This window comes from Lampetra planeri, chromosome 37, assembly GCF_965212315.1.
Source record: "Lampetra planeri chromosome 37, kcLamPlan1.2.h2, whole genome shotgun sequence".
Lineage (NCBI taxonomy): Eukaryota > Metazoa > Chordata > Hyperoartia > Petromyzontiformes > Petromyzontidae > Lampetra > Lampetra planeri.
Window position 1 is genome coordinate 10,201,479 of NC_136143.1, and position 70,777 is coordinate 10,272,255.

The following is a 70,777-nucleotide window of genomic DNA, read 5'->3' on the forward strand; positions in this document are numbered from 1 at the left end:
TTTAATGTGCATGTTAGCTGACGACGAACACGGACAGCTAACGCCAGTGATACTGGTAGGAGCCACCTGGTTCCACCAGCCCACAGGGGATTATTGTGTCCGTCCGTCGTGCATCCAAAAATGGGAGGGGTGGGGCTGGGTGGAGAGGGGAGGGTGGGGAGGGGCTGGTTGGGGAGGGAGGGGCTGGATGGGGAGGGGAGGGGAGGGTGGGGAGGGTGGGGCTGGGTGGGGAGGGGAGGGTGGGGCTGGGTGGGGAGGGGCTGGTCACCCCGTGGTGCCCTTATAAAACTCAACGTTTAACCTACTCACGCTGGCTTGTGTCCGCCCTCACAGTCGGGCATAGTTGCAGAATACACTACGCCGCCGTTGACCCTGGTCATTGACCGAGCAACCCAACGTCCCTACCAGCTCCCTCCGCAGGAATGTGTAATTAAGTGGCATTTCGCCCTCTTCTGGAAATTAAGCGGCATCGTACCCTGTTCTGGGAATAAAGTGGCGTCTGACCCTGTCCTGGGAATTGAGTGAAACTCTGACCCTGCCCTGGGAATTGTGTGACCTCTGACCCTGCCCTGGGAATTGAGTGGCATCTGACCCTGCCCTGGGAATTGTGTGACCTCTGACCCTGCCCTGGGAATTGTGTGACCTCTGACCCTGCACTGGGAATTGAGTGACATCTGACCCTGCCCTGGGAATTGAGTGACCTCTGACCCTGCCCTGGAAATTGTGTGACCTCTGACCCTGCACTGGGAATTGAGTGACATCTGACCCTGCCCTGGGAATTGAGTGGCATCTGACCCTGCCCTGAATTGAGTGACATCTGACCCTGCCCTGAATTGAGTGACATCTGACCCTGCCCTGGGAATTGAGTGACCTCTGACCCTGCCCTGGGAATTGTGTGACCTCTGACCCTGCCCTGAATTGAGTGACATCTGACCCTGCCCTGGGAATTGAGTGACCTCTGACCCTGCCCTGGGAATTGTGTGACCTCTGACCCTGCACTGGGAATTGAGTGACCTCTGACCCTGCCCTGGGAATTGTGTGACCTCTGACCCTGCACTGGGAATTGAGTGACATCTGACCCTGCCCTGGGAATTGAGTGGCATCTGACCCTTCCCTGGGAATTGAGTGACATCTGACCCTGCCCTGAATTGAGTGACATCTGACCCTGCCCTGGGAATTGAGTGACCTCTGACCCTACCCTGGGAATTGTGTGACATCTGACGTTGTTCTGGGAAACCCCTTCGGTCGAATTAGCCTTGATGAGAATCTTAATGCAATGTGGAAATACCGGCTTATGGGGAAGCACAAATGTGGCTGGGCGTCGAGACGGCTACACCACCCCCTCATAGGTGCCATTTGCTCCCCATAATAAAGGATTCTTTATTTTTTATGTGTTATGAAAAATGGCCATTTCCCAAAACTCTCCTGTAATTTTTTTTTACTTTTAACGCCGCAGTGGCATTAAAGAATGTGTTCGAGTGTTTTTGTTAATTGTCCTTTCGCAACACTGCCAACGCAGCAGCAGTATCACCGAAGCGTCATGCGCAAAAGACGGGTAGTAAACTGGGCGTCATGGGCAGTCGGCGGCACAGGGCAGCGATATAGAATTGCACATCAATCGTCACTCACCCATACCAAATAGCGTGGTTAATGGGGTGAGAAAGCTTTCATCTAGCAGTGGATTGGCAAAAGGGTGCACACATTTTTTTTCTCACGTAAGGGGCCGTCCATAAATGACGTCACGCGATTTTGGACAATTTTTGACCCCCCCCCCTCGTCACACGGCGTCACAAAAAGTCAGACCCCCCCTCAAATATGACGTCACAAAGCTCTGCCCCCCCCCCCCCCCCAATAATATAAAACATGCTTAAAATCGCTTTAAACTATTGTCATTGTAGTGCGTATTTAATGTGGCGCTGCACTCTGATGTTGTAGTAGAAAACATTTATTAAAAAGTATATTTAATTAAATAGAACGTGTCGTCTATATTTATTTAAAGTTGCGCATTTTGCTGTGACGTCACATTTCTCAAACCCCCCCCCCCTCTCGTCACACATCGTCACAAATGTCTGACCCCCCCCCACCCCATGTGCATGACGTCATTTATGGACGGCCCCTAAGTCGAGAGTAGGCCTCCTTCACGTATTTTTACGCAGCAACACGGCCTGTTGTTGTTGTAGTCGTGTACACAATCTCAGCTGCATTGCCTCAACGCAAGCAAGACGCTGGTCCCGGATTTCGATTTCGAGTTTCACATCAGCGGTGCTCAGCAGTAGCCCCCCCCCATCCCTCTAGCCCCTCCCCTCTTACACCCCCACCCCGCCCCTCCCCCCTTAAACCCAGCCCCTCCCCTCACAATTTGGTCTTCACGAGCGGGGGGGCTCTCCCGTCAAAGGCGCGCCCGCTCAGCCCCTCCCCTCACCGCCCCTCCCCCCACCGCCCCTCCCCTCACCGCCCCTCCCCTCACCGCCCCTCCCCTCACCACCCTCGTGACGCTCCCTGGCGCAGTGCAAACGGCCAACAGCGGGCGCGAGGCGGCGCTCTCCCGCCAACGGCGCGCGCTCGCGACCTCCCACCCCCCACACCCCCCTCCCCTCACCCCATAACCCCCTCCCCTCACAACACCCCCCCTGCCCCGCCCCCTCGCCTCGCCCTTGCCGCCATGGCGGATAGCAGTCGGACTCACGGGCCAGGCCTCAAGTTTTGCGTGGCGCAGCTCCATAGCGGCTGCACGGCCGCCGTGGTCAATGCCCTCGTCACGATCCGCACCAAATTCATCAAAGAGAGGGGCGGCATCGAGAAGTTCCGCCTGCACGGCGGCCTCAGGCCGCTCGTGGCTCTGATACAGAAGCCCAATGTGAAGATAGTTGACATTTCGCTGAGCATTATCGCCAATTGCTGCACAGAGAGCGAAGCGAGGAAGGAGGTACAACGATCGAAGGGGGCATCATTTGCGAGCGTTTGTGGTGTTTTTATTTCGTGTTCCGTTTGGGGGGGGGGGTGGTGGTGATGGTGGTGGTGGGAGTTTGCCCCCCTCAGGCATGCTGTGTGTGTTGTGTGCGTGTGTTGTGGGTGCGCAGATCCGCAGGCTGGGCGGGCTGCCCCCCATCGGTGAGTGGCACGAACTCGCACGTCGCGCGCGCCCATTGGTTGCTCGACCCCCGAACACGTGACGCGGCTGGGGTAAACACCGCGTCACGTGGGTGGGCGTGCAGGAGGGGGGCAGAGCGCGCGGTGGAAGGGGGAGGGGGCTATGGGCCCGCGTTGTCACGTGTGCCAGGGTCAGGGGTTATAATGTAAGAGTTATGACAACAGTTATGATATAAGAGTTAAGATGATTACATTGTGTAACAAAACAATGTTTTTCCTGGGTAGTGTTATTTCCTAATTGTTTATGCCTCAAAAGTACAGCAGAAAGTGGCTATTATTCCCCACAAACTTTGCTTTTGTGACCAGGACAGTGATAGTTTTTAATTTATCTATTTTCAATGAGCATTTGTGTCATTCCTTCACGTAAAGTCCTGGTCACAAAAGCAAAGTTTGTGGGGAATAATAGCCATTTTCTAAACTTTTTAGGCATAAACAATAAAAAAATTTACCCAGGAACAAAAATGGTGTTACTTAGTGTTATTAGTGTGATGGTGATTGATGTGATGGGGCTGCAGTGTGTGTGATGGTGTTGGATAGAGTATGATGGGGATGGAGTGAGTTGTATGGGGCTGGTGAGTGTAAGTTGCTGTTGCTTGAGTGATGATGATGGGGTTGAATTGAGTATGATGGTGATGCGGCTGGAGTGAGTGTGATGATGTATTCAGTGATGGTGGATGAAGTTGAATTGAGTATGATGGTGATGCGGCTGGAGTGAGTGTGATGATGTATTCAGTGATGGTGGATGAAGTTGAATTGAGTATGATGGTGATGCGGCTGGAGTGAGTGTGATGATGTATTCAGTGATGGTGGATGAAGTTGAATTGAGTATGATGGTGATGCGGCTGGAGTGAGTGTGATGATGTATTCAGTGATGGTGGATGAAGTTGAATTGAGTATGATGGTGATGCGGCTGGAGTGAGTGTGATGATGTATTCAGTGATGGTGGATGAAGTTGAATTGAGTATGATGGTGATGCGGCTGGAGTGAGTGTGATGATGTATTCAGTGATGGTGGATGAAGTTGAATTGAGTATGATGGTGATGCGGCTGGAGTGAGTGTGATGATGTATTCAGTGATGGTGGATGAAGTTGAATTGAGTATGATGGTGATGCGGCTGGAGTGAGTGTGATGATGTATTCAGTGATGGTGGATGAAGTTGAATTGAGTATGATGGTGATGCGGCTGGAGTGAGTGTGATGATGTATTCAGTGATGGTGGATGAAGTTGAATTGAGTATGATGGTGATGCGGCTGGAGTGAGTGTGATGATGTATTCAGTGATGGTGGATGAAGTTGAATTGAGTATGATGGTGATGCGGCTGGAGTGAGTGTGATGATGTATTCAGTGATGGTGGATGAAGTTGAATTGAGTATGATGGTGATGCGGCTGGAGTGAGTGTGATGATGTATTCAGTGATGGTGGATGAAGTTGAATTGAGTATGATGGTGATGCAGCTGGAGTGAGTGTGATGATGTATTCAGTGATGGTGGATGAAGTTGAATTGAGTATGATGGTGATGCGGCTGGAGTGAGTGTGATGATGTATTCAGTGATGGTGGATGAAGTTGAATTGAGTATGATGGTGATGCGGCTGGAGTGAGTGTAATGATGTATTCAGTGATGGTGGATGAAGTTGAATTGAGTATGATGGTGATGCGGCTGGAGTGAGTGTGATGATGTATTCAGTGATGGTGGATGAAGTTGAATTGAGTATGATGGTGATGCGGCTGGAGTGAGTGTGATGATGTATTCAGTGATGGTGGATGAAGTTGAATTGAGTATGATGGTGATGCGGCTGGAGTGAGTGTGATGATGTATTCAGTGATGGTGGATGAAGTTGAATTGAGTATGATGGTGATGCTGCTGGAGTGAGTGTGATGATGTATTCAGTGATGGTGGATGAAGTTGAATTGAGTATGATGGTGATGCGGCTGGAGTGAGTGTGATGATGTATTCAGTGATGGTGGATGAAGTTGAATTGAGTATGATGGTGATGCGGCTGGAGTGAGTGTGATGATGTATTCAGTGATGGTGGATGAAGTTGAATTGAGTATGATGGTGATGCGGCTGGAGTGAGTGTGATGATGTATTCAGTGATGGTGGATGAAGTTGAATTGAGTATGATGGTGATGCGGCTGGAGTGAGTGTGATGATGTATTCAGTGATGGTGGATGAAGTTGAATTGAGTATGATGGTGATGCGGCTGGAGTGAGTGTGATGATGTATTCAGTGATGGTGGATGAAGTTGGATTGAGTATGATGGTGATGCGGCTGGAGTGAGTGTGATGATGTATTCAGTGATGGTGGATGAAGTTGGATTGAGTATGATAGGGGTGATGGTGGTGATAGTCTCTGGCCGAGTGATGCTATCATCAGATGGTGATGGGGCTGGATTGAGTTATGGTGTTGTTCAAGCCTAAGTATGATGGTGTGATGGTGGTTGATTCAGTGATGATGGGACTGGAGGGCATATGATTGGGGATGGGACTTGATTAAGAAGGATGATGATGGTACTTAAGTGTTCACAGTGTTCATCCATTTAAACCTCCGATTATCAATGTTGGCTACGTATGGTGCGAAAGAAGTTGAACATACTACATAAACACCGCCATAGGCTCAACCCTGCTTGGCTCCTGTGATCTGGTGAGATTTGGTGCATTCTGGGTGATTTGGTAATGGGCGAGTCATCAAAAACTGAAGCATAGATCCCATCCGTGTGTGTGCGCAGTTTAACACAATTTGATGTTTGTCATAACCGCCTGTGTCTCACCGAGCAGTGTTGGTGCTGAAGTCGGTGACGGTGGAGAGCATTCAGAATCGGGCAGCGCGTGCGCTGGCCAACCTTGCTCAGGACAAGCAGAACAGCGAGATTCTGCACAAGGCTGGTAAGCGCTGCAGAGAGGCTCTCGGAGTTTGCCAGCCGGGTCGGACCCCAGGGCGCCTGAGCGGGCACTGCTACGACCTTCCTGAGTTGGAATCCAAACAGCCGCCTGCGATAAGAATTCGACGTAAAAGCAGGTGGATTGATTGTCCACCACTCGCCCATTCAAGTCACTCTCTCGCCTTATCTGTTCTCTGCTACTACCACCACGGTCGCTGTTCCCGTAAACTTGGCTCATTGATTCCTCCAGTGATGTTTGGGGAGCAAGTCATATTGGGTACAACTGATAATGAGGATGTCTTCTGTTAGTTGGGAGTGCTGGCGCATGCCTGCAATTCAGCACTGCAGAGACGGGGGGACTAATAGGTTCGTGAAACTCCTGAATCTAGTGAGATGCAACATGGTCAAGGCATGGCAGAACAGTAAGTTGGTTAGAAAACCTGTCTGTGTGGCACGAACCAGTGTTACCCGCTCATATGTAGATATGTGGTCGTTCTAGTTTCTTTCATACGCAAAAGATTTGTATTGCTGTTTCATATTTCTTCATCCTGAGCACGTAACTGTGTACAGTACAACGGTGCAAATCCCATCGACTCGAGGCATGGGAAGATATGTGAAAAGGTCAGATTATGTGAACAAATATAAAACTACGGCTAACACCGTGCACAAAAAAGTTACCGGACAAAGTAAGTAGGTTATTAAAGAATACAAATATAATACTTCCATTTATATTTTACCCATGAAGTAACAAAACGTCTCGGAGGCAGCTGTATTCGCCGAGGGGACTCCGAATGGCAGCTTGTCCATTGCACTGGACATTAATATGCAGTTTATAATTTAAGACAAGATGTCGTTTCCTACCAAGAAGTTTAAAGTTATAAACGGACAGCAACTTACATTGAATGGCTTCTTGTTAACTTTAAAAATCTTAAAAAGTTCTTCGTCTTTTTTCTCTGCAAAGGATTTCTGTTGTGAAGCCATGTTAACCACTGATCGGGCCAAGTCTTCATTGCTCCGGGGCTGCCTCGGGCCGTCTCGGGCTGTCGTTTTACTCTTTGTAGCCACTGCGGATGCTGCGAACGTCGCGGACTCATTTTTCCCTGAACTGTACGGGGGTGGGGGGCAAGATAATCGATGAGGGCCGACACGCGACGGCCGCACACGCGACACTGTGGTGTTGCGATTTTTGTAATGCGCGCAGGCACGGTGCCGCATCTCATAGCGCTGCTCGAGTCCGGCCGTGACGACGAGTGCCTGCAGAGCGCCGTCCGTGCCGTGAGGAACCTGGCCGACTCCCCGTCTCACCGCGCTGCCATGGTGAGCCAGGGCGTGGTGGAGCCGCTGGCGCAGCTGCTGAAGAGGGGCGACCGCTCGGGCGTCGTGGGGGCCAGCGCCCGGGCGCTGGCCGAGCTCAGCCGCCAGTGCTCGACGGAGTGCGCCGAGGTGCTGTCGCGAGTCGATGCGCCGTCCGCGCTCGTCGCGCTGGTCTGTGGCGGCGACGCGGCGGTGCGCGCCGACGCCATGCAGACGCTGAGCAGCCTGTGCTCCCAGGCCATCGTGCGGCCCACCCTGGGCAGCGCCGGCGCGATACGCTGCTTCGTCGACGAAATCAGAAGCGCGCGCAACAGCGGCGGCGGTAACAGCGGCGGCACCAGCAGCAGCACCACAAACAGCACCACAAACAGCAGCACCACCAGCAACAGCAGCACCACCACCAGCAGCACCACCACCAACCATACCACCACCACCAACAGCAGCACCACCACCAACAGCACCACCACCAACAGCACCACCAACAGCAGCAGCAACATCAGCAACAGCAGCAGCTGCACCAGCAGCAGCACCAACAGTAATACCTGCACCAGCAGCAGCACGTGCACCAGTAGCACCACAAGCAGCAGCAACAGTAAGAGCTCTACCAGCAACAGCTGCACCAGCACCAACAGTTCCATGAGCAGACGCATCAACAGCTGCAACACCATCAGCAACAGCAGCAGCAGCGCTCCAGCTGGTAGCGCAGTGCTGGACGTCGTCCGAGCTCTGTGCCTCTGCTGCCGCGAGGCTGTGAACCGGGCGAAGGTTGTGGAGAGCGGTGGCATCGAGCTGCTCTTCTCGCTGCTCAAGGACTCCCACTTCAAGGCGTCCCACGACCGAATCATCTTGGCCTTCCTCGGTTTTTTCTACGAGGAGTCCGCGCTGGACGTGCTGCTCGGGTACGGGTTGGTGCCCATCCTGGTGAGGCGGCTGGAGGAGTGGACACTCGCGTCCGATAAGTTCCAGGCGACCGCTGTCGTTGCCGACATTGAGGACGAGAGGTACGCCGCCTCGTACGACTTCCCGACAGAGTTCAACCGCAAGCCGGACATGGAACCAAATGCGGAGTCCTCGAGCTTCCTCAGCATGAGGTGGGGTACTGCTGATTTTTTTTGTTTCTGCGTATTCACTGCTCGCCTTAAACACAGGTGGAGGAGCTCTTCCTTGCTGAGGCCTCAATAGGACTTTCAGATACAGTCTGTTCTTCTGTAACGCCGCGTGTTTTCGTAATGCGAATTGGATATAACGCGATTGAGTGATCGGAACTACCGCTGCAGCGCGAGTAGGAACAAGCGTTTGTACGACTGCCTCAGTGTAGCATCACACAAGGCGGGATGCTGCTGGATGCTTCTAGATGCTACCCATGCGCCTCCGTCTTTGTTCAGCCCGCGTACGCATCTCATGTGTTATTACGGACTGCGCTTTACCCTACGTGAAATATTATTTATTATAATGCAAGTTTTCCCATAACGCGATGTTCTTCAGGAACGCAGCTACCGCTTCGTAGTAGAACAGACTGTACCTTTGGCAAACAACCACACATGAACACACACATCAGTTTATACTGTCACTGCAAGAGGCCCCTGCGGTGATGAACGGACTAAAATTAGGAATGCGGTGTTGCCAGGTCAAATACATTCCCGTCTGGTACCTAATTAGTGCATCTAAGATGCTTTGAACGACAAATAAATCTATTTTTTGAAGGCTGTTTCAAAGTCATTAGCTCTTCGTGTGGCCACGGGGCTGTTCAGAATTAAGCTGTGGGCCGTATGTTCCCCAGCCCTGCCTTAAAAGCTGATCAGGTGGCACTGTGGGTAGAGCACTTGACACAATTGGAAGGCTGAAAGTTCAAATCCCTGTTGGTTATTAACTCAGCCAATCAGCTGTTTGACATCCATAACACGAGTCATACTGTGGGAGGTCTGCAGTGATTGTCTTGTTGAGAGACTCTTTTCTACCATGGAAATGTGGAATTTCCATCACGGGCTCAGGACCACTGGCAGGGATTAGCGCCACTCGTGGGATGAAAGGCCAGGAGGGGAAATTATCGATTTGACATTGTGAAAAGTAAAACCGTAATATAATTCAGTGTGAACACAAATTATTACCATTTGGTTACTGCAACTTTTATGAGCCTCATGGCTCCGCTATGCTCTTTGCGTGTAACTATCCATTCATGGCAGTTTGTAACGAGGCGTGGCTCACCGATGTGCCCTAATTAGAGGAAAACGTGTCCACGTCTCCCATGCTGTGCACTGCCCTAATGAGTTGAAGCCCGATGAGCAATTTGGATAAATTGAGTGAAACCCACTTTGTGCTACAGTGCTTTTGTAATTGCTGTTCTCTGTTTTGCTGTTGCCATTTTGGTGACCCAAGACACAAATGAGAGTCATCCTGGTCTCTTTTAAGTTCTCACCTGATTAAATCAATTTAACTTGTCCTACTTGCCAAAGCAGCATCATTGACCCTTTCCCGTTCCGAGACCCCTGCAAGTTGCAGGATGTGGGTCCCGTTGACCGCTGATTCTCGGAACGCGCGAGCGGTTTAGCGTTAATTTTATTTCGAGAGGCGTATCGTCGCTGTTTTTAAAGACATTCACGGCGGAGAACTGTAGCGACACGACCGCCGCACTCTATGATAGCTGACGCAAAACTGTGCCACACGCCCTCCTCCCGCATTGGCCTTCTACTTCCGATTCCGTTTGTAATCGATTCGACGTCATTCGGAGTCGATTCCGTAACACATTCTGCTTGTCCGTCATGCTTTCTCACTCGTGCTTTTGTGACGACAGGTCATGGCTTCTCACGCAGGGCTACATCGTGAGCCCGGGCGACATCTCCCCGCGTTGGTGTCCGGACGGCAGCACGGGAGACACGGAGCTGGAGGATCTGGAGGCGGTGCCGCGGTGCAGCAGCCTCGTCGCGCTCCACTCCTCCGTGGCCGACGCCGAGGCCGTGGAGGAGCCCGGCAGCCCCCGGGTGGCTCGCCCTTCCGGCGGCGACGTCGACGGGGCGTGCGCCGATGCCAAACGAGCGAAACTTGACGACGAGGACGACGAAGACGATGGACGCACGGCGACGGGTGCTCACGCGGGTCGTTGCTCGGAGGTCGAGAACACGGGAGGAGCTCGGCAGCAAACTCTGCCGGCGCGCCGACGGAAACGACTGCTCACCCACCCTCAAGACCAGCGGGAATCCCCGCAGGCCTCCTCCACCCGTCTGCACTTCAGGCTCCTCAAGTTCTGCCAGAACGCCCGATCGGAAGCCACATCCGTCAAACACAAGAAGGAAGCTTGTTCGTCGTCGTCGTCCTCACCGGATCTGCGTGCTTCCGACCTCGCGAGCGGCGAGCCGAACCGAAGCGCCGCCACGAAACGCAAAGAGAACGACGCTCGACGACACGACCCCCCAGCGCCTCGTAAAGCCCCCGCCCAGGGAGCGGCGACGACAACAACGACGGCCGTTGCCACCACCGCCGCCGCCACCGCCGCCACCGTCGCCACCGCCGCCACCGCCGCCACCGCCGCCACCGCCGCCACCGCCGCCACCGCCGCCACCGTCGCCACCGCCGCCACCGCCGCCATCGCCGCCACCGCCGCCGCCACTGACAAAAACTCTATCGCCGCCGCCGCCGCCGGCAAAACAACGACGAGCGGCGCGGCGGGCCCTAGCGGCGCCGCGTTCAAACCGGAGCAGGGGCACGGGTCGGAAACGCAGCAGGCGGTGGGGCCCGACTTCGCCATCCTCTGGCTGCTGTCGCGCTTCTCCATGTACGTGGACCCGAGCTTCCTGGTGACGACGGCCGTTCTCCGCGGTCTGCTCAACTACGTGCTGGGCGCGACGCGGCCGAGCCCCCGGGCCGCGCGCATCCTCCTGCGCCTCGCCGCCAACCCCAACTGCCTGGAGGCGTTCGTGCGCACGCACGGCATCTCCACGCTGCACCTGCGCCTCTGCCACGGCCTGTGCCCCGACGGGGAGGCGGAACGGGCGCGGGGCAACCTTTCCGCGGGTGACGGGAGCGCCGGAGGAGGTGTCGAGTCTCTCGTGCAGAGGACTGCGAACTTGAAGCTGACCACAGCGAGTAACCGCGAATTGGGTAAGGGCGGTGTGATGTTTCCGGTTGGGAGGAAATGCCGGTAAATGACAGTAAACAACTTGTTGAGCGCAGCCGGCTTTGTTAACCACATGAGGGCGTTTTACATCAGCGCTATACGTGGGGGACACCGCTTGAAAACTGTCGCCCGTGTTATGGCCATGCCCAGGCGGTCACACGTCAGCATTACATCGTTGCCCTGTTGACTTGGACTCAAGCACTCTGTATGTGTATGTGTGGCGCTCACTCGCAGTAGTGTAATGGTTAGCGTGCTGAGCTGTGAACCCGGCCACCCGAGTTCAATTCCGCCAACACCAATGACGATTATTTGAACCTGTACTGGGCCTCCTCTAGGGTCGACTTCGCCTCAAATGAGTACCTGGTGCGGTGTGTAAACATCGCCACTGGGGAGACAAAGGCAGTCGCGCGTGATGCTGGCCACCCACCCCCTCGTGTGCCGTTTCAGCCTTCATAGGTGCTCGCTAACAGCATTCGCCTCAACATTCTATTTAAGCTACACGAGGGATATTTGTCTTTGTATCCTGGTAGTGGTTGGCACACTGTGCCACGATTCCGGCGACCTTTAGATTTGACACCCGCTCACGACCAACATCGGCTACAAATATCTAAACCTGTCCTGGGCCTACCCCCCAGGTCGACTTGAGTAGCTAGTGCAGTGTGTAAACATCAGCATTGGGGAGATAAAGGTGGCCCAGGCATGATGCAAGCCGCACCAGCCATGTATGCGCCATACTCGCCCTCATCGGTACGAACAACACTTTTCACAACCGCCTGTTCAGGCAACCACGGGGATCTTTGTCCCAGCTAAGGGTCGACTTGGCTGATCATTGTAATAATTTCTTCAAGGTCGACAAAACAAGTACCGCTTTGTGGAAGGCCGGGCGGCTGCACGTACATTTCAATATGTGGGTAGAGGTCTGCGTATAATTACCTGATGGGATTTTTTAATTATAACTGTGAAGTTGTCTGAAATGTCTGGGACACGGCCCATTGCGGCTCCCCTTTCCGACGTAGGATGTGGAATTTCCACCGCTGCCTCTGGACCGCCGGTGCATTTGCTCCCATGCCACGCATGCACTCTTTTACATTTCGTCATTTTTTTTTGGCTTTTGCATTTATTTAATTTAAACATATTTCGAGTTCAACTTTCAACATTGCACCAGTCTGAAGCAGACGACTGCAGCCTACGGCAGGATATTTTCAGCCACAGCAAAAATAAGTTATATTTAGTGCTGCCATGTGTTCTGCCCATGCCAATGATGACCACCCATCTTTGGCCACACCCTGCTGCAGCAGTTATTGATTGCTGCAATGCACTTGAAACAGTTATTGCAGACTTAAGTTAAATCTGCTCGTGCGGTTGCTGTATTAGAATGGAGCGGCCGAACGTCGCTCTTTTAAACACTGCCCTGTGTATATGTGTAAGCCTCTGCTTGTATGCTCATGTGTGCTTGAGTCTGTGCAAATGTGTTTGCATCTGTGTGTGTGCTTGTATGTGCGGGGTGAGTGGTAGTGTACCGGTTAACGTGCTGCGCTATGAACCCGGCGACCCGAGTCCGATTCCCGCTTATGGTGAACACCAGTGGCAATTATCTGAACCGGTCCTGGGCCTCCCCGAGGTCGACTTAGCCTCAAATGAGTACCTGGTACAATATGTAAACATCGCCACTGGGGAGATAAAGGCGGCTGGGCGTGGTGTTGGCCACACACCCCCTCGTGTACCGTGCCAGCCTTCATAGGTGCTGCTCGCTAACAGCACTTGCCCCAACATTCTGTTAAAGGCTATACGGGGAATCTTTGTCTTTGTGCGTCGATGTGCTAGTTGCACGTATGCATATATTTGTATCGGTGTGTGTGTGCGTTGTTTGTGCTCGCACGTGCATGCCTGCATGCACACGTGCCTACATGCCTTTCCGCGTGCATACCTATACGTGCATTCGTGTGTGCGCATGTGTGCGCGTATATTGTGTTTACATACTTTCCTGCACGTGTTTTTGCACGTGTGTCTGTGTGTGTATCGGCAGCATGGGGAATGTTGCGGAGTCTGCGTGTTCAAGCCGAGTCGGGGTTTGGAACCGGAACCCTGAACCACCTCCTGCTGTCGACCCGACAGGGAGACAAAGCTGCCTGCGCCCTCGCATTGCTCTACCTGTGTCGGTAAACGATGAACGCTCACAGCCATCACTACCCCCTGGTGCTCTCCCAGTTCCACACGTGTAGTCTCTCTTGTTGTGGTACAGTGCTAGTGGGCAGCCCTTCCTGTGGACAGCGTGACGTGGCACTCCGGTGACATTCACCACTCGGCTGGCACGTCTGTGATCCAGCCAGCCTGATTGAGGCAAGGGTTGGTGAATCACACAGAATTTGTGAGCCTCCCATGCCCACGAGACTGCAATGTGGTGATGCGGTGGCAATATAGCAAGTTTATTGGGAACCCATCTCCCAAGGGGAGTATTATTATTATTGTTGTGCATACTCTTTGGTTCTTTTGGTAAAGTCATGTAGGTATAAAATAAAATAAATCACGACGTTTCGATCGCAACACAAAAATATAATGCAGCAGCTGAACTGCTGGATTATATTTTTCCGCCTGAGGACGACCGCTTGTGTTGCGATCGAAACGTCGTGATTTATTTTGTTTTCTACCTACGTGACTTTACCGAGAGAACCAAAGAGTATGGATTCCTGCAGTCACGAAAGCTTCAAATCATCATTGTGCATGTGCATATTCAATGCGCTTCCAGATAAGCCTGGATTTTCTTCCGGGTCCTCCGGTTTTTCTCTCCACATTTAAAAACACGCGTTGGCTGATATAAATGTCCACGTGATAAGCCACTTCGTTGAGCTATCACCTGTGGTGGCCAGGTCGCTTCTGAAAAAGAGCTACATGGCTCAGTGGGGCCTTATCTGGTAAAATACAAAATGGTTTAGTTTTATCGCCCTCATCATCGTTGTTATTGACGCGTGTTGCGCGTGACGCGACTATGACGGCGCAGGAATGAGCCACTGCGGCGAAGGCTGCTGGTGGACCAGTGCGGCCTACAGCTGCTGGTGTCGCACATGCTGCGCTCCCCGGACCCCAGCTACGTGGTTCGCGCCACGGGGGCTCTGCTGGAATTCTGCAGCTTGGAGGGCAAGGGCGGCACCCCCTCTTCTCCTCGTCCTCATCCTCCTCATCCTCCGCCGGGAGAATTCAGGTCGGGAAAGTGGCGCGAGCCGCCGTGCTCGGAAGGCGGAGCCGCCTCGGCTCGGAGCGAACTGTCGGGCGCGCCGCCGTGGGACGGAACCTCGTCCTGCGGCTACGCGCGCTGCGTGGCCGACGGCGCCGCGGACGTGCGGTTCGTCCTGGACTGCGGCGCCAAGGTGTCCGCGCAGCGCAAGCAGCTGGTGTCGCGCTCCGAGGTGTTCGGCGCCATGCTGCAGGGACACTACTCGGAGGCGCAGCAGTCGTGCGTCGCCGTGCGCAACGCGTCGGACGCCGCCTTCACGCTGCTCATGCACCACCTGCACGGCTGCTGTCTGCCGGCGTGCCGGGCGCTGCGGGCGGTGTACTCGCCCGGCTGCGTGACGCCGTTCGCGGAAGAAGGGGCGACGGCGGCGGCGGCGGTGGAAAGCGCCGACCCGAGACCTGCGGGGAGCGGCGAGCGGCGCGGGAAGCCGGGCGGCTCGCTGGCGGGCAGCCTCCTGGGCGAGCTCATGGCGCTGTCCAATCAGTTCCTGCTGCCGGACTTGAAGCGCGATCTCACCGCGGTGGTGCGCTCGTGCTGCCTGCACGCCGAGTCGCTGCCGGCGGTCTACGCGTTTGCCGAGCGGCACTGCTTCGGCGAGCTGTGCCGCCAGTGCCTGGAATTCCTGCTGACGGCGCCGCTCACGATCGCGCAGCGCAGCAGGGGTTTCTGGGAGCTATCGCAGGTGCAGTGCAACGGCAGCGAGATGGAAGCCACCCTCCACTCCGTCCTCCTGTCCTTCATTTAGAGACACGCGCGCCCAACAGCAGATGCGCCCATGATGAGGGTTGACATTGTGACTTTGTTTGTTCACGCCGCTGCTGGCACAAGGGCCTTCACTCCGCTAGAGGAAGCTCTAGAGAGCCCCGCCCCCCCCTCTGATGGAGGATATTTGATCTATTCTGTCACGCTGGATAAATGTCTTAGAAGAGGTGGGAAAACCAACACCCGCTGGCCGACTAACTACGGTGTAAACCAATTATACTGCTCGGTGGACAGAGGTGCTGGGAAATGGAATTGAACTAGCACCCTCTGGATTGGTTCCAGCGTGCTCACCATTCCACCGACAGCAGCGATCCCTGCGCTGATGGACGCTGATGTTTAAAACTGACTTAACTTGACGGGACCTGCATCACGTTGACTTCACTCCACAGGTCGAGGCATTTCTGAATGGAGTTCATAAGTACGGATATCATGCCTTCACATAGCAGCGACAGAAATATATTTAAGTATATTGCAAAGTGGCGCTTGAAATTAGTCTCGAGGTGCATTTGCTCTACAAACAAACAATACCCCACCTCGTTCCTTTGAATTAGTGGTATTTTTTTTTTAAACCGGAGCAACGTTTGGGACCATTGAACCATCATCGTTAACGTCTTAAGCCGTTGTCCGTCGACTGCTGGATAGACAAGGCCCTCCTTAAGCCATTGCTGTCCCTCGTGATCACGTGATGCTGCACTGCCAATGTTTGTTATTGACGTCGCGAGCCCTATCCTACAAGAGAAGCATAATGACTACTTTTTAAAACATCGCTAAAATGTCGATAAAATCCATTCTCTCAAGCTACATCTCATCTGAGCGATCGGTAGTAAACCAAGTAACCCTTCAATATGCGCGACTTAAATCACCTGCCGCTTTGCCCGCATCAGAGCAAGCATTTGGTGCAACGAGGGGAAATTGAACCTCGTATTCAGGGTCATAACAAATAAAGCGCAGCTCGCAAACTCGCGCTCCCGCGCAATCGTGGTTCCCGGAATACGTCGCCACAAATCTCTGAGCAGATCGACGCCTCTAAAGCCGAGTCTGTCTCTCCCCCGCAAGCAACCAGTGGTGCAACTGCTCGCAACCGGTTGCAGACATCCACGTGGAAGCGGTTCATTTGTTGTGTGTGGACGAAGTTGCATGGAACCGATCGCTCGGCTGTTGGACGGGCGCTTGAGAGGTCGATGTTTTGTCAAACTCTTTTTGAGGGGAGCGAGGGAGGACGGAGTCAATGGGCACCTTGTGTTTGTCACGTTGAGCGATCCCTTTGCTGTAGTGAACGACATTTACACTTACATTTCATTTGCAGGACTCGTGGCTATAGCACAAATGAATAAACTCGCAACCGTTGTCATCACTCCAGTGCCCTACAATGGAGAATTAATTAATTCAGTAGCCTCAGTTTTCGAGTAGTTTGTGTTAAGGCGGTGACAATGGCAAACACGGTGAGTGAAATTAGTGCTTGTGCAATAATAATTGTAATGCGGTCCCTTTTGTTTAATTGACCGCGCTCTTTATCATTTTGCTTTTCGATTTCATTTTGTCTTTATACCCCCACAACGTTTTCCCCGATTGCGCCACCATCGCTGCCGTCGCCACGTTATTTGATGAAGATTGAACTCTCGCAGAGCGGCGCAACGATTCGTTGTTAGAGAACGGCGCACGGAAGCGGATATCACAGAGCTAACTGCAGTGAGTCGGTGGTGGGGGGTGGGCATCACCCGATTTCCATGCGAGAGTAGAGTTCGACACATAGCTGTTTAAACCAATATTTATTTAAATTCTTAGAGCTGGAATTTAGCCAAATTAAATACAGAAACAAATTTAATGAGGTTTTATGTTGGTGCTTGGGCTGAGGCCCATCAATTCGCTACACTTGACCCGGCGACCTGGATTTTAAACCATGACCTCAACTCTGCCAGCTCGGTGCCCTTTGATCTATGAGCCACCTCTTCACTCGGAAATTTTTTTGTTTCGTAAAACTCGGGAAAAAAATATCTGGCGGGATGATGCTGTGATCGGAGTGCCCGGCTCGCAAGCATAACCTTCCCATTGGGAGTTGGCCAACTCGTACCGCTGTGTGGAAGTCGGCAACGGCGATTGACCGATGGAGGGTCTGACTCCTTCTGCGGAGATTGTGGATTCCCACCAACGCTAGCCTGAGGAGAAATTCGCACAATATCTTCACTGGTTGAGAAGGGAAACACCTTGGCTTTTCTTCGTGAGAGGAGAACGGGCCAGTTCTCGTGTTAAAACTCGGGCGAACATATGTATGCGTGCGTCCTGGTGAGTTAATCCATTCGTTCAACTTCAATAGTCTTCGCAACGAGAGCAGAATTGCCAAGTTTGATTTTTTTTCTCAATCCAAGTTGTGGATGGTAAGGAGTGTATTCAGCATAAATCGGTGGTCGCTTACCGCACTTGCCCCAACAGTCTGTGAAGGCTATACAGGGGATCTTTGTTGTTTTTCAGTACGATTCATAACCTAGTCTTAATTACTTTTTTGTTTGCCGTCGAGTTTTCCTTCATCTCCCAATCTTAATTAAATTGTGCCATTTGACCTCGTGTTACGGGACAAATTTCCATTCGGAACAGCAGCACATCAACCTTGCGTTGGAGAACGACCCAGAAGGTGTCACCCAAAACTCCTGAACTACATAATTTCTGGGGGGGGGGGGGGGGGGGGCCAGGGGGTTTGGGTTAGTTCGCGTAAATATAAATGTGTCGTTAAACCCGCCACCAACCTGGCACAGCCAATTATTAAGGTTTGTCAAGTAAACTAAACATTTTTATTTAAGTTACCAATTGCTAAAAAGCCTACGCGTTATCCCCAATTCCATTCGGTTGGCTTCTTGTACGCAACGAGGCGGTGGCACATTGCATGCGACGAGCGTTTGTCGATGCGGCAGTCCACAACGTACCAGTCTCAAAAATGGAAAAAAATCTGAATAAATGAAGAAAACTATTTTTATATTGGTTTCTTAAGCAATTCACGATACAATCGCAAGCGGCTGAAACTCGGGATTCCTCAGCAGTGCCGGTCTGTTGTTTCTGGAAAATGAAATGCATTCAAATATAAAATGCATTTAAAATTAAATATAAATCAAGACTTACGTGGAATCGTACAATCCTGAGAAATAAAATAATGGTCCACCATTGCATGATTTCAGGACAATTCCGCGGTATTTATTTCGATATGTGGATCCGTTACCATTATTTAATCATTTGAAGTGTCTTTGTGCTCACAGACGTTATGTCAGCCGAGGCAAAGTGACACCACCTTTGGCAAGAAAAGCACAGAAGTGATGTAATGTGACAGAATACTTTGGAATATATCCAAAACTATTTTTTTCTCCAATCCAAAAAATCGTATCGATGGCTCTTTGTGATTTTTTTTGTTAATCACAAATGTTGGACCGTACTTAGACTATGATACGCAACGGCCTTTTGGGGCGGAGGGGTGTGGGGGGATATTGCCACCCCCACCCTTCCCAGGGTGCACCTCTGTCTCTGACACCATCCCCAGTTCCCCAAACCACTTCTGCCACTACCCTTCCCGCATTTTGAATAGCAATTCATTGCCCGGTTTAACATTCTTTAATATTTCACTCCAGGCATGTCACAAAGTTCTCCATTGCAAAGTAAAACAACAACAACAAAAGTCAAGTCTTCTAGATGTGCTAGCTGACATTTTATTGCTGGGTTGCGCTGAAAAAAGTGAAACAAAACCCAATTTGGATCCTGCTACGTTTGGCCCCCCACGGAAGTTTTTGCCCATTTATCTCGCATCTTCTAAGAAAGGTCCTCACTACGGACAGGAAACGTGACCTGCATTTACTCTGCGGGGAATAGTGGGTGCCGTGCCGTCGGCTGGCGCACTACCACGACGAAACCGGCGGCGACCCGAGATTGAGTGCTGGTCACAGCAAACGGTTCTGCCTCCCGCCCCATCTTCACCAACCCACACTGGTCGATGTGATGAAGTGTGGTCAAAACGACCCCTATGACTAACAGCGTGGGGGGTGGGGGGCCTTGATCCAGCAGTAGCTTGACATGAGGGCAGAAATTTTGAATAGCATTCTGCAGTACTGTCGAGGCTGTGTGTGAGGATTATAGCATTACATTATATCGCACTATAGGCTCTGGTCAGTGTCATATATCGTGTCACGTGATATCAGGTAAATATCAATAAAGAGCTACTTCTTGCATCATTTTTGTCACGTGACTAACTCATTGATCTTGCACTTCAGCAGTCTTGCTACCAGATGGAAGGGTGTTCCCTTACCTCTCGGCGTCGTAGACATTACTGTGGGGGAAACGAGTCGAGGGGATGATCAGTCAAGTCGAGCAATCGACTGAAAGTTGCAATTGCTTTTTATTTGGACAATTACTCGGGGGGGGGGGGGGCGCTTTTAAACACATTCCTGCGGAGGGAGCTGGTAGGAACGTCGGGTTGCTCGGTCAATGGCCACGGTCAACGGCGGCGTGGTGTATTCCGCAAATATGCCCGACTGTGAGGGCGGGCACAAGCCGGCGTGAGTAGGTTAAACGTTGAGTTTTATAAGGGCACCACGGGGTGACCAGCCCCTCCCCACCCAGCCCCACCCTCCCCACCCAGCCCCTCCCCTTCCCACCCTCCCCACCCAGCCCCTCCCCACCCTCCCCTCTCCACCCAGCCCCACCCCTCCCATTTTTGGATGCACGACGTACGGACGGACAGAATAATCCCCTGTGGGCTGGTGTAACCAGGAGGTTCCTACCAGTAAAATTGTCGCTGCACAGATTCCCTGCCTCCCGAACGTTGGAAACCCCCTACAAGCCACGCCCAGCGTGACCGTGGCCCATGATGTCCATGCTGTCACTCAAGTCCCGCCCATCACCACCCGTCCAGCGGCACGCACAGGTTCACAATTCAAATCCAGCGGCTGCCCCGCCTTTAAAGATCCCCTGACGTCATTCGCTAGAGTAGGCCATTGCGTGCAAATTAATCTATTGGGTTAGGGGCCTTCCATAAATGACGTCACGCACCTAGGGGGGGGGGGAGGGTCCGACATTTGTGACGATGTGTGACGAGGGGGGTGAAAATAGTGACGTCAGCAAAATGCGCAATTTTAAATGAATATAGACAACACGTTCTACTTAAATTTCGATTTAAAGCTTTCGTGACTGCAGGGATTCATCTTCTTCATCTTCTTGGTTCTTTCGGTAAAGTCACGTAGAAGGGAAGTAATAAAATAATAAAAATAATTGTATTATGTTTTATTTTTATTATTTTATTACTTCCCTTCTACGTGACTTTACCGAAAGAACCAAGAAGACGTTCTACTTAATTAAATATACTTTTTCATAAATGTTTTCTCCCACAACATCAGAGTGCAGCGCCACATTAAATACGCACTACAATGACTAGTTTAAAGCGATTTGAAGCATGTTTTGTTTTTTTTTGGGGGGGGGGGGGCAGAGCTTTGTGACGTCATATTTGAGGGGGGGTCTGACATTTTGTGACGCCATGTGACGAGGGGGGGGGTAAAAAAAGATCCAAAATCGCGTGACGTCATTTATGGACGGCGCCTAGGTTATCGGTCATTAATACAAATGTTACCAGTCCCCGGGTTGCGGGATACCCGACTTACGTAAATCCGACCTTGCGTAAATGCCCCCATAAATCAAGTAAAAATTAAACACGCGGAAATATTTGCGTTAGTTACGTAAGCGCAAGTAGTGTAGCTCGGTGAGGTTGCGGATGAATACCACGGAACGAGGCGTGATCGAATAAAAATTTAAGGCGGGCCGCCTTACGCCTCAATCGAGCTTTACTAGGATTATCGTTCATTTGGGGGGGAAATTTGTTCCGTTTCCGACATACGGAAAATTCGGGTTACGGATCGTTCTCGGGAACCTAACCCTTCCGTAACCCGGGGACAATTTGAATAACCAGCCCGCTCACGTGATGCAATTTAAAATATAAAATACATGACGTCATCCCACAACAAAGTGACGTTTACAGCCACGCTCCACCCCCCTGTCTCGTGAGCCATAAACACTCAAGACCCACACATTTATCGATTAGTAAAACCGAATCATATTACATTCGATTAACATCGAAAATCGATAGGTTTGCAGTATTTTCCACCACAATAGATGCTATATGCAGACGTCAGATTGACGTGACGTTGCATCACAACACCCGCCACCAAGTGGCGATGACGTCACCACGGCGCGCCGGTGCCAGGCTAGGTGCGCCTTGATGCCACGCGAAGTGTCGAAGTCGTCGCGAGACAGAACGCAGCAGCAGGCGAACGTGGGGGGGGGGGGTCGACTCCCCGAGATGACCGGCAAATCCACGTCAATAAATAATCGATAACGCCATCGAATCAAAACGATTTAATCGAATCGATAAGGGGTGGGGGAAATTGTGTCGTCACGTGGGTTTCGCCTCACAAGGTCACGTGACGGGCCGGCGCCCATTTTAATCGCATCCTGAGGTGAGAAGGCTCTTTTTTAAATTGACAGTAATCGAATCTAAATGTCGTATTTATACGTTAATCTGAACCTACATTTAATGTTTGCTGCAGCTTACAGAACGGCGGCGATGTACGATTTAGATGGCAGGAGCGTGCTACAAGATGGGGCGATGTTAACTACTTCGCCTGGTCTACACGAGGTTGTTTTGTTAATTAATTTCGGGATTAGTGGTGCAGTTTAGCATTATTAATAATAACAGATCAATTCTAGATTAGAAGTTTTCGTGACTGCATGGATTCATCCTCTTTGGTTTTTTGGGTAAAGTCACGTAGGTAAAAAAAAATAACATCAAATACTAACCTAAAAAACTTGTTTAAATGCTTTAATGCCGGTATTAAAGTAAGTTAAATAACCCGATGTGTCCTCACTTTTGGGCCACCCTGCATATGGAATTTGGCTGTGCGGCGACTGCAGATTCCAAATAACCCTTAATGCCTTAATAGAGCGTGAGGGCACCACGAAAACACTCAATTGTTAACGACTAATCGAGTGCCACACTCGGGAGTGACTTTCACTCCCGTTTACATGCAGCCGTGCAGAGCCAGTGGTGGAAATTCGACCTTCCCATGGCAGGGCCAAGTACGGTTTGTTACGTAAGCTGCTGTACATGTCCACGTGGTGGTGGCCAGGCCGTTGCTGAAAAACAGCTTCATAGCTCTGATATAAAGTTTAGTTTCGACTGAAAAACAATTGACAGCGTATAGTGTACAGGTTGGTCTAGATGTCTTGTGACCCCCATTTACTTCTCTAAGACACATTAAAAGAATGTTTCTTTCAAACAAATGAAAATGCAAATGAAAAATTTTAGGGGGTAAATTCATTGGGGGTCACAATACATCTAGACCACCCCACCCTGTCGTAGACTTAAGAGGCGAAAAGGAAAGAGGTTTGGGGCTTTGCGAGAGGGCACGTTGACGATCTCCAGTGGCGGCAGCTCAAGGCGTGCGCTTGTACCAGCGTTGGCAGGACGTGCCACGTTTCACTCGCCATGCCACGTGCGCCTCGTTGCCGCCAGGCCCGGCCAGGCCGTCAGCGAGGCCTGCCGCTTGCCTGGAGAGCCGAGCCACGTGGCGACGCTTGGGATCGGCCTCCACGTGTCCCCCCCCCACGTGTCCCCCCCCCCACGTGTCCCCCCCCCCACGTGTCCCCCCCCCACGTGTCCCCCCCCCCACGTGTCCCCCCCCCCACGTGTCCCCCCCCCCACGTGTCCCCCCCCCCACGTCCCCCCCCCCCACGTGTCCCCCCCCCCCACGTGTCCCCCCCCCCCCACGTGTCCCCCCCCCGCCACGTGTGTCCCCCCCCCCGCCACGTGTGTCCCCCCCCCGCCACGTGTGTCCCCCCCCCGCCACGTGTGTCCCCCCCCCCGCCACGTGTGTCCCCCCCCCGCCACGTGTGTCCCGTCCCCGCCACGTGTGTCCCGTCCCCGCCACGTGTGTCCCGTCCCCCCCCACGTGTCCCCCCCCCCCCCCACGTGTCCCCCCCCCCCCCCACGTGTCCCCCCCCCCCCCACGTGTCCTCCCCCCCCCCTCTCTCTTGATGCCGGCCCCACGTGGTCTGAGCGCGTCGGGCACCTTTCCGTGATCGAGTTTGTTGATGATTGGCGGCAAGCTGCTCTTGGGCGAGTTTGTGTTAATTCAGAGTTTAGAATATTTATATTTGACGAGGAATCCGATGAACTGTGAAGCTCTTTCCCCCCTATAGAAAGCCAGTAAGGGGCACGGCGGGGGTCGTAACGTTACAACAACGACAACCGCCATTCGTCACTAAGTGGCGGCGACGTTACCACGATGATTGTGCCAGGCTAGGTGCACGTTGAGGCCACGTGAAGTGTCGAACGCCCGCTGGTAGGAGGTCACGGGGCAGACCCAGCAGGTGCCACGGGTCGACTGACTGAGATGACCGAGATGACTGGATGATGCACCATCTGTGCCCCCTACTGTGCCAACTTGCTGTGCTTTAGGCGCCCGGTGCTCCGCTCGTTGTTGTGAGCGTCACTCCTGTGCCCCTTCTGTTACAATAGCAAACACAATACACGACTGCAGTGCAAAGTATAGGAAAGGTTAACAACTCACTTTTTAAAAATGTACAAATAAACTAGTTTTATCTTACCAGTTCAAGGCCACCGATGTATTAAACTTATTTTTCAGAGGTGACCTGGCCACAAATGATAGCTCAACAAAGTGGCTTATCATGTGGAAGTATGTACCAGAAAAACAATCTAATGCACCACAATTGAGGCATGCCAGTGACGACTAAGCCTGCCACGCGTTGAGTGAGACATGCCACCCACCACATTCTCTAACAAAATCTGAATATTTAGACTGGGAGGAATCCGATGAGCTATAAAGCTCTTTACCACAGACGTCTAGTATGGGCATGGGGTCAGCGAGTTACAACAACCAAACTATACAACAGCAACACGATAGGAGTGAAAATTAGAAAAAATGGTAAGCAAAGTGACTCAATATAAATACATGTATTCATAGAGGTCAGATTCACCAAGCTTGGGCAAGGCAGCAGAAACATCAACACAACAGTCGCACACCAAGGTAACCAGACCCTTTTGCTGCGTCTACCTACATCTGAACCTCATGGTGGGACCCCGGGGTCCCATAAGCCCCCGGCTCTCGCATAAACTGCGTTGCGACGTCTTTTAATGCCTGTTGAAGGCGATCGATACGGCGATCTATTCCTCTCGACGAGCTCTGCACGATGCGCTAATCAAAGTTTACAAGTTTTGTCGGAAAGACAGCGTCTGAAAGGGACGCTGTTTTTCCGACAGACCTTTTCTTCACCTGAGGGACGGCTGCTTGCGTTGTGGCCGAAACATCGTGAGAATTGTATTTTATAATGTTTTATTTTATTATTTCCCTTCTACGTGACTTTACCGAAAGAACCAAGAAGATGAATCCCTGCAGTCACGAAAGCTTTAAATCGAAATTTAAAAGTTTTGTTTACGGCTACGGCAATTTTGGCAACGACGGGTGCTTGGTGAAGAACGAGAGGATTGATTTCTGGTGGGTCGCGGCGTTGATGTGCGCGGTGCGGGACGGAGTCGCCATAAATAAATTAATTACGATTTTGACTTTCGTTTATTCGGGACCCCGGGGTCCCGCCATAAGGTTCATCTGTCCATTTCTACCGTCGGTCTTCTCCCTCTCCCTGGATCGCTATCTCTCCCTCTCAAGCTCTGTTCTCACTTTTCCTGGTCTCCTAGTCTCGCCATCGCTCTGTGTCTCTGTCTCTCCCTGTCTCACTCTCTCTCTCCATTCACCTGGTTACATCTCCCTGTCTCTCAACTCTCCCGATCCATCTGTCTCCCCCTTCCCCCTCTCTCCATCTACATGCTCCAACTCTTTATTTCCCTGCCTCTTCATCTACCTCGCTGTCTCTCTGTTCAACACTCTATAGCTCCATCGCTCCGTGTCTTCCTCTCTCCATCTGCCTGTATTTTTCTCCGTCCCCCTGTCTCTCCATCTCTCCCTATCGCTATCTCCTCTATCTCTCCCCGTCTTTGTCTCCCTGTTTCCTCTTTTCTTCACCCTATCTCTCCTTATTTCTCCATTTCTTCCTGTATCTCATTTTGTCCCCGTCTCTTCCTGCCCATCTCATCGTCTCTCCCTGTGACCCCCTCTATTCAGCTCCCTATTTCCTCTCTTCATTGCCCTGTATTTCCAACTTTGCCTATCTCTCCCTATCTCTGCATCTCTCCCCGTCTCTCCTTTCCCTATCTCTCCCTGCCCCCCCCTCCTCTTCATCTGTCTGCCCCCCTCCCCCCACTCTCTTTATCTCCCCTCAGTCTCTTCCTGCCCCTCCTGCTCAGGCCCGGCACGATGGCGGAGAAGCGCGAGGAGCTGCTGGTGAGCGTGAAGCGCCTGCTGCGCTCGCTGCTGCTCTCGGAGAAGGACGGCCTCACCCCGGAGAGGCTGCAGCTTGACTACCGCACGTTCACCGGCTCCGCGCTGCCCTACGCCAAGCTGGGACAGTCCTCCACGCTGGGCCTCCTGCAGTCAATGCCCGACGTGGCACGCATGGAGATGCACCCCACGCGGGGGCTGGTGATGCACGGTACGTCCGTGCCAGCCGAGTGCTCTGACCTTTGAGCCACGTGGCCTCCTCTCGATCTGCTTCTCCTTAATGCTGCTTTGTTGAAGGAGCGCAGACTGTAGTGGTTTACTTTTTGGTCCAACAGATGCGGTACTATGTCTCTCCGTGTCTCTCCCCGTCTCTCCATATCCCTGTCTCTACCGTCTCTCCCATCTCTTCGTCTCCCTGTCTCTCCGTGTCTCTCCCCGTCTCTCCATATCCCTGTCTCTACCGTCTCTCCCATCTCTTTGTCTCCCTGTCTCTGTCAACCCTTGTGGATAAGCTCCCTGCGGTGACGATGCTCGCGGGTTGACTTTGCGTTCTCTTTTGCAGCCATCTCTGTTGATGTCACCAATGGGATGTCACGATTGATTTCCAGCCACAAAAGGAGGAAGAGGGGGAGGTCGCGGCCAGCCGAACGTGTGCGCTGCGTCCCTGCGGTGAGCTCGTCGCGTGCGCTTGCCATTGGCACCCCACAATGCAAGGCGTGTCTTGATATCGCTTTAGTGTCATCTCCCACAATGCACTGCGTATAACGATTTTGCTGTGGTACCGGCCCCGACAATACACTGCATGTATTTATGTCACTTTATTCCCGGCTCCCACAGTGCACTTCATGTCTTGAAGTTGCGGCAGTACCAGCTCCCACAATGTACTGCGTTTCATAATGTCACTTTAATACCAGCTCCCACAATGCACTGCGCGTCTTGATATCTCTGCAGTACTGGCTCCCACAATGCAGTGCGTGTCATGATGTCGCTTTAGATCCAGCTCCCACAATGCACTGCGTTTCATAATGTCAGTTTAGTACCAGCTCCCAAAATGCACTGCGTCTCTTGATGTCCCTTTAGTACCGGCTCCCACAATGCACAATGCACTGCGTGTCATGTCACTTTAGTACCGGCTCCTGCAATGCACAATGCACTGCGTGTCATGTCACTTTACTACCGGCTCCTGCAATGCACAATGCACTGCGTGTCATGTCACTTTACTACCAGCTCCTGCAATGCACAATGCACTGCGTGTCATGTCACTTTAGTACCGGCTCCTGCAATGCACAATGCACTGCGTGTCATGTCACTTTAGTACCGGCTCCTGCAATGCACAATGCACTGCGTGTCATGTCACTTTACTACCAGCTCCTGCAATGCACAATGCACTGCGTGTCATGTCACTTTAGTACCGGCTCCTGCAATGCACAATGCACTGCGTGTCATGTCACTTTACTACCAGCTCCTGCAATGCACAATGCACTGCGTGTCATGTCACTTTACTACCGGCTCCTGCAATGCACAATGCACTGCGTATCATGTCACTTTACTACCAGCTCCTGCAATGCACAATGCACTGCGTGTCATGTCACTTTACTACCAGCTCCTGCAATGCACAATGCACTGCGTATCATGTCACTTTACTACCAGCTCCTGCAATGCACAATGCACTGCGTGTCATGTCACTTTAGTACCGGCTCCTGCAATGCACAATGCACTGCGTGTCATGTCACTTTACTACCAGCTCCTGCAATGCACAATGCACTGCGTATCATGTCACTTTACTACCGGCTCCTGCAATGCACGATGCACTGCGTATCATGTCACTTTACTACCGGCTCCTGCAATGCACAATGCACTGCGTGTCATGTCACTTTACTACCAGCTCCTGCAATGCACAATGCACTGCGTATCATGTCACTTTACTACCGGCTCCTGCAATGCACAATGCACTGCGTGTCATGTCACTTTACTACCAGCTCCTGCAATGCACAATGCACTGCGTGTCATGTCACTTTAGTACCGGCTCCTGCAATGCACAATGCACTGCGTGTCATGTCACTTTAGTACCGGCTCCTGCAATGCACAATGCACTGCGTGTCATGTCACTTTAGTACCGGCTCCTGCAATGCACAATGCACTGCGTGTCATGTCACTTTACTACCAGCTCCCACAATGCACAATGCACTGCGTGTCATGTCACTTTACTACCAGCTCCTGCAATGCACAATGCACTGCGTGTCATGTCACTTTAGTACCGGCTCCTGCAATGCACAATGCACTGCGTATCATGTCACTTTACTACCAGCTCCTGCAATGCACAATGCACTGCGTGTCATGTCACTTTAGTACCGGCTCCTGCAATGCACAATGCACTGCGTGTCATGTCACTTTACTACCAGCTCCTGCAATGCACAATGCACTGCGTGTCATGTCACTTTACTACCAGCTCCCACAATGCACAATGCACTGCGTGTCATGTCACTTTACTACCAGCTCCCACAATGCACAATGCACTGCGTGTCATGTCACTTTACTACCGGCTCCCACAATGCACAATGCACTGCGTGTCATGTCACTTTACTACCAGCTCCCACAATGCACGCCTGGCTGCGAAAGGGTGAAAGCGACAGCAAACACAATGAACGGCTCTTCTCTCTCGTGGACACTGGCGTTGGGCGATCTCGTCATTGAACCCAGCTTGTGTTTACACGTGTTGGCACATGCATGTGCACGTGCGGTTAGCGCGACGTGCTATGAACCTGGCCACCCGAGTTCGATTCCTGTTCACGGCCAACACCAGTTACGATTATCTGAACCGGTCCTGGGCCTCCCCTATGTCGACTCGGCCTCAAATGAGTACCCAGTGTGCGATGTGTAAACACCACTGGGGAGACAAAGGTGGCCGGGCGTGGTGCTGGCCACCCCACCCCCTTGTGTGCCGTGGCAGGCTTCATATTCGCTCGCTAACAGCACTTGGCCCAACAGTCTTTAAGACTATACGGGGGATCTTTGTCATTGTGCGTGTGTGCCCGCGCGAAGCCTCTGCCGTCGTGGCTGCGCGTGATGCTGGGCTCCGTGCTGCACGCCCACCCGTCCGGCCTCGCCGTTGCCGATCTGCCCGACGCGTTCATGCGCCGCACGGGAATCTTCCTCAACTGGCGCAGCCTCGGCTACGACTCCCTGGAGGCCATGCTGGCCTACACCGCGGACATCGTCGCCATGGAGACCCTGCCCACGGGGCGGGTCGTGCTGCGCAGCGCGGTCGACGCGGTGCGTCTCGAGGGCCGGGGTCACGACCTCCGTACGGGTGCACTCGCTCGGTCAAAGGTGGAATCCTGCCTCGCCGTCCGTGGTGCCCCGCCACCCGGCTCCCATCTCGTCGCCGCGCTGGGTAGATTTGGGAGTAAAGCGGCCGTCCGCGTGCTGTCGTCATCGTGCGCCCGCCGTGAGGTGGCGACGAGACGTCACCGTTGTATTCCCTCGGGGTGCGTGGCCAGCAAGTCCACGTGCGAGGTGTGCAGAGTCCCTCGGCGGTTAGTTGGTCCGCTCGGGAGCCTCGTCCAATCGGTTTCCGGCCCTGCTCTGCTACTCATTGTATCTGGGTCTGAATGAGCGCTGAGCGTTTCGCCCCCAGGTGACGGTCATTAGTTGCATCTAAAGGAGCATCGGTTGTGTCGAACGTCACGGTAAGACGTGTGGCGGGCGGGGGCCTCGTGACCGTCACCGCCTCGCAGCAGACAGAGCCCAGGCCACCGAAAACAAAAACCGCAGCCAACGCCGTGGGGTTCCCACGTGCAGCGCCTCATCGGTTCGCTCCGCTCACTCGCCGGCGGTCAGCCGCCTCCTCGTCACTCTTCTGTGGCGACTAGGAACTGCCACTGGTAGTTTCGCCGTCGCCGTTGCCGTGAGCTTGGCTCATTCGTTCCTCCACCCATGTTCGGTGGTCGGTGCCCCCCCCTTCACCCCAACTCCTCCCCCCCTCCTCTTCCCCCCCACCCCGACATGGGTGGCCGTGATCACCCGCATGTCCAGTTGGACTGCGGCGCACGGAATGTACTGGAGATGTGGCCTCCCTCGCCTGGAGCGCAAGAGTCTCCATGGGTTCGATCTCCGGACCCTGGCGACGCCTGCCGTTGTATATCTGGAGTCTGTGTGTTCTCTCTCTCCCCGTGGTGGTCGCAGCGTGGATTTTCCTCCGGGTTCCTCCGGTATAAGAATAGGTGTTTCTTCTTTCTGGAAATAAAATAGGAGTTGTTTTAAGATGTTCAAACACCAAGTCTGCATAAACCACACGTACCTGTGGCAAAACTAACCTGCTCTGACAATCATGTACGTATTGTTTTTGAAACTGATTGGCCTACACCAGACACACAGCCTTCATTATGGCCTTGTCTCTGCACCGATGTTAGACCAGAGAACAACGGCAAACGGCGACCAGTACCAGGGCAATGCCAAGTGTCAGGACACCTCTCGCTCACGCGGTGCAGCCGACGACCGCTCGCGGCGTCGTCGTCGTCGGCGCGTTGCCCTTCCTCGGCCGCTGGCGAAGCCGCCGCCACGCACGCGAGTCGGGCGCGCGGCGTCGTCGGCGACGCTCTTGACGCTCGACGTGTGCCCACCGCAGAGCCGGGGCGCTCCCAAGCGGAGAGGGCAGCCCACCCAGCCCACCCAGCCCACCCAGCCCACGCGGCCCACCCAGCCCACGCAGCCCACGCGGTCTACGCAGCCCACGCAGTCCACGCCGTCGCCACAACAACAAGAAGATTCCGGGCAGGTGTGTGCGCTGCGTGTGCGCTGCGTGTGCGCTGCGTGTGCGCTGCGTGTGTGTGCTGCACGTGTGTGTGTGTGTAGCCCACACAGGCTGCTGCTCAGAGTGTTAACGAGCAGCACCTGCGATGGCCGGCACACAAGGGGCCGGTGCGGTAAGCACCACGCACGGCCGCCTTTGTCTTCCAACGCACGCACGAGCGTACTTGCTGCTGCGTGTGTGTGTGCCCGCTCGATCGCCCAGGTGAGAGCGACTCCGGAGAGCAGATCGTCGCTGGGCGCCGTGGAGCCGTGGTTGAGGGTGCGGATTTACAAAGTGAGTGCCCCTCACAGCAAAACGCGACCCCCCCCCCCCCCCCGCCACTATCACCCCCCACGACCACCCACCCACCTCCACCACCCCCCGTCACCACCCCCCCACCACCACCACCACCCTCTCTGCCACCCCCCGCCACCACCCCCCCCCACCACCACACCACCACCGCCCGCCACTCCCCCCCACAATGTGCGGCCATCGGAACATCTTTTAAATTTCCGCGATCTAACCCAAAAACACCTGCATTATGGATGATATTGGTCGCGAAAGCCGACGTGTTAAATGGAACATCTTTGGGTTTCAATTACGATGACAGCGTTCATGATTTTGCTGCAGCCAGCTAAAGCTAGGAACAAATCGCACGGTACGGTGTGAAAACATTTCAACATTGTGCACACTTACGGGTCGAGTACAAAGTTGTCAATAATTGTAAGTAACAACATCGCCCTTGCCTGCGAGGCCAGCGTAGCCCGGTTGGGCTCCGGAGCGGCACATGGACGACAATCGTGTCGAACCCGCGGCACGTACCCGCGCGGTGAAGTATGATCAAACAACAACCCCCGGTGACGTGACACGGCGCGGGGAGGTGTTCCTCCGGCCAGGTGAGACACGCGACCCCCCCCCCCCACCCTTCGTGACGCTGTGCCCGCGTTGACAGGTCGTATCCGAGAGTCGGGACGGAATCCTTGCCTCTCAGCTGCCTTCCAAGTTCAAGGTAATTGTGTTGTGCGAGCGTGCGTAGTTGTGCGTGTGTGTGTGCGTGTGGGGAGCGGTAGTGTAGCGGTTAGCATGCTGTGCTACGAACCCGGCCACCCAAGTTGGATTCCCGCTCACGGGCAATATTAGTGGCGATTATCTGAACCGGTCCTGGGCCTCCCCCTAGGTCTACTCAGCCTCAAACGAGTACCTGGTGCGGTGTGTAAACATCGTCACTGGGGAGACAAAGGCGGCCGGGCGTGTTTGCTGGCCACCCACGCACATCGTGTGCCGTGCCGACCTTAATAGGTGTTCACGAGCAACACTTGCCCCAAAAGTATGTGAAGGCTACACGGTGGATCTTTGTCTCTGTCCTTTATATGTGCGTTGGACATCTGTGAGAAAAAAATCTCCATAGCTCGGATTCCTCCAGCCGATCCTGTCTTGTCGGCACAGGTATCTGTCCGCACCGTCCGATTTAGCACGGTTGGCTACGTACCGTGCGAACGTACACGCTTACGATATCGTGTGCGCGCGTGCAGGCTGCCTATGGCTCCGAGCTGCCCATGGTTCGCCTGGGGTTCACGAGCGTCTGCGCGCTCGTGTCCACGCTGGGAGCGGCGTTCGACCTCGCGCCCGCCCCCAACGGGGACTTCGTCGTCAGGATCGCGCAACATCCCCGCCACCCCAAGAGTGAGTCCCCCGTTCCACGCACCCCCCCCCTCCCCTCCTCGCGGGGTGGCTCCGCTGGTAAACTTCCTCCTGCACGGTGTCCACGCCGCAGCCTGCGCGGCACCTCTTGGGCCCACCGCCGCCCACTCCGATGAGACGAACACACACACACACTTATTTAACTCGTAGGCTTTCGCCTGCCAATATTATTCGTAACAACGTTTTTTTTTTGGGGTCCGATCGCGTCATTTGTGAACCTACCTCCACCCGCACCTCCGATTAGCCCCGCACCTCTGATTTAGCACGGTTGGCTACGTAAGGTGTGAAATAATTTCAACGTACACGATTGTTAAGGTTTGTCTTGTGAAGAAAACGTGCCGATTGGTGGCTACTCGGCACATCTGGTGTGTTGGAGAGCAAACCCCCAACGTCTACCATTTGAGTTAACGGCGCTTGACCGTCCACGGGCCGCAGAACGAGCGCCACCTTGCGGAGAGAGTGACACTCGCTCCCGCCGTAGGAATGTGGAATTTCCATCGCCGGCTCGGGGCTGTAAACGGAAGAGGGGTGAGCACCAACGCCCGCGGTGGCCAATCGTGCCGGAGCTTCACTTCTAAACTATTTTCGCCCCGGACGGTCCGTCGAGATGGAACGTCTCGTTCTTTTTGCAAGGGTGTCGTGAGCGCACGCCAAGCTGAAGGTCAAGTATGGTCATTCGACCCCCATTGCCGCCGCAGCGTGGGGGAAGCATGATGCTGCCTCCGGCCCCATCTTCGGCCAGTTGCCCTTTGATCTACTGAATCTGGTCGAGGGCCTCAAATGTAACAGCGGGTTTGGACGACAGCCCCGGTGAGGTGGTTCGGCGCCTGGTGCACGGCGCGTGCTCGCGAGACCCGCGCTCGCTATGCATGGCGCCGTCACCGGGAGCTGTTCCTCCGTGCGTGTGCGTGCGTGCGTGTGCGTGCGTGTGTGCGTGCGTGCGAGTAGAGGACTCTGTTGCCATTGAGGCAAGTCGACAGGTGCCCCACGTCACCAAGGACATCCACATATCGTCGATCTGTTTTCAAAATCCATCCCAGCTGCCCGCCTGCAAAGAGGTTGGGAAACAAAACTGTTCACAATCGCACGCACAAAATGTGTTTTTAGTCATATATATAAATGTAAGGACCTGTTTAAAAAGCTTTGATATTTTTGATGATGACTTGCGTACGTACAGGCCCATACGTCATCATGACATATGGCCCCACTGAGCTATGTAGCTCTTTCTCAGAAGCGACCTGGCTATCACAAATCATATCTCAACAAAGTGGCGGCTCATCACGTGGAGATTCATAGCAGCAGCCAAACACTCTGAACGCGTGGTGATGTGGATTCTAACCGCGTGGTGATGTTGATTGTAAATTTGGAGGGGAAAACCGGAGGACCCGGAGGCAAAAATCCACACGACCATGGGGAGAGAGAGAGAAACACAAACTCCAAATGTACAGCACCCGTCAGGGTCGGGATTGAACCCCCACGACGACCTCCTGTATACCAGGCGATGTAGTTAACATCTCCTAGCCACCATGGCGCAGTGGGACGCGTTCAAGGTCCCGTGACGTCACTCGCAAGAGTCGGCGCCATCGAGTGGCGCTCCAAGTCACGGCGAGTTTAAAAATTCTCCCCCAAAAGATGGCTCGTTGGGAATCTCACACTCGGCGGCGATCGTCGTCCGAACCCACTGGGAGAACTGTGCGCACGGCCTACCTGAAAAAGGGTCTTGAGACTCCGTGAGGCTTTGCTGGTTAAGGAAGCGTAGATCATGATCATCGATAATCGCGATGAAAGTCGTGCCAGCGGCCCCCCTCCCGCTGCGGTCGAGTGATTTGTCGCGGCTTCGGATCGCGCGTCGCCCCGGCTCGGCACGGAGGCTCTCGCAGCCGACCGTCGTTGCGACGGCGACGATGGCTTGTGGGTGAGGCCTGGTACACGAGCAGCACCCCCCCCCCTCCTCCTCCCTTACAGGAGCGCGCCGACACCGCCGATGGACGAGCCCCTTGTGCTCAACCCTTGCGAGCGAGCAATGGCTGTGTCGCCACGCACGCTGCACCGCCTACTGCTGCAAAGTCTCCCGCTGCAAAGTCTCCCGCTGCACTTTTGACTGCTGCACTGTCGACTGCTGCACTGTCTTCCCCTCCACCGTCTTCTGCTGCCCGGTTGTCCGCTCCACTGTCGACTGCTGCACAGTCTTCTGCTCCACTATCTACTGCTGCACTGTCTTCCCCTCCACCGTCTTCTGCTGCCCGGTTGTCCGCTCCACTGTCGACTGCTGCACAGTCTTCTGCTCCACTATCTACTGCTGCACTGTCTTCCCCTCCACCGTCTTCTGCTGCCCGGTTGTCCGCTCCACTGTCGACTGCTGCACAGTCTTCTGCTCCACTATCTACTGCTGCACTTTCTTCTGCTCCACGGTCTCCGGCTGCACCGTGTCCCGCGTGGCCGGGGGCCTGGGTGGGGCCGGGCCTGCGGTTCCGTCGGCACGCGGTGGTGGCGCGCGAGTACTCGATGCGTCCGCTCTACGTCTCCTACATGGACTCGCCAGGGCAGTTCTTCGTGCAGAGTTACGGCCTGGACACGAGCGAAGCCCTGGAGGACCTGGTGTTGGACATGAAGTGAGTGGGGGTGGGTGATAGGTTGGGGGCGGGGGGGGGTAGGTGGGGGGCTGGAGGGGTAGGTGGGAGGGCGAGAGGGGCACAGCAGTTGTAGCGGTTGTAGTGGGTACTACAATGCGCCCAAAAACGAGGAGTGAGCTTGTGACCATATAGCCAAGCCTTTGTCAGCGCCTTGTGAAGAATGCCAGTTGCAGGTTGTGGGTTCCCGTTCACCGCCAATTCTCACTCCTACCACTCACGCTCACCACTCCTACCACTCAACGCTCACCACTCCTACCACTCACGCTCACCACTCCTACCAGTGACGCTCACCACTCACTCTCCCCGTTCTCCTGCTCGCCCATCGCCCTCCCGCCCCCGCGCAGGCATCTGTACGCGAGCCCCGACGCCGGCGCTCTGTACGCGCTGCCGGCCGCCATGGCGCTGGAGGGGCAGGCGTGCGCCGCCCTCAACGACGACGAGTGGGACCGCGCCGTGCTGCTGGGCCCGCCCGGCGCCGACGGCGCGGTGCCCGTTTACTACGTGGACTACGGCCAGACGGGCGCCGTGCAGCTCCACCACCTCCGCCTGCTGCCGTGGGAGACTCACGCAGAGCGCCCACCACGACCCCCCCCCACTCCACGCCCCCCCCCACTCCACGCCCCCCCCACCACCACCACCCCCCCCCCCAACCACCACGCCCCCCCCACTCCACCCCCCCACTCCAGGCCACCCCCAATTCACGCCACCCCCCCACAAATTCCATGCCTCCCCACAGCACCCCCCCAACCAGTGTGGTTGTAGTGTGGTTGTTGTAGTTTGGTGGTTGTGGCTGTGTGGTTGTAGAGTGGTTGTAGAGTGGTTGTAGAGTGGTTGTAGAGTGGTTGTAGAGTGCTTGTAGAGTGCTTGTAGAGTGCTTGTAGAGTGCTTGTTGTAGTTTGGTGGTTGTGGCTGTGTGGTTGTAGTGTGGTTGTAGAGTGGTTGTAGAGTGGTTGTCGTTGTGCGGTGTGTAGGTGCGCCTTCTTCTCGCTGCCAGCGCAGGCGGTGCCGGCTCGACTCGCCTGCGTCGTGCCAGCAGAGGTGCGTGTGGCCGCGGCGTCGTCGCGCGGGGCGCCGTAGGTCCACACACGCACACACACACGCTTACACACGCACACACATGACCACACGCATACACGCACACATGCACACACACGACCACACACACGCACACACATGACCACACACACACGCTTACGCACACACATGACCACACGCACACGGTTCGCTCGCACGCTCTAACGGCAGCTAGGGCGGCCAAAGCTTGCGCCGGGCTAGGTGCACCTTGCGGCCGTCACGTGTAGAAGGCTCCCCTGCTGGCAGGAGGACAATAGATTAATACGTTCCCTCGTGTCCCCTCGTGTCCCCCGCGTGTCCCCTCATCAACCTTGCATCCGCTGCGCATCCCCTCGTACCTGCCATTAACACGGTCGCCCACGTACGGAGCGAAAGAAGTTCTACGTACGTACACACGTACACACGTACACACGTACACACGTACATATGTACATACGCACGTCCCCCCTCGTGTGCCCCCCCCCCCCCCCCCCCACAGGGCTCCTGGTGCACCACCTCGCGGCGCCTCTTCCTGCGGCTGTGCCGTGACCGCGTGCTCATGGCGATCGTGTGTTCCGCGCGGAACGACGTGCTCTCGCTCTGCCTCTGCGACACGACGCAGAGCGAGGACCTCCACTTCAACGACCTCTTCGTGAGCCTGGGCCTGGCGCTCGCCGTGCACCCCGACCATGACTGCTACCAGGTGAGGGGGGGCGGGGGGGTGGGGGCAGTGGGCGCGTGGGCCGGGCTTCACGTGCGTGGTGTGGCCAGAGAGAAACTCCACCTGGGGTGGTGATGCCTGAACCACGCCACCCCCACCACCTCCAAACCCACCCCACCCTCGGCCGCGTGCCGTGTGCCGTGTGCCGGTCTTCTTCAGAGGAATTCTCGCCGACAGCTCTCGCTCCAACAAGCCCGTCGTTCACTGGGCATCGGTGCAAAGAGCTTCATGGCTCATTGGATTCCTCGTGCGGTATAAATGAATATTCCTGTGATGCAAGGCCGTAGAGGGTGGGGGGAGGAGGAATCTTTGTGTTTGATTGTGGGGAGCGGTGGTGCAGCGGTCGGCACGCTGCGCTACGAGCTCGGTGACCCGAGTTCGATTCCCGCGCTCGCAAGCAACGCCGGTGATGATCATCTGAACCGGTCCCGGGTGTTTCGCCTGTCGTGTTGTTGTTCTGTTTGCTGTTGTAACGTTCTGACCCCGTGACCCTGCTGGACATCTCGTGGTGCTGGCCACCATCCCATCCTGCACCGTTCGGGCCTCAATAGGTGCTCTGGAACACCGCTGTCCCCAGCAGCCTGCGTAGGCCGCACACAATGAATTTCAACGCCGATTCTCTCTCTCGTCTCTCTCCCCGCAGGGCCTGAGCGATGGTCACCCCCACTGGAGATATTTGCAAGAGGCCAGCGATCGCGCGGGCCCGGGGGAAACCGTCCCCTACTGGGTGGGCTCACGACCACCGTTTCCGCCGCCACCAACATCACCACCATTGCCACCGCCGCCTCCGACGCCAACACCACGTGCTCCCATTGCGGGTGCGGCATTGGACCCGGTTCTCTGGAACCGTTGGTACGACGGCCTGATTGGCGCCCCCGTCTCGTTAGACCGACCGGCGGCCCCTCTGCCGCCTGGCGCCGGTACGTCCGGCACACCGGTCCCCGCTGCCCACGACCACGAAGATGAACACACCTTTGTGGACTCTGCGCCGACCCCCGTTGGCGGGCACGGCACCGTGGCCGTGCCGCCGTTCGGCCACTCCGAGATTTCGCCGCCGCCGCCGCCCACCACCGCCATCGCCGCCACCAATCCCCCCCGGTCTCTGGTTTCCCCTTCGGAACAAAACTACCGACTCTCGGCCTCGGCTCCCGGTCTCAAGAATTCCACAGCCGTCTCTGCGCTACGTTTCGCGTCGCCCCACGCAAGCGCGCCCACGTCCACCCCCTGCGGTGGAGGCGGTGGTGGTGGCGGTGATGGCGGTGGGAGCTCCGGCTCGAGTGGGCGGGGAGCGCCTGCAGCGCCAGGATTCACGGAGACTTGCGCCCGGTTGGCAGCGTTCATCGCCTGCAAGGGCCCCGGCCTGTGCAGCAGGCGGTCGTCCGGCCCGCATCCGGTGGCTCGCCCGCCAGGCCGGGACGACCACCAGGCCGTGCTCCGGCCCTGCACGGAGGAGCCTGTCGGCTCGCTCGCGGTTGCTTCATACGATGGCGCCCGCGTGCCACCACCAACAACGGCGCCGTCTGTGTCATCGTTGTCGACGGCGGCTGCGACAGCCCTGCCGCCAGGCTCGTCTGACGAGTCCAAAGCCGCGTGGCTCCCCGTCGCTGCGGAGTCCACAGGTCCACCCGCTGCGCCGCCACCACCGCCGCCTTGCGTGCTTGACGGCTCGCCACTAGCCAGCACCGACGGCGGCGGTGGCCCCGCGGCCCGCGCGGACGCACCGCCCAGCGCGCCGTTCAAGGTCATAAGGTGAGTGTCCCTCCACGCGCGTGTGCGCTGCGCAGCGCGCGGGATCGCGCTCCGTTGCCAGCAGCAGAGGGCGGTGGAGCAGCGGTCGGCACGCCACGCCATCGATGGTGCCGAGATGTTAACTACCTCGCTTGGTGTACAGGAGGTCGTGGTTTCAATCCCAACCCAGATGCCTGCTGCTGCTGTATATTTGGAGTTTGCGACTCTTTCTCTGCCTCTGGTCGCGTGGATTTTTCTCCGGGTCCTCCGGTTTTTCCCTCCACATTTAGAATCAGCATCAACACGCGTTCAGAGTGTTTGGCTATTGCTATAAATATCCACGTGATCAGCCACTTCGTTGAACTGTCATTTTTGTGGCCACTTCTGAAAAAGAGCTGCATAGCTCAGTGGGCCTTACGTGGTAAAATAAAAAATTGTTTAGTTTTATGTTTATTTTTTTAAGTGATTTGTTTACCTTTCCTCTACTGTGCACTCCTATCGTGTGTTTGTATTGTTGTTTTAACGTTCTGACCCGCCCCTAACAGGAGAAGGATTTATCCGCAAATCTGGCCGTCGCCTGATGATGCTGCTTGTTGTTGCTTGTTGTTGTTATTACCGGGGAAACGTCACGGTAAATGTTGTCGTGAGTTTACTCTCCAACACACCCGGTGTGCTGAACTCGGCATTAATTGGCACGTTTTGGTGGCGGGTTTAACGACACATTTATATTTACGCGATCCCAACAAAAACCTCTGGTGGGTACTATTAGTCGCGAAAGCGTGAAAAAGAGCTTCATAGCTCATCGGATTCCTCCAATGTGAATAAATATTCTGATTCTGTACGCACGTGCGTCTGCTGCGTGGCCCCTTGTCCCCGCCCGCTCCTCGCCAGGGTGGAGCTGGGAGGCACGTGCCACGTCCACGTCGTCTTCTGGAAGTCTCAGAGCTTCTGCGTCGAGTCAGAAATCTCCTCCGTGCTCTTCCCGGAGCGCACATTCCCCATCGCACAACTCGGGGACTGCAAATCGGTAAAAGGGCAGTCGCGGCCCACCGGCCGCTTGAGTTGACGGCACCGGCGACGCCGATGCCGCCGCGCCCGTTGCCCTGTATGCGAGCCCACCTTGTACGTACGTGTGTGCACGTTGAACTTCTTTCGCACCGTACGTAGCCAACCGTGGCTAATCGGGGAGGTGTGGGGGAAAAGAGAATCAACTAAACACAGAGAAGCTGTTCTAAAGAAATGAGTTGTCAATGTAGTATCGTGGTGTAGTGTATGTTATAGTGTAGTGTATAAAAGTGGAGTGTATAGTGTCACGTGAAGTCTGCTGAACTTCTTCCGGGCACCGTACGTAGACAACCATGCTGGTGAGAGGTGCGGGGGGAAGGACAACAAGCCAAACACAGAAAATCTATTCTAAAGAAATGAGTTTGTCAATATAGATTATTACATAAAAGTACAATTACAGTGGCTTTTTTAACAGCTTAAGCGGAAGAGGCGTTCCAGACGGCCGCAGAGGCGGCGCATCTTGAAAGCGGCGGCGGCGACGATGATGATGATGATGATGATGCGGTGACCGCCGTCCCCGTGCGAGGTCTGCTCTGCTCCACGGCGCGCTCCGTCTGCGTGCGCCAACGTCGTCCCGTTGTCGTTCACCGCTTGCCCGCAGCCACAGACGGCGGTGCTGGCGCTGCCACGGAGCTCGTGCCCCGGTCTCTTCGAGGAGATGGCGTCGCGCGGCGTGGCCGGGGTGGCGCCCGACACGTCCTCCGTGGAGCTCTACCCCGTCGTAGAGTGAGTAGTGCGCGTGCCCTTGTGTGTGCCCTTGTGCTTGCCCTTGTGTGTGCACGTGCGTGCCAGGCACGGTGGCCGCGGGGGTCGGTTGGAGGAGACCTCGGATCTTGCATTGCGCTGCTTCGTGTAGTTCGTTTAGACGAACATTTAGACTGGGGTCTTGCACTGTTTGTGTGTGTCGGTGTGTAGTGGAGTGGTAGTGCAGCGGTTAGCGCGCCGCGCTACTAATTCGGCGACCCGAGTTTGATTCCCGCTCACGGCCAACACCGGTGACGATTATCTGAACCCGTCCTGGGCCTCTCCTAGGTCTACTCAGCCTGAAATGAGTACCTGGTGCGGTGTGTAAACATCGCCACTGGGGAGACAAAGGCGGTCGGGCGTGGTGCTGGCCACCCACCCCCTCGTCTGCCGTGCCTGCCTTCATAGGTGCTTCATAGCACTTGCCCAACAGTCTGTCAAGGCTGTACGGGGGATCTTTGTCTTTGTGTGTGCGCGTGCAGCGTATGCTCGCTCCTCTGGCGGCTGGGACCGCGCCAGTGGCTGTCCTACTGCCACCTGCTGCAGGCGGCCGTCACCGCCGAGCTGTACCTGGAGGCGGCGGCGGCGCTGGCGGCGCACCCCGCCGCGGTAAGCGAGCGGCGCTACGCCGCCCCAGGTTGTCACCGAAAGACATCGCCACTCCCCCCCCCCTCTTCTCGTTCTCCGGAGTCCGCACCTCCCGTTAGCACGGCTGGCTACGTACGGTGCGAAAGAAGTTCCACACACACGCACGCGAGTGTCCCAAACGAGCGTTGAGAGGCGCGGTTACTCGTCTTTCGTTTTACGCTACCCCCCCCCCCCGCACTACCCCCCAAAAGGTCCGATTTTGTTAATTCTTCAAAATTGTATGTTTTATTTTTTAAAATTGTGTGTTCTTAAGCATTTGTAATTGTTGTAAGGGTGACGAGTCGAAGGGCAGAGTGATGCTACCGTGTCCTTGCCCAATCCTGGCGCAGTCACACTCAGAAACTCAACAAACAATTAATTATACTGTTTGGTTTTTTCGGTAAAGTCACGTAGATTAAAAAAGAAAACAAATAAATTAAATCACGGCGTTTCGGAGGCAACACAAGCTTCCGTCTTCTGAAGATGTCTTCTCATCGGTAAAAAAAATTCGAGCTGTAGGTCACGCATCTCCACTGGAACCATGTTGTAGTGACCTCCTATAGCGCTGTTTGCTATAGCGCTGTTGGTAACGCATCTCCATTGAAACCGTGTTGTAGTCACCTCCTAGAGCGCTGTTTGGTACAGCGCTCCGTTTACCCAGAATGCACCCTGAGCGCTTTATGCTGTGTGTGCCTGTACTTCGTTATTTATCTTCTCCGATGCAACATTTTCCCAGATCCTTGTCAGCGTTCAATTTTTTTGTATAAGTCGCCCACGCAACGGACAGCAGATGAAAGTTTTTCCCTGCGTCGCTCGCGGTGTTAAAAGAGTCGCTGGGCTTAACGGGCAAACGGTTTCTCCGAGGCCCCTGTGGTCCAAGGTGTGCTGGCGGTTCGGGACGCCGATCGGTATTTGCGAACCGAGGACTCTTTCGCAACGTGAACCCTGCCAAGAGCAGACGAACTCGCGCGCACAGCCAACCAGCCCTCGTATCGAAAACTTTGATGATGGTGACGTCACGCTGACAAAATATTGGCACGATGTTGGAGCGACGTTGGCCTGATTGTGGTGATCTCGCGTCCTCCGTCCGCAGGATCTGGATTCCACGGACGATTCCAACGACTCGGATGTTGAAGCGGAGATGGCATTGATGGAACAGCACACCAAGTACCTGCAGCTGAAATGGTGAGGGGTTTGAAACTTGATTTGGTTTCACTCGGATGACAACTCCAGTGGACGGCCGTTCGAGTCTCGTTGGCAAAGGGTGAGCGGGAGGTGGGGGGGTCGCCAGACAAGAGGGAGGAGCGATAACAACGAGCACGACAGTGAAGCGAACGGCAACCGGGGCAAAAGCAACTGCAGTGCACGAAGAGAAGTTGAAAACGGTGCACAAATATAAATCACCGTTAGTTTAAGTGAATGTCCTCGCTTCTGCCGGTCTACTTGGCAAGAGCTCTTTGTTTTCAATTCTGTACCTTAACGGGTCTACTTGAGCCCACTAGTTGGGAGCTTCAGGAAGAAGGGAGAAGAAAGAAGCTCCCAGCACGTGGAGCGGAACGTCCGACATCGTGCTCAACAGTGCCCGGCAACAAACAATAAAGCACGTTTGAGACCTGTAACGCTGTGTGTCTGATTGTGTGTCTGATTGTGTGTCTGATTGTGTGTCTGATTGTGTGTCTGATTGTGTGTCTGATTGTGTGTCTGTGTCCGTGTTGTTCTTTGTGTGGGCAGAGCTGGCGAAGCGGTTAGCGCGCTGCACTATGAACCCGGCGACCCGAGTTCGATTCCCGTTCACGGCCAACACCAATGATGTATTATCTGAACCGTTCCTGGGCCTCCCTTAGGTCAACTCGGTCTCAGATGATTACCTGGTGCGGTGTGTAAACATCGCCACTGGGGAGCCAAAGGCAGCTGGGTGTGGTGCTGGCCACCCACCCCTCGTGTGCCGTGACGTGCCGGCCTACTCGCTAACAGCACTTGCTCCAAAAAGTCTGTCGACGCTATATGGAGGATCTCTGTCTTGTGATGTGCGCAGGAGCTTGGAAGACACGGGGAGACTTTCGCCGGTCTGATTCGAATGCTCTTGACCAGATCATCTACTCGTGTGCCCGTGACGTTTGCCCGGGCAGTCCTGCCAAAACAACAACAACGACGACAACAACAACGTGCCGTGCCGATACCGTTTGGGCAGCAGGGTCGTGGCGGTGGCGGTGCGGTGACACTTGCGACTCGCAGCGCATGGATTGCCGAACTGGTGGCCGTAGCGTCGGCTGGCTGCCGAGTGTCCGTCCACTCCAGGGAGTCGACGCGCCGAGATTAAAGCGTCAAAGCGCCCAGTTGGATGTCGGCCGTTCTTGTGGGGTTTTTTTTGCGAGTTTTTCTCGTCGCGCTTGTTTTAATTGCCGCACCTTTGCGCCCCTACGTCTCGGCCCCAGCTGCGGGGGCTCGCAAGGAGCCGTTGATTTTTTTTCCCACCGCCTCTTTTTCTTTTGCCTCGGCGTGGCGGAACCAAACCCAGTCTGGCTCGCCGGGAGGGTGGGGGGTGGGGAGTCAGGCAGGGCCAAGGACTCGTTGATTGTGTGCGAATGTTTTAAGCGGCACGACTCTCGGCTCTTGCAGTAATGTTGCCGCGTCTTGCCTGCCGGGCTGGGCCGGGCTGGGCCGGGCTGGGCCGGGCTGGCCTCGGCACGGCCCCAGCGCGGCTCGACTTGTGCAGTGGGAAAAGAGATGAAACGTTGTCCTCCGTGCTCGCAGCAGGTGGTGCGGCCTGCACTCATCTACGGTGTCCGCCCTGCAGCCACCCATGGCTGGAGCCAGTATTGCCGTTTAGAGGATCACTTGACTTACCATGATCTGTCGAGGGATAATTAGGGTAGTAATGGTGAGCTGAGTTGACCCCGACTGAGATTTACAACTTGAGTCCTTCCAGCTGGGGGCGGAGCACTCTGACGTGAGGGCGCTTGACTCAAAAGTAAAAAATCGATTTCCCGCCTCAACATTCAGTGCTCCGACGCGGTGGTGAGAAATCCACGTTCCTATGGCGGATGCCAAGTCTCCCCCCCCCCCCCCTCCCAGAGGGCAACTGGCAGAGAGTTGTGATGGGTTGAGTCAACCTCCGACCGGGAATTGAACTCGCCACCTCCGATGGCGAGCCGCCCGCTCTCCTGCCGCTTGCGTTGACGTGAACGAGACGCTTCGTCCGGAGGAACGGCACTCGAGAGAGTGAGATGGTTCCTCCTCGAGAAATGCGTCTGAGCTTGGTGCTATCGGCGGTGTTGGTACCACGTGGTGGGCACTGCTGGGGAGAAGGAAGAGCCATTGTTCTGTACCAGACTGGCACGCCGATGCTCACTGATTTAGCTCACCAGCACGGTGAAGTAACCCCCCCCCGCCCGTGACCCATAGTTGTGGCTACCCTGCCAGGTGGCACGGCGGGAGATTGAGTGGCCTCCAATCGTGGCTCGCTATCAATGGGGATTAACTCGGAGCCCATCCTGCCTCCGGAGTCAGTAAGAATGAGTACGGCTTGTGGGGTTGTCTAATTTTGTTTTACTAGCTCGATTCTCGATTCGATTCCCGATTCGATTCTAGATTTGAATCTAGATTCGAATCTAGATTTGAAGCTTTCGTGACTGCAGGAATCCATACTCTTTGGTTCTTTCGGTAAAGTCACGTAGGTATAAAATAAAATAAATCACGACGTTTCGATCGCAACACAAGCAGTCATCATCAGGTGGGAAAACCACAGCGAGAATTGTTTTATTTTACGGAGTAAGGCCCCACTGAGCTATGGAGCTCTTTTTCAGCAGCAACGTGGCCACAAATGATAGCTCAACGAAGTGGCTTATGTCGAAATGTATATCAGCCAGATACCGTGAACGCGTGTTTCTAAATGTGGAGGGGAAAACCGGAGGACCCGGAGTAAAATCCACACGACCACGAGGAGAGACACGCAAACTACAAATATATAGCAGGTTTCGGGGTCGGGATCGAACCCACGACCTCCTGCACACCAGGTGAGGTAGTTAACATCTAGCCACCGTGATGATGAGAGAGAGACACGCAGACTCCAAATATGCAGCAGCAGCAGGCGTCGGGGTCGGGATCGAACCCACGACCTCCTGCACACCACAACCGAAGTCGTGCAACTGAAAGACTTTGTATGTTGAACTTCTTTCGCAGCGTACATTACCAACCATGCTTGACCCTGCCATGGGACAATAATATGGGATTATTGTTGATGGGTGTACATTGTAGTCTCGTGTTAGGAGTACCATACTTACAATGATTAGGCATGTAGGCTGTACAATAATATGGGATTATTACGGATAGGCGTACATTGTGATCTAGTGGTATAATAGTGCTGTGAGCTGATTATCCATTCTCTAAGCCAGTCCTCGCAGCGTGAAATGAATCCCTGGGGTATACTGGATGTGGCGTGCCGGGTGTTTGGTTTCGAGGGGGTTTGCTGTCAGTTTGTCTCTTGTCTGAGCTCGAACGTCGAGACAACGTCTGTCAACGTCTGTCGCGCTGAAATGTAAACATCTGCCGGTCAGTGATTGGTGAGTGTTACACTCGGCTCTGCAGGGATATTAGGTCACCCAGTGAAACCAAAACATCCGAGGGGAAATGTTTGTCTCGATTTGTATTTTAAATCCGTACATGGGATATAAAAAAAAACCCCACGCAATCGTCAGCAACACCGTGGTATTTAAAATATACTTTTGAAGTGGCGACGTTTCGGGCAATGGCCCTTAACGCAAGGAAGGGATTCGTCGCGGGGCTCGTGTCCGATGCCGTTGCTTGTTCTTGTTTTTCTGCGTTCGGTTTAAAGTTTCGTATTTTTAAATCCTTTATATTAAGTTCGCTTGCTTGCTTAGGACCGTGCAAATCTTTCGGTCGTTTTTTAACCCACTTCCCGTGATCCAATCGAGCTGACATTTTGCACACAGACTCGTTGTGCGTGACAATGCATTTTCGTGAAAAAAAATTTCCTAAATTTTACACTGTTTAGGGAATTTTTTTTAAATAGTTAATTACCAATTGTTTAATGCTGCCAGACAATCATCTGACCCATAGGTGGCAGCCATCTCAAGCCAGAGGACGAGAGGACTCTAGCCGCCCCGATGCCACGCATATAAAGGATTTATAGTGAAAAACTTTGTTTTTACGGGTTTACTTGTTTGCAATTGAGAGCCGTGTACAATTTTTCAAAATTTGTTTGTTGGCCCCGTTCCGTATCATAAAGGAAAATAAACCGATTTATTTCAACCAAGTTTTGCCTCCACACGTTTTTTCTTGTTGTAACACCGAGTTAAACAATATGACGAAAAGTTATTTTTATTTATAGTTTGGCAAAGGCGCCCCGCTGGTGGTGTAACGGTGAGCGGCAGCTGAAATCGACGATGCAAGCTTCTTTAATTCCCCCGCCACTGTCGCTATTTTCACCCAACAGCAACAGCAGCAGCATTAAATTGGTTACACGAAAACTAAACTTTTTTTATTTACTTCGCTGGGCTGTTATCTTAAGTGATATTTCCCCCTCAGTTTGCAATGTGAATCCGTGTGAGCTGACGGGAAATGCCACTTAGGGGCCGTCCATAAATGACGTCACGCACCGAGGGGGAGTCAGACATTTGTGACGATGTGTAATGGGGGGGGGGGGGGTTGAGAAATGTGACGTCACATCAAAATGCGCAACTTTAAATAAATAAGGACAAAATGTTCTAATTAATTAAATATACTTTTAAATAAATGTTTTCTCTTTTTTTTTATCCTACATCAGAGTGCAGCGCCACATTAAATACGCACTACAATGACAATAGTTTAAAGCGATTTGAAGCATGTTTTATTTGGGGTGGGGGGGGGGCAGAGCTTTGTGACGTCATATTTGAGGGGGGGTCTGACTTTTTGTGACGAGGGGGGGGGGTCAAAAATCGTCCAAAATCGCGTGACGTCATTTATGGACGGCCCCTTAATGAATTCTACGGCACTAGCAACAAGTTAAGCATTTTCTGAAAAACATAAAATTATATGTTTCGGCCATTTACCTATATACAGATAGCCACAGGTTATTATTACATAATAGTCCTATATGCAGATAGCCACAGGGTATTATTACATCATAGTCCTCCCCTTCGGTGTGCAATGTATATAGAGTGTGAGCCCGTGGGAAATGTGACTTCAATAATGCTACGCAGCTAGCCTCAGGGTTTAACAAAATGTAATTTAAAATGTGCATAGCTAATCTTATGAGGTGATATTTCCCCTCAGTTTGCGCCGTCAATCACTGCGCTGCTGCTGCCGCTGCCCCCGCGGGGGTGGGGGCGGTGTAACGGTCGCGCCCACGCAGGCCGCTTCACCCCCTTCTCACCCCGCCGCCACCAACCCCTCCACGCCCCTCCCGCGCCGCGCACTACTTCCCCTCCCGCGCACTACTTCCCCTCCGCCGCGCCCCCGCCTCTGGGGCTCGTTGGCCGCCGTGTATCGCTCCGCGCGCGATTTCCCCCCCCCCCCCCGACTCTCCCCCCCCCCCACCAAGATGGCGACGCTGCGGTGATGGTTCGGTCAACAGCAGCAGCGACTGTGATTTCGTCTCCTCCCCGCCACTAACGAGGAGCCACTCGCTCGTAGCGACGACAACGACGACTCCACCTGCAGCAGCCGCCACCACCACCACCACCAAGCTCTCTCTTCAAGGAGCTCTCCCGCCCGCCTGTCACATCTCCATTCCCCGTCGTATCCAATGGACGACCTAGGTGAGCGAGCGAGTCGCGTCTTCGTCGTCGTCCCCCGCGATGCCTCTCGGCTCCCCTCACTCTCCCCACTCTCCCCTCACTCTCCCCACACTCTCCCCTCGTCCCGTTGTCTCTCGCTCCGCCCTCGCCGTGCACCGTTTCGACGTCTCCGCCGTTACCCCGGGACTCCGTTACCCCGTTACCCTGCCCGACTCCCTTGGCTGCCCCCCCCCCCCGACTGCCTGAAACTCCCCTGGACCCTGACCGCCGCCTTGCCCCCCCCCCCCCCCTTGTTGTTTGCTCGACTTCTTCTCTATGTATTGACTCCCTCCGGCGATGAACTAATGACCGCCACCCTCCACTATTCCGACTCCCGTCACTGCCATGCCTCCTTCACACTTTGGAGACTTCCACCGCTGCATCGAGTCCCATCATCTCTCATCATCTCTCTTGCTGTGCGCCGCCTTTGCCGCCAGCCCCGTGCCGTGACACTCCCCAAGTTGCTGCTTCTTCTTCTCCTGCACACGTTCGGGTGTTGCCCTGCCACTTGGTCGTGTGTTGCGAGTCGCGCCCCGTGCCATACGAGGCGCGGACACCTTTAAACGAAGTCACGGACACACGGACACCGCACTCGGAATCGCCGCACTCGCGGGAGTGCTTCTCGATTGGCTTCACGTTTAGTTACCGAGTTCGCGTCGGGGCGTACAGGATTCGAGCTGATGGAGGAGTCACTCGGGGTTAGGATAACGCGTGGCAGGTCCTAAGGGGGGTAGAGTCGTGAAAGTGTGGCGAGTTAAAGTACTGGATCACTGGGGTAGGGGAACTTGGGCTTTAGGTACCGGAGTGTACGAAGTAGTGAAATGTTGGTGGGTCGAGTTCCTGTAAACTTGCAGAATCTAAGCGCCTCAGTTATGCGCTGGAGAGTATTGGGTTGTTAGTGACCTACTGGGGAGATCAACACTCTCATATGAAGTATTTAAAAGTCAGGTATTAGTTAGTAAGTGCAGCATTTTATAGTATTGGGGAGTGTGGCACTTCTGTGTGTGAGTGGTGGTGTGGGTGGTGTCACTGCTGTGATTGTGTGAGTGGTGGTGTGGGTGGTGGAACTTGTCACTGCTGTGATTGTGTGAGTGGTGGTGTGGGTGGTGGATGTTGTCACTGCTGTGATTGTGTGAGTGGTGGTGTGGGTGGTGGATGTTGTCACTGCTGTGATTGTGTGGGTGGTGGTGTGGGTGGTGGATGTTGTCACTGCTGTGATTGTGTGAGTGGTGGTGTGGGTGGTGGTGCTTGTCACTGCTGTGATTGTGTGGGTGGTGGTGTGGGTGGTGTTACTTGTCACGACTGTGATTGTGTGAGTGGTGGTGTGGGTGGTGGATGTTGTCACTGCTGTGATTGTGTGAGTGGTGGTGTGGGTGGTGGAACTTGTCACTGCTGTGATTGTGTGAGTGGTGGTGTGGGTGGTGGATGTTGTCACTGCTGTGATTGTGTGAGTGGTGGTGTGGGTGGTGGTGCTTGTCACTGCTGTGATTGTGTGAGTGGTGGTGTGGGTGGTGGAACTTGTCACTGCTGTGATTGTGTGAGTGGTGGTGTGGGTGGTGGATGTTGTCACTGCTGTGATTGTGTGAGTGGTGGTGTGGGTGGTGGATGTTGTCACTGCTGTGATTGTGTGGGTGGTGGTGTGGGTGGTGTAACTTGTCACGACTGTGATTGTGTGAGTGGTGGTGTGGGTGGTGGATGTTGTCACTGCTGTGATTGTGTGAGTGGTGGTGTGGGTGGTGGATGTTGTCACTGCTGTGATTGTGTGGGTGGTGGTGTGGGTGGTGTAACTTGTCACGACTGTGTGTGAGTGGTGGTGTGGGTGGTAGAACTTGTCACTGCTGTGATTGTGTCAGTGGTCCTGTGGGTTGGTGGAACTTTTTGGGAGTTGTGGTCAGGGCGTGGCCCCGTCCAATCCCACTGCTGCCGAAGCGGGGAGAGGAGACCCATACCGCGTTGCCAGATGTGGAGAGTAAAACCTTCGAGTTCCTCCTGCCTTGTGAGCAGAAGTCGCAACCGGATACCCGTACCCTACCCGATACCCGGCTACCCATACCCGGCCGGGTACGGGTACCCGTTTGCGACCCTGGTGCGGCCGGGTACGGGTAGACCGTGAGTCACTGGTGAGTAACTGTTTGTCACTCATTTCCCAACGTCTTGTCTCTTCTCACAATTCAAGTTCCTAGAATCAACCCACCCACGCCTGCAACATGGCTTCATCCCAGAGGTCGCAATCAGGTACCCGATACCCGTACCCTACCCGTACCCGGCTGGGTACGGGTAGAGTATGGGTACGGCCGGGTACGGGTACCCGTTTGCGACCCTAGTGCGGCCGGGTACGGGTAAGGAATCAAAACCCGTTTGCGACCTCTGCTTGTGAGTGAATGAAACCCTCCAGGTCCTCCTGCCTTGTGAGTGAATGAAACTCTCTAGTTCCTCCTGCCTTGGGAGTGAATGAAACCCTCCAGGTCCTCCCGCCTTGTGAGTGAATGAAAAACCCTCCAGGTCCTCCTGCCTTGTGAGTGAAAGAAACCCTCTAGGGCCTCCTGCCTTGTGAGTGAATGAAACCTTCCAGGTCCTCCTGCCTTGTGAGTGACTCGAGATTGGTGGGGGGGGGTAATAATGGCCGTGTCAGAGCACCTAGCTTCCTCCAGCCCTGAGAAGCCTTGGTTAAGGTCTGTGGCAGGGGGCGGCCAGTGAATTTAACCTGAAAAAAATAATTTCATAGCTCATGGGATTCCTCCAGTCTTAACTCAAGATTCTGATTCTGAACAATGTGATGGTACCTGCCTGATCACCAATTACTGCACAAACAAAACCATTGTTCAAACATTTAGAAAATCTGGTTAATTACAACTCGGAATATATAATAAGCAATTGACATGTTACGTGAAAAGGGTGTCATTGTAAAAACGTCTGCAAATATGTTGGCGCACGTAGCCTCTCCGATGTATTTTCGGGTTTGCCACGTGTTGTTCAGCATAGTCAATGAGAAAGTTAATTCATTGGACATGGAACGTGATGCAAGTGCAACCCGAAAAACTCACGACTCGGTTCCACCGCACAACAGCTCTCGGCAATTGGAGTGAAGCATTGAACATTCCAAACAACACCCTGAAAAACATGTCAACTGTACAGCAAAAAAAACGTGACATCCTACGCGGTAGCTGTACTTCCCTGAGTTCAACGTAAGACTTCCCCCATCGCCTACAGGAGCTGTGAGCATGAAGCCCGTGTGTAGTGTTCCAAATCTAGAGAATGGAAACGTCTTGGCCGGTGATTATAAACAAAACAACAATTTTCTCTCCTTGTTAGTCTCCCGGTGAAATGGAGCGTGGGGCGATGCTCATCTCTGCTGACAGCACAGAGCCGCAGGGCAGAAATTCCACATTCCCATGGTTGGGGCAAGTGCCCTTATCTCATTAGAAATGTCACTGATGACTTCCCGCAAAGTGTCTGTTACTTGTGAAGTGAGAAATCTCATGAGATAGTTTTGTACAATTTCTCCAGATTTTGGCAAAAATGTCTAAACTTTGTGAAAACAGTGGATTTGACTGAACAACCTCTGCTGTTCCCGCAGCCCTGTGCGGTCACCCAGTCACGCATGTCCCAGGCTCAGGCTTGCTGAGCTAGTTTATGTACATTACCCACAATACCTCGCTGATTGAGCCACAATATCTTGCTGATCTCGTCAAGGAGCATAAACCATCATCACGCGAACTTCGCTCATCCTCGGAGCAGCGGCTTTTGGCTAACCGTCGAACAAAGGCGGTGGTCACCGCATCGCTCGCTTTCAGATGCGCTTCTGCGGCCGTCTGGAATGCCCTTCCTTCCGATATTAGGAAGGCGCTTGAGCTGTGCACTTTTAAATCGAGACTGAAAACTCATTTCCTTAGAGCCGCTTTTTGTGTTCAGTTTGTTGTCCATCGCCGCACCTCCGGTTAGCACGGTTGGCTGCGTACGGTGCGATAGAAGTTCTACGTACACACAGTACACGGATAAGTTAACTTCATATGGCCAGCCCAGAGAACACAAGGCACTATTACAATATTTACTTCTCACCGTGTGAATACCTCAAATGAGAGCACGTGTAAACTTAAAGCTCACCTCAGCATTTAAAAACGACTTGACCTCACTTTAACCTCTGCATCTGGAGGTGTAAACCCTCTCGCATGCCAATTCCTTGCCAAGCACTTAGCGGTTCCTAGGCCCTTTTTGTCAAAAAGGGAAGTCTGGTTGAAGTTCTGTGGTTTTTTTTGTCGCGCTTGCAAAGTTGTTGCCAAGGACAGAAATTGTAATTGCTGAGGGGGGGGAGGGTGCGGTCAGGCACGTACGTCCGGGCAAAGTTTAAGCTGCAATGAAAACCTCTTGAGAAAGACTCCGTGTATCGGAAAAAGGTTGCGGCCACTGCACCAGACGTAGTTCTCGAGAAGCCTCCTTGAAAGAGGGTATCGTGACCTACTTTTACACACTGGCCAGACTATACGAGAACAAGTTTTTATGGTACCAGGTGTAAGGCCTACTGAGTTACGTAGCTCTTTTTCAGAAGCGACCTGGCCACAAATAACAGCTCAGCGAAGTGGCTAATCACGTGGAAATGCATAGCAGACAAACACTATCACGGAGAGAGAGACACGCAAACTCCAAATATACAGCAGGCCTCGGGGTCGGGATCGAACCCACGACCTCCTTGGAAGAGGTGCTGTTAGCCAGACGTTTTACCCCACCACACGGAAACGCTGCCAGTTGACTTGTCTGGTAAGATCAATGCATAACTTGCTTTGCTGAAAGAGAGATGGTCGTGTGATTTAAGAAACTTGCCAATTGTTGTTGCAACTTCCGCGCCGGGAAGATTGCAGTGGCGGCCTAGATTTGTCGAAGCCTCGGTGCTGTGCCTTGTGTGGGTGAGCGAGCGAGGGTGTGGAAAGGTGGACTCGGTGCTGTGCCTTGTGTGGGTGAGCGAGCGAGGGTGTGGACAGGTGGACTCGGTGCTGTGCCTTGTGTGGGTGAGCGAGCGAGGATGTGGAAAGGTGGACTCGGTGCTGTGCCTTGTGTGAGTGAGCGAGCGAGGGTGTGGAAAGGTAGACTCGGACAAGGTTAAGCCGCAGAGGTCCTCTCCTTTGTATCCATTTCAGTGGATACCTTTGAGAATTTTAAGAGCCCACTTTGATGCACATCTCCTGACAAAGGAGAAATTGAAGTCCCGATGAATGGAATCGCGAGGAGAAGAGAACACGTGCAATACAAGTACTGCAATGCATAACAATGACAACGAATCGGCGAAAAGGACATTCATTATATTAATGCCTTTGCCAACCCCGCACTGACCGGCGTAGTGAAGTATGCTCATTGAATTTTGATTTAAAGCTTTCGTGACTTCAGGGATTCATATCCTTGGTTCTTTCGGTAAAGTCACGTAGAAGTTAAACAATAAAATAAGAACATTTTCTTGCTGTGCTTTTCACACCTGATGATGATTGCTTGTGTTGCAATCGAAACGTCGTGATAATTTTATTGGTTTATATTTTTATTATTTTATTGTTTCCCTTCTATGTGACTTTACCGAAAGAACCAAGAATATGCTCATTGAGTTTAGGTGCCACCAACTGCTCTTGCCCTCTGAGCCCCAAAACCAAGCAACCTTTCATTGCTCTTGTGTGGAGCATATGTATGTTAAACTTCTGTCGCACCGTACGTAGCCAACCACGCTCATCGGAGATCTTGCCCATAGTATTGATTCGCCCAGAATTCTCTCCGTGACCGCACTCCCCCTTTACACCGGCGCACGCGGCGGTGGCCGGCGGCGTGCTCATGTGGATACAATTTCACACCCGCCAGCCGTGAAATATTCAACGTGCCTGAGAACCATACATGCCGTACAATTACGGGTACACATGTTTATTTTACTCTTTGAGTTGTAAAGTGCCCCTGCCCCCCCCACTCCACAATCCCCCCCCACCCAGCCCCACTGACTTACAGTTCGTGTTTATTACGGGAAGGGAAGGGAGTGTTTGGGCAGCTTACTTTGGTTGGGCCACTGTGACGCATATCAGTGGACTGTGCAGGAAGAGGAGTGGCTGGCTGCCTGGGGAATTGTGCTCAAGAGTTCGTTTTTTTCTGTGTGTGTGTGACAGGATGTGTGGCAGCCTTTCCTATCTCTCCAACCCGCACTCAAAACAAGACTTGTACATTTTGGCAACGATTGAAAAACATAAAAGAACGTAATCGTGAAGCATCGTTATGGAGAATGTTAATAACGAAATATAACACTTTTTTTCCTTACCTTCCGGGAGTGCATCTTAGCAGCAGCATTGGTTTGTTGCGAGCAAACTCTGGAACGGTTTTGAAATGCAACTGTCGTCAGCAGAGTCGGGCTTATCTGAACGAATACTGGCGAAGTGCCCGATGTTTATCGACATATCCCCTTTACGTAATCAATGGGTCCCCGTTTTACCCAAAACTTCATGATAATGCGCAACGCAAAATTATCATCGTACCTCGCGGGGAATGTTAATAACAAATAAATAATGCCTCCTTCCCATATTTGTCTCTCCTTATGCAATATATGGCCTTCTGGGAGTGGATCTTATCAGCGGCATTGATTCAATACAAGCAAACCCCTCGCTGGAAAGCAGAGGTGAAGACGAATTGCGCACAAATCCTTACTAACGAAGCCAATCGCACAGCTCTTGTGGGAGACTGTTGCGTGTATATGTAAAAAAGTAAAGTTATCGCGCGAAGACATTTTCAAGCGCAGCCCTTTAGTCAGTCCACTGCTCGATGGGGAGCCTTCGTATGCCGTAAGGGTCGTCGTATTCATGATTCGACCATCCCTTACCATGCCCGCCAGTGTGGATTGGTGAAGGCGGGTAGCATAGATGCAGTAGCAGCGTGTAAGTACAGCCCAACAATGGATTTAGCTGCACTGGCATCTGCTGCCCATCACATAGCTCCCGCAACAGCTGATAACAACCCGTTGTGCATGGTGGTCCCTCATCCAGACACTGCCCAGACTTCAAATTCTTGCAAAGCTTCTGAGATCTGATGAAAATCGGGCACATTCCAGGTGATTTTGCTCATAGGCCTGGGTGTTGCAGTGGTGAGATTTAACTACCTCGCCTGGTATACAGGAGGTCGTGGGTTCGATCCCGACCCTGACGCCTGCTGCTGTATATTTGGAGTTTGCAGTGTCTCTCTCCCCGTGGTCACGTGGATTTTTCTCTGGGCTCTCCGTTTTTCCCTTCACATTTTTCCCTCGAATCAACATGCGTTTAGAGTTTTTGGCTGCTATAAATTTCCATGCAATAAGCCGCTTACTTGAGTCATCTTATGTGATTGCCAGGTCACTTCTGAAAAACAGCTATGTAACTCAGTGGGCCTCACCTAGCAAAATACAAAGTTTAGTTTATGAACGAATACACTTTTCCCCTGGCGTAGTGGGTCCCCACGCGGCGCGTTCAGCCAGTCGTGTCACGTTTGCCACTGTTCACACTTATCAGCTCACTGTCCGCCTTCGACGCTGCCTTTTGAGTTTGTTATAATGGGCTGCACTTGTGTGGCTTGATGACGCGTGGGAATGCGACCACATGTAGGCCACGTCTACCGAGGAGGAGAGAGGGCGGGTGGGGTGAATTCGACCGCTCTCATATTCCTACGGCTCGGCACGTAATCAATATCAATAACACGCCACCAACAGGTTCTCCTAATTACGTTGTAGTTTATTGAACGCGGTGATTGTTAAGGGCATCGATTGAAACATTGTGACGATGGGGAATCAACGCATGCTGTGTTTATTCCCCTCGGTGATAAATTGCCTCGCTGTGGATGAACATATCGGGCCCAGTGGTTGTTTTGCACCAATTTGACAAATGGTGCAATTCTGAGAAAGACTGTATTGCTAATAAATGTAGATCTTTTTCTACATTATACATTAGCTGAATCTCAAGAGGGGTGATTCAGGAGGATCCTGCAAGTGGGATGTTTTGGTTGTTTCCCAAGAGAGAGTTTTGCATCCGAGAGGAACCCAGAGGGCCCAGATAAAACCCACGCATGCGAGAGGGGCAACACTTAACGTCTGCAGATGGTCAAGAACCCAGATGATACTTTCAACAATTTAAGAACATGCAAACAATATACTTTTAAGAAATGTGGAATTACTTAAATTTGTCATAGGGTTCTGAATTAATTATTTTGGCCTCTGCCATAAGAGTGCAGAATTCCCACCACTGGCTTTCGGCTGTCAACGGATATTGGCAATCCGACAAATAAAATTGAGCGGGAAACGCTTTTTACTTATTTTATAAAACATTTCCCCATTTTAACAAAGAACTTTGCAATGTTCTCATTCTTTGAGGAGTAAATGTGATTTCATCGTTGGTATTCCATTTTAGGGTGTGTTTAAAGCAACGTTATTTTATCTTTGCATAGTTTGTGAGCTCGTAAATTATGGGAAGTGTAAACAAACATATGAGGAAGCAGAGTCGTAATAAAAAAATTCTTACGTACTCGTGGAATTTCCCGTACCCCGGACAATACTTGTTTATGTTTAAAAATTTACACGTGTATCAGAAATGCATTCACATATGCATGCCGGCAATTTCTCTTTTGAAAATGTAAGCCGTTTTGATCTACACGTGTTTATGGCCAAAATATGGCATTGCTGAGTTTTTATACTTCGCTGAACTTTCACATTCCACACGGGGTTAAGTTGTGATAATAATGAAGTGTTTTTTCCCCATCCCCGAGAATCAAGAGTGATATCTTCGTGTCATAGCCCCGAGGCCGGAACAGAAGATAGTGTTTGTACCTCGGTAAAAACTTGTTTATCTAGTTAACGCCGCCGTTAGGGTTCACTGTGATGCAGAGATAATGTTTGGGAAGGCACCATAATGCCCGTCCCTGCCACCTTACTTACCCAGTCCACTACCCCACTTATCAGCCAATTTTTAAGGTAGAGGAAAACGCAATGATTGTCACATGAGGAAAAAGACGTAGAGAAGAGCAGGCGAAAGAGAAAAGTCTTGACACTGCAACGGAGCAGTGAAGACTCCCGGAAGCGTTAAGTGTCGCGAACACTGACAATTGATTTAAGGACACGAACAGAACCAACGCGTGACTCCTGATCATCAACAGGTGATGTGTTCTGACACAACTCTCCCGATGGTTAGAGGATTAGCCTAACCAGGGGATGGATGGCGATGAGACCAGTAGATGGAGGCATGGACTTGAATTTTGTTTTCAAGTCCATGCCGTTGTCCACTGGTTACTCAGATGAGCTTAACAATTAGCAAATAGCACCAAAGCTGGTAATCTGGGGAGGTAGGGCCACTCCTCAAATGGCAGCAGACCGAAACCGGTGTCCAGCCTATGTGGAGCTTTGCAAATGTATGTGGCGACTTCCAAGTTGCCACCCTGCAATTGTTGGATTCTCTGGCCCACCACCACCACCACATAACCACCGCTCTGATGGAATGGACCCTCAAACGCCCCTGCCGTAACTTGGGACGTGAAGAGGACCTGGTCAGAAGGGTGCCGAGATCGGGATACATGTGGTTACCCAGTTTCCTGATTGCTGCCACGAAAGCCACCTGAATGTTTGAGAAAACCTTTGGGGCCACAGCGCCCCTCCCTCGGGCGTATAAATCGGCGAGGATGCATCGGCATGTGGAGGTAAGCATCTTGAAGATCTACCAATGTAATCCAGTCTCTTTGTTGCAGGGAGCTCCTGATAGAGCCAAGTGGCTCCGTTTTGGGACTTGAGATGTTCCACCTTGAGGAAAATGTTGAGTTTCCTTAGGTCTTTTGCCCTCACGCCCCAAGAATGTTTCCTTACTACGGAACATCTGGTGTAGAGCCCCTAACTATGGAACATCTGGTGTAGAGCCCCTGACTTTGTTGATGAACTGGTGGCACTGATTGTATGGCCTGAATGTCGAGCAGCCGTGAGACTTCCTGGGTGAGAGCCTGAGAGAGTTCTCTGGATCCTCGGATGGTGGCAATGGTCGAAATCTGCTGAAGGGAGGTAGCCCTTGCACGTCCAACCGGTAATCTTGTTCCACGACGCTACTTACCCATGCGTCTGTTGTTGTGAACATCCAGAATTATCGCCCCCTTTTGGACTCGGGGGGGGGGGGGGGGGTGTATGGGGAGGCCTGGCCGCTCTGCTGTGCGTCGTCAGCACTGCTCACGCTTGTGCGTCGGAGCGGCTGCGTCGTGCTGGCGCTGGGGCCACTTCGGCGTGTCCCTCGCCTCTGGCGAAGCGGAACGTGCATGCCCGTCTAGAGGCGGGTGTCCTGCTGAACCACTGGGTCAGATGTCCAGGGGCGCGAAACAAGCGAAAGGACTTGAGCGGCTCTGTTTTCTTGGTATCGTCGACCTTCTTTAAGACGCTCCGGCAGAAACAAGACAGTGAGCCTTATGAGACGTGGGCGGAGAAAGCTTCACGTTCTGTGACCCTCGCGGGAATTGCTCGTAGTTACAGAATAATAAGTGACCCGTGGACGGTGGCATGGACGCAGACAAATTGTTACCATCTAAGGATAGCGTAACTTCAGTGACATATTTTTTAATGCGGCCAGTACGAGTGAATTACTTGGTAACCATAATCATTCCTAATTATCACATAATTCACAGTTATTGGCCACATGAAAGAAACTGGAACCACTAAAGTTACGGCACCCCGGGTGGTACCGACAAGTGAAATATCTGCCCTAGCCTCGTCGACTCTCATCCAACTCTCCTTCAGATAGCACAGAGGTTGGGGATGGTAGAATTGTGAATGCACAGGATATGGTTGGCCAGGTTGCGTCAATGCTGTTGGTACAGCACCGGTTATAGAGTGAGTGTGTGGGGGCGGGGGTGTGTGGCGTTTTGGAGTGGCCTCTGAGTAATGATTTCCATGCACACTTGCATTAACGTGTGCACACTTGTCACGCTCAACACACATGTTACGACCATTTGGCCAAATAATTTAGGCATCAAGTGTGGCGGGATGTTTCAAGTATGCGGTTAAACACGTTTAAGAAAGTTTTACTTTCGTCAAATGTAACCGTCCTGTCCGTGTTGTGTAAAGCAAAAACGCCGTGACGTGAATGTGTGTGCCGTTAAGGTCACCCATGGCCAGTGCAGCTGATGCCAGTGGAGCCGATGCCATGACATGAAACCATTGCTTCCTTCCGTCTGATAGATCCCGCAGCTGTTCCCGTCGTCCATACCGGACCTCTGAAGGCCGCACTGATCGTCCAATCGACCCAACCATCTGGCGTTAGATTTTCCCCTTTTGTGTCCTCTGGCCTCTGGGTGCTACCCCATCCTCAGCTCGGTCGCCTGGCCTCCTCCATCCTGAAACGCTTTCCCCACCTCTCTGCAACGTCCTCTTCCCAATTGCATCTTGCGTTGCTTTTCCGACAGACACGCTCTCTTCACAAACCTCCACGTTGCGCGCCCCCATACGCCGCTGTGATAATTCCTCAAATTCTCCGCGTGCGTCTTGTTTTGCAAAGGCCAGATGCTTTGTGTACCGAGCTGCTTCATTAGAGGCCCCCCAACCCTTTGATGTGTCCGTTTCCATTTGTGGCTGTAGAGAATTAGATGAGAAGCCAAGTTGTTTTAACAGTTGACCAACGGGTACCCTTTAGGGGATTTGCTCGTTGTCATTTTTTTCCAAGTACAGGCATCGGCAAAATAGCATGTCGTGCGGCAGGTGGCCGCTGCAGAGTGACGCCAAAGAGTGCTTCGCTCTTTGAACCCTAACGCGTGGCTTTACAGCTACGAAATGCCCGAATGGCGTCTTGTAAAGGCATTGAAACTCGCCCGTCTAAATCAACGGCAAACACTCGGTCGTAGCCGCAGCACAGCCATAGAATATCCACCTCCACTTCAGGTGCCCTGAGGTCTGTAGCAAGCACGACTTGTTGTCGGGTGTGTGTGTGTAACCTTTTAATTTAGTGAGGAACAGAGTGTGCCATACTCTTGCTCCAGCTCGGCAAATCCAGTCAAGTAGTGCTTTTGGCAAGAGGGCTCACCTTGCAAGAGAAAAGTTGTGACTTCCGATTCTTCTTGGGCATCAACTCGGCTTTTTATCCATCTGGGGTGGATACAATGAGTCACGCTTTGCAGGAAGCCCACAGTGGTAATCCTGTGGGAAGACTAGAACTCGGCATAGGAATGTGTAATTTCCACCGCTGGTTCAGGGCTACCGATGGAGATGAGAATCGGTGTACTTTTCGCTTGATAAGTAAATTATGATGGAGAGTTAAATGCTTGGAAATTACAATGAGAACCACGATAGAGGAACATGTGGATTACAGAACGTAAGAAAGTTATAGAGACACCATATCGACTACGCAGACTAGCGGGTGAACTTGGGCAGGGCACTCCCCCTGGAATGGATGATGCCCAGCGGTCGAGATCTAACGATGGTCGAGAACTAACGACGGTCGTGACTTAGCGGCAGTCGTGACTCACGCCTGAGAGGGATATCCACCGCGCAGTTAAACTAAGCTCGTGCACAGCGGTGCTCACATGGATCGTTGCCGTCACGTGACGGTGGGTGATGGTGACGGCGTTGGGCGGAAGCCTTCATCCAGAAGTGGACGTCGTGGCGCCGTGGCATTTGTGTTATCAGCAGGATAACGAGCTTGGGTTGAGTCACACTGTTTACAACTGTTTGTGTGTTGCAGCGTTGGTTCTAGTTTCTGGATTTGGTATTTAAAAGTCAATGTTGTTTTCCCCATTTTTCCAGTTCAAGCGCACGTTTGTTTTAATTGCATTCTCCACAAAATAGACTGGCACTTTTTAATTTATATAAATGAAAATGGACTGTTATTCTAGACAGCATCGGATGCCCCATAACACTGTTATATTAAATGTGGTTTATCTTGTGCAGTCTACGCACTAGTTTTGCCACACAACTTCATCTACACAGCCTATTGTGACCCATTCATTCCAGGAGAGCCTCTCTGAGCCTCAAAACCCATTTTTCCACGAGGGTATTCCATTGGTATGTTTGGCCAATTCCATCTTATGGAGTATTTTGAATGGCTATTGTGCTCGGCTCACAATTGAAAGGAAGTGAGTTAAAATCACTCTGCAGGCTTGACTCAGTCCTTCCTCCTGATTCGAGTTGGACTGTACCAGTGGTGAGGTGACAGCAGAGACAAAGATCCCCCGTATAGCCTTAGCAGACTGTTGGGGCAAGTGCTGTTAGCGAGCAGCACCTACGAAGGCCGGCACGGCACACGAGGGGGTGGGCAGCCAGCACAGTGCCCGGCCTCCTTTGTCTCCCCAGTTCCGATGTTTTTACACAGCGAACCAGGTACTCATTTGAGGCTGAATCGACCTAGGGGAGTCCCAGGGCCGGTTCAGATAATGCCCACTGATGTTTGCTGTGAGCGGGAATTGAACCCGGGTCACCGGGTTCATAGCGAAGCACGCTAACCGCTCTCCATAAGAGGTGACACCACGATACACGTGTGCGTGCATGTGTGCGCGTGTGTGTGTGTGCGTGTATGTGCGTGTATGTGAAATGTGTGTTTAAGATCTAACGTGCTTTTTTTGGAGACGCGGTTAACGTCTTGTTTTTGTAGAGAATTGCCGAGAGTGGTGGCGACACGTATGGGAATCGAGTCTCCTTACAAGCGCTGAAAGACCGCTGCGTAGTTGCCACGCCTCATCGGGGACTGAGCGGAGCATAAGCCTCTGAGTGCTTGGCCACACGGAGAGGAGTGGGAGACAGACGCAGCGTGGGGCGGTTGTGCGGAGGTGGGAGAAGATTCTGTGGGACGTGTGGCATGAGGGATGGGAGATGTAGGGCGTGAGCGAGGTGGAGACGGGCACGGTGAGGAGGATGTGTCGAGCGGAAGAACTGGGGACAGCGTGGGGAGAAGCAGAGACACAGAACTGCATCGCGCGCTTTCAGATGCGCTTCTACGGCCGCCTGGAACGCTCTTCCTTCCTATATTAGGAAGCCACTGGAGCTATGACTTTTAAAAGTAGATTGAAACTATTTTTTTGAGAACTGCTGTCTGTGTTTAGTTTGTTGTCATTCACCCGGACCTCCGATTAACACGGTTTGCTAATGTACGGAGTGAAAGAAGTTGAACATACACACATGTAGTACGGAGATGTGGTGTGCGTAGTGGGACGGGTGAGGACAATATGGGGAGAAGTGGAGATGCAGAGTGGACATTTGTGGAGGAGGAGGTGTGTAGAGTGAGAGGTGAAGAATTATGTTGCGTGAATATGCGTGGAGCAAAAGGCAGATGATGCACGTAGTGACATGAGGGTGGCGGCAGGAAAGGCACGGGAATTGTGCGGTGGGGGAGAAGCCAGGAGATGGATAGAGTGAAGGACATGGAGAAATGCAGCACGAGAGAGGTATGGAGTGAGAGAGCGTGCAGAGAGATGCCCAGCTTCGTATATACGGTGAGAGAGAAACAGAATAATGGAAACACACAGCATGAAATGCATGCTTATTGTTGGAAGAAGATAACATTTCCTGTTCCAACATGTACGTGCTCTCTCATGTTAAATTTTAGTCTGGTCCTCTGAAGGGCATAGTATTGAGGTTTCACCGAATTCGCACACGCGTGCACGTACACGCTCACCGTAATGGAATAGCCATTTCACTTTGAAGCGGTGATCGCCCCACCCCCCACCACCGTCCTTTGGGAAGTGCCAAAAGGCGCGGCCACGCGCCGGCCGTGATGGGGGAGAGGGACGGGCAGCGTTTGGTTGATTTGCGGGGACCGTTGGCAGCCTCCGATGGCAGCCTCCGATGCGGTTTGACGTAAAGAGAGAGGGCGAGAGAAAAATGCACGCTCGGCACGCGCAGCCCTGCCGTCGGCCCCACCGCCGCGCCCCCAGCAGCACGGCCTCCCGACGCGACCGCCGGTTTACAAAGTGTTGCATACCCAACGGTGTTGCGGTTGTTGTGTGATTCATTGCTGTCTTTTGCCTGGGGATTTCTTTAGGTGAGAAGTCAGAGGTTTACTCCCCGCTCAGTCCCAGAGTCGTTGTTTTTGGTACGTATATAGTCGGGCCGCGCATGCCTCTCCTAGCCTCTCGGCCGCACGCCCCATGCGCCTCTTGCAGCCTGCATGGTACGCTGCGAATCTTATTAACCGTTGATTGCCTTGCCCCCACGAAGTCCGCCACCTTGGGCTGTGCGCTTTGTACACGCGTTTGCATTGTGTCCTTCCAGTGGCACATTGAGCTTGTGGTGAGGCACGGTTGTGGAGGAGGAGGTGGTGGGGGTGTCTGTAACGCAGAAAATGCCGTACTGCCATTTTGGCTTTTCCGGTGAACTCGTCTAATTGTGAAAGTTGACATTCCAAGCACAGAAGGGTTTGCCCCCAGGACTCACTCTGAGCCACTCTGTCCCCCCTTCCTTATCTCTGCATGACTCTGGCCACACGAAATGTCTGCCCAACTCTTTCACCTCTTTTAATATTTCAATTATATCTCGAATGCCTGCAAAACTTTTGTTAATGTGTTTTGAGACGTCGATTGACGGGCACACTCTTTACTTATCCAACCCACTTGATTTGTTTGATCGGAGCTAGCTCAAATTGCAAATGCCTACTAAGTATCACCCGCTTTGTGTCGTGCATTTGTGCAGATGATTTAGAAAATTGTTTACATTTTAAGTTCTTTTCATTTTATTAGAATGAGTAAAAAATGCAGTAAAAAATGTATCCAGTGCCAATGCATCAATGTCCCATTTGAACAAACTATTTTGTGACGTTACCAGTGATGGACGCACACAAATAACAAAAGCTTGATAAGTTTGTCCGCAGCACTACCTTGAACATAAACTATTTTCCAGACTGATTGTTGTGTTGGTAATAAGATGTTTTTGGTGTAAAAAAAATGGCAAAATGCACAAAAGTATTGTGTGGAGACTGATGCTAGATATTGGAAATGGCCTTCCACCAACATAAGTTAGATCCCAATCTCCATTTCCAGGCATTGGAAGGGCCGACTCTTCCACATCCGTAGATTTAACCACATTTCACCCTGCTGGTCATTGCGGATTGAAGGCGGGGAGCATAGACGTTGCAGCGCAGAACGGCACAACTTTGAAGTTTTTGTCACGTAGGCCCCTTTCCCCCGACGACAACGACATGATAAGCGGTTTGCGTCCCAGGAGAACGATTTGGCAACAGCCGTAGAGGACTGGCACACCGCACTACCACAGCGCCGTAGAGGACTGGCACACTGCACTACTACAACATACGGGGGGGGGGGGGGGGGTCGGCAAAGTACCAGGGCCTGCTGTGTAACTGCGCAACTTTGAACATCGCAATAGGCGCAGCTGCAATGGGTGAGTGTTGGGGTAAGAGTACGGTAAGTCCTCGCTTAATGCGTCTCCGCGCATGGTGTTTTTGCTCCAACACGGTTCTTTTTTTCCGAAGGGAACACTTTTTATTGCACTGCGCGGAACGCGCGTCGTTATACAACGCCGCTCCTGAGCGGTCGACGACGAACTACTTTCGTGACTTGCTAGGCCGAGCGGTACGGGAGCTTCAGGGTGCACGTAGGTAATGATATGGTACCCGGCGACTTGCCCTCATCTCGATTTGTTACCGCACGTGCGTTCACCGTATCTCGCCACAACTGCACCATTGCGTTATTTCTTCCGGGCAAATTGTTTTCGCCCGGCTCGTTTTCGCCAAACGCGGCACTTTTCAGGGGGACACGTCAACCGCATTGAACGAGGACTGCCGTGTGTTACTTTTAGGAAGTATAACCACGTTTCGCGCCGTTAGATAAAACACCGTCGTTTCTTTTACGAAGGAAGTATTTGGCAGCACCGTGTTTGGCGGCTAACACGTTCCTCATTAACCCGAACCCTAAAAGTGGGAGGGAGAAAAAAAAACCCCAAAGTTATTTAATTTAAAAGAAAAACTTTTGCAGCGATTTTTTTTTTTTCTCTTTACACAAATGTCAGTATTGCCCAATGCATTATTGCTTTCATGAAACCAACCGCGTTTTCCTCTAACCTCACTTTCTGCAAAGGGCGAAGATTAAACGTATATGCCAGCACCCTTTGTGGATTTTGGTTTGCTAATAATTTAATGGCACCATGAGAGTTTCCACTACTTGCGATGCACAACGGGGGATATTTTCAGGTAACATGGAAACTCGTTTGAGCGTACGAACGCTGCTTAAAAGGACGAGATTAGTACTCTGAACATTTTAAAGCTCCGAGTAATTGACGGATGTCATCCAGAATACAATTAATCACGCTCTAGTTTAATAGCAACAGATTTAACTGTCGTCGCTGCTTGTTCAAAATAGTGGTCGCCCACACCGCCCAGTGGCCCCGTGTGATTTGTTTCTGCCAATCAGAAGCATTTAAACGCTCAGGTCTAAACCCTCTCACGTACCACTGCAGTGGGCTGCTGTGATGCATACAACTTCCACAAACTTACACTTTAAAAATATTTATACGCATTTGGGGGTTTTTGTTGATTCCTACAATCACGTAAAATATTATTTGGGCCTTTCGGTAAATTCACGTAGATAGGTTAAAAGAAAATAACAAAAAACTACGACGTTTCGATCGCAACACAAGCATTCGTCATCAGGAAAAGGGGGTGAGAAGCTAACCCCCCTTTTCCTGATGACAACCGCTTGTGTTGCGATTGAAACGTCCTAGTTTTTTTTTTATCTTTTTTGTTATTTTTTTTTAACCTATCTACGTGAATTTACCGAAAGACCCAAATAATATTTTACGTGATTGGGAAGCCAGTACGCTGATGGATTCAACATTTGTGTTTATGTGTTCAGACAGAATTGGGTTCATCTTTTTATTTGATCACGTGTAGCCCTTTTGAGCTTGATTCAACTCGAAGAATCGGTTTCCATCCCGAAGAGTCGGTTTCCATCCCGAAGAATCGGTTTCCATCCTGAACCATTGGATTCCATCCTGAGCCTCTTGAGTTGACCCTCCTACGGAGGAGGGAGGGAAAGGAGGTAGTAGCTCGGCAAGTCTCAACAAATAATTAAAACTAAAATGAAAAATTTTTCTTCTACCAGGTAAGGCCCCATTGAGCTATGTAGCTTTTTTTTAGATGTGACCTGGCCGCCACGAATGATAGCTCAACGAAGTGGCTCATCATCATCATCACGTGGAAAGTTTAGGCAGCCAAATAGTCTTAAACGCGTGGTGATGTTGGTTCTAAATGTGGAGGGGAAACCCCGGAGGACCCGCAGAAAAATCCACGCGACCACGGGGAGAGAGAGAGAGACATGCAAACTCCACATACACAGCAGGTGTCAGGGTCGGGATTGAACCTACGAACTCCTGGAAACCAGGCGAGGTAGTCAACATCTCCTAGCCACCGCAGTACCCTGGCGATGCAGCGGTGGAGAGCGCAGAAAAAGCATCGAATTGTGAAATCTCGTAGCCAGTCACCGAGTACATTTTACGGCGCTGTGCGGTGAAAAGCGAACAATCTGGTCTTGCGTTCGGTAAGTTGCGGTGGTTATCAGGGCACACAGGTGCCTGGTCCTGCACGCGCTTCGCTTTTTGTAGCTGCATTCCAGAGATTCTATCTGGGGACTTCTGCTGCACACACAAAAAAGATTCTGCCCAGAAGATGTTGTTAGTGGTGCAGTGGGCTCGAGTAGTGGAATGGCGGTGATGCGCACACACACAGGCAGGATGCCCACGCATTTTTTCTTCCATTTAAGGGCAAATAGTGCTGCGCCAATGTGCCCGTCCACATAAACAGTTCTGCCACTCGTAGAGGCCAGAAATAATTGTTTGGTCCAATCTCTTGAGAGAGAGAGAGATTGTTTAACACGTAGGCTTTCATGACCAATGTTATCCACAATAGAGATTTTATTTGGATTTGATCGCGTGAATTTAAATGTGTCGTTACACCCGCCACCACCCGACACGGCCAATCAGTAAGGTGGTGTCACGTAAACGTATTTAAGAACGAAACGGGAGAAAGATGATGCTGGTTGTAATTACACCACAACACTCCAATTGTAAATGTTGTAGAGGGTTTACTCTCCAACACACAATCGGTGTGCTGCTGTACTCGTAACGAATTGGCCATTTTTTGTTTACGTGACAAACCTTACTAGTTGGCTGTGTCGGGTGGTGGCGGGTTTAACGACACATTTATATATTTACGCGATCTAACCCCCAAAAAAAACCTCTATCAAGTAGAGCGACTCTGTTGGCAGCATCTGTGCATTCGTAATGTTCACGCGGATCGCATGTAAGAGGAAAACCGGAGTGGGCGCTCCTTGTGGATAAACTGACCCTGCCTTGGGAATGTGGAATGTTCATCCCCATGTTTTCAGGGATGCCGCCAGACGTAAGTGCCACCCCTCTTCCCCCCCCCCCCCTCCCCCATTGCTCAGTTAGAATCCACTTTCACTCTTGTCGTAGCTTTTTTTTTGCGCCGGTCAATCCACTGCTGGATGAAGGCGTCCACAATCCGTTACCTCTTCTCACAAACGTAGGATGCGACATTTTACCCATTAATCTCTTCACGGTTGTTTTTTTACCTGGGAAAACCTCGGACGAGTCTCTAGACTTTTTCAGACAGGGGCCTGCAAAGTTGTTGCAGTCCGGGATGATGCTGCTGCCGCTGTTACCGCTGTTGCCGCTGTTGCCGTGTGTAATCTCAGTTGAGTCGTTTTGCAAGTCAAATTCAGCATTGGGATGGATGCGAAATACCAGTTACATTGAGTGAAACCAAAAATCTATATAAATCGGACTTCACTCTTCATAATTTGTGAAGTATTGATCAGCAGGTGAGATATTGTCTGGTCTATCTTAGCGGGTGGAATAATGGGGTTTGGACTGAGCCTTGCGTTATTGGGAACGAGGATTTATAAAGACACTGCAATCTTCTCCCGTTGTTGGTGAGGGATATGTTCCAGAGGTGTTGGTGAGTAGCACATTTTGCGAGAGATGATGATATTGGGCTACAAAATTTTATCTTTTAAAGCTTCGAGAAGTGATCTCTCTATCTCTCTCATCATATCATCACTTTCTCTCTCATAACTTTTTCATTACTTTATATCTCTTAACTTTATCTCATCACTTTCTTATCACCTTATCTCCCATCACTTTATCTCATCTCTCTCTCCATGCAGCCGTCGTGTAGAGTTCTAGATGCGATTCGCGGATAGCCAAAATTGTGGATAGCAAGTTCGTGAATAACGAGAGAATACCGTCTTTGAGAAACGGGTTGGTTTCACTCAGATATGCAAAACTCATCAGGATGCAAGGTTCACCATGAGATGGTCGTGCACCAAATAGATTTTAAAATCTGTCTGTGCAGATATTCGATGTTATCCCCTCGTATTGCGTTGTTTTCTCCAGGCACTCTGATTTTCTCACACTTTTTCTTCACTCATTATTGAAATTGTCCAAACCATGCAAATGCAGCCCTCTCCTGAAGAAACTCCAGAAATCTTAGGATTCAATCAGGTTTACTGGATAGCACTTTATTTTAAAAATACATAACGAACACACTAAGGCAGCTCGCGATAATTTACAATACACGATATGAACATGTTTACGTGCAGTAATACCCCGATTTACGTCTCCTTTACGTCGTTAATACACAGATACGTCGTCGCTTTATTACTAACACCGCTACCCGATTAGCGTCGCCTCGACCCCACACGCTCACGTCGCTGGCAGCATCGCCGGCCGCCCTGCCGGCCGCCCTCGTTATCCGTCACCTTAAGCCTCCCCCACCACCACCGTCCTCGGTAAATCGCTTCTTTGGTTGACGTCGTTTCCCTATTCGTCGTCGCACCTTTCAGGAACGCATCCCTGACGCAGACCGGAGTATTGCTGTCCTATACACCTGACCGTACAAGCACAATAAACAATACTTGACCCGTCGCAAGCGGTGGGCGCACCGCGCTTTGAGTCCGGTGTACCGGAGTTTGATTGTTCTAACTGTTGGCTAGCATCGGTGGCGCGTGGCATCGTGGACCAGTCCTGCCTGGGCTCCTCACTTCACCAACCTGCACCGAGCTCACAAGCTCACAAGCGCCACGCCCAATGCCATGGAGAGTGAACGTCACACGGCGCACAGCGGTTTTCGATGCACACTGCATAAGCATAACGCGAAAATGAACACAAATTCGTTACACGTTGCACAATAAGCACACAACCCAGTGGGACACGTAATAACTCGACAAACAAGTGAATGTGGCCTTTGGACTTGGTCAATCAAGTCTGCCGAGATATTTTTCACTTGTGCAATCTCGTGAGATCAGAAGAAAAAATGTAACTCTCCCCACCCCCAGCCATTCTTTGCTCAGTCTAGCGGCAAGATTTGTGCGTTCTCAGAACTTGGGTAGACAGAGGCGGCGGTGGGTAGGTGGTGGGTGATTTAGAAATGTATCCGTGCCATGTAGGTGGTGATAACTGAAATAAATATGGAGGATATATCAGAATCAGTATTTATACTTCGGGAGGAATCTGATGAGCTATAAAGCTCTTTAACAGATGTAATAACGTTACAACAAACAGTACAAACACGAGAGTAGTGCAAAGTACAAGAAAAGTAAACTAGTCGCCCAAACACAAACAAATACAACTAAACCACCCCCATCCTACCAGGAAAAGCACACTGCGGTTTTAACTTATTTTTCAGAAACAACCAGGCCAGAAATGATGGCTCAATAAAGTGGCACCATCACTTGGACATTTATAGCAGCGAAATAATCTAAATGCATGTTTCTAAATGTGGAGGGAAATACTGGAGGACCCGGAGAAAGAATCGACGTGACCACGGGTAGAACGTGTACACTCCAAATATACAGCAGCAGGCTTCAGGGTCGGGACCGAACCCACGACCTCCTGCATACCAGGCGAGATAGATAACATCAACATACATACGTACGTACGCGAGGCAATTGGCGGCAGGCACTATTTGTCTTGTCTTAACCCCCCCTCTTAATTGTCCAATTGAAAGTTGAGTAAGGGCTCAGCACCTCGGCTGCAATATGCTTTCGGAAATGCCGAGGATTATGTGAACACAGTTGTGCGTGTATGTTTAGTAGAAAAAGAGGGGATCGGTTTGTCAATGGCAGGCTGGGTGATGTGAATCAGTTTTTAAATTCAGTTCACCAGACCGTGAACAGCTGAATGCGGGGGGGGGTAGTCTTGTTGAAGATGAAACACAAAAGATACGCTCAGCCATCGTGTCGTGCCTTCCTGCACGTGAATGGGACTGTGCTCGAAGCCATCAGTAGATTTTACTGTGCAGGACGCCACTGTGTCCAGTGTAAATATTGTTACTGCGCCAAACGTGCACCGCTCTGCCTGTCTTATTATGTAGGTCTTGCCACTGTGCACGGGAGAGCGATGACTTGGCCTACATTGCCTCGCCTGGTTCACGGTTTGACTCCAGTGGCCGCCCGATTTAATGCCGCGTGTTTAATGACCATAATACTACTCCTACTCTGACACGCTATCCGCTTCACAATGGACTTCAAAGATCCCGTGACACCATTCGCGAGAGCGGGCCGCTTCGTTGTCTGCGTCACGGCCCTCTAGAATCGGCAACATTGCCCGGCAAATGGCACAATTGGGATTATATACGTACTGGTGGCAGACTTGTGCCCCAGGTCGCTCTTGCACTTGAGACTCATTCCGGTCGCTTTCCGTTCCTCACCGGGTTCAACGAAATCAACTTGACGCTCGACATCTTCGGCACGAGGCGCGTTGTGCTACGTTTGCCGCGGCACGCGCCGACGCGGTCGCATCGGCCGTGGCCTTTGGGTTTTGCCATTGCCAACCTCGGTAAGCCGGTCGCGAAAAATGTCCTATCCACATGACCATCTGTGGGCCCGTTGCATAACTTGGCTTTTTTATCGGAAGGGAGAAGACGCGAAATTTGTTTTCGAAATTAGAACAAACAAACACTGTGGCCTGAACGCGCAGCTTGACCTTTGGTGACCCCCTGCAGTGTGTGATGTTTCTGCAGGCATACCACGCATGGTTATTGTAAATCTAGAGTCTACGCGTGCGTGCGTGCGTGTCACAGGCATATGCTGTGCATCGTATATGTGTGTTGCGTGTTATAGAATAATGACCTTCGTGTGTGTGTGTACACGTGT

General features: G+C 52.5%; 3 protein-coding genes across 6 annotated transcripts in view; all 3 read left to right on the top strand.

The window, feature by feature from the left end:
• The first annotated feature begins 2,641 nt into the window (after positions 1-2,641).
• Positions 2,642-19,657, top strand: ARMC5 (armadillo repeat containing 5). Its single transcript, XM_078612089.1, has 7 exons — positions 2,642-2,926; positions 3,081-3,111; positions 5,927-6,034; positions 7,232-8,435; positions 10,136-11,439; positions 13,482-13,614; positions 14,454-19,657. The coding sequence occupies exons 1-7, from the start codon at positions 2,663-2,665 to the stop codon at positions 15,430-15,432; spliced, it is 4,023 nt and encodes a 1,340-aa protein (XP_078468215.1). The 5' UTR covers positions 2,642-2,662; the 3' UTR covers positions 15,433-19,657.
• A 2,092-nt stretch (positions 19,658-21,749) lies between these two features.
• On the top strand, positions 21,750-46,167 carry LOC144731082 (uncharacterized). 4 transcript variants are annotated; one of them, XM_078612090.1, is made up of 19 exons: positions 21,750-21,931; positions 25,189-26,039; positions 26,391-26,497; positions 28,871-29,101; positions 30,456-30,605; positions 30,843-30,914; positions 31,573-31,629; positions 32,153-32,303; positions 33,270-33,379; positions 34,287-34,933; positions 35,299-35,508; positions 35,926-35,992; positions 36,507-36,710; positions 37,372-38,477; positions 39,348-39,483; positions 40,123-40,247; positions 40,748-40,874; positions 41,986-42,077; positions 42,928-46,167. In XM_078612090.1, exons 2-19 carry the CDS (start codon positions 25,316-25,318, stop codon positions 42,962-42,964), a joined length of 4,353 nt encoding a protein of 1,450 aa, XP_078468216.1. In that variant the 5' UTR covers positions 21,750-21,931; positions 25,189-25,315; the 3' UTR covers positions 42,965-46,167. The 4 variants fall into 4 exon arrangements, with proteins under 4 accessions (XP_078468216.1, XP_078468218.1, XP_078468217.1 ...); XM_078612092.1 differs by having other exon boundaries at positions 25,383-26,039; XM_078612091.1 differs by having other exon boundaries at positions 25,771-26,039.
• A 1,252-nt stretch (positions 46,168-47,419) lies between these two features.
• LOC144731083 (paxillin-like) overlaps positions 47,420-70,777 on the top strand; it is a 43,400-nt gene continuing 20,042 nt past the window's right edge. The window contains 2 exon segments of the mRNA XM_078612094.1: positions 47,420-47,650; positions 62,638-62,688. Coding sequence (XP_078468220.1) covers positions 47,638-47,650; positions 62,638-62,688 — 64 coding nt within the window. The 5' untranslated portion in view covers positions 47,420-47,637.

Bases quoted from the DNA above. Each gene is read 5' to 3' on its own strand.
- LOC144731082 (XM_078612090.1), top strand. From the start codon at position 25,316: ATGCTCCAACTCTTTATTTCCCTGCCTCTTCATCTACCTCGCTGTCTC. The intron at 32,304-33,269 runs GTGAGTCCCCCG...GCGTGCGAGTAG, and splicing joins ACATCCCCGCCACCCCAAGA to AGGACTCTGTTGCCATTGAG. The intron at 34,934-35,298 runs GTGAGTGGGGGT...GCCCCCGCGCAG, and splicing joins GACCTGGTGTTGGACATGAA to GCATCTGTACGCGAGCCCCG.
- ARMC5 (XM_078612089.1), top strand. From the start codon at position 2,663: ATGGCGGATAGCAGTCGGACTCACGGGCCAGGCCTCAAGTTTTGCGTG. The intron at 3,112-5,926 runs GTGAGTGGCACG...CTCACCGAGCAG, and splicing joins GGGCGGGCTGCCCCCCATCG to TGTTGGTGCTGAAGTCGGTG. The intron at 6,035-7,231 runs GTAAGCGCTGCA...TAATGCGCGCAG, and splicing joins CGAGATTCTGCACAAGGCTG to GCACGGTGCCGCATCTCATA.